This window comes from Cyrtonyx montezumae, unplaced genomic scaffold, assembly GCF_038088225.1.
Source record: "Cyrtonyx montezumae isolate F1298 unplaced genomic scaffold, pur_monq_1.0 scaffold_12, whole genome shotgun sequence".
Taxonomy (NCBI): Eukaryota; Metazoa; Chordata; class Aves; order Galliformes; family Odontophoridae; genus Cyrtonyx; species Cyrtonyx montezumae.
Window position 1 is genome coordinate 21,724,877 of NW_027071848.1, and position 72,089 is coordinate 21,796,965.

Consider the following 72,089-nt stretch of genomic DNA (forward strand, 5'->3'; position numbering starts at 1 on the left):
CTTAACTTTCCAGTAGAAGAGGAGATACTGGAGAGATGAAACTAACTGGAAGTCAATGGAAGACCGCCCTGTTGGATACACCAAATGGAATAGTATTTATTGTGGCATTCTCTGATAGCAGAAAATTTGTAATTGGAAAAAAATCATCAAATGAATGAGAAAAAAATGGTCAGGAACAGCTTTTATCTAAGAATTAAATAGCATTAAGGAAAAAATAAAGAAAGAAAAATACAAAACCTTTTGCTTATTATATCCAGTGATATACATATGAGAATTGTTCAACAGATATATAAAACTGCTTTACTATCTCCATTTCTGAGATTTAATTGCACAAATTTAACTGCAGGTATATTCCACTCCTCAACATCTTTATTACTGAGGTTACATAAAAATGAAAAAGAAACAAGAAAGGTTGTGAACAAAGTGCAGGATACAGGCTGAGCTTACACAGCATTTCTTTAATGCTTAATCCTACTGGGAAGGTGAGTTTTAATGTAAATTAGGGAATGAAAATGAAATAACTGAGATACAGTGGTTGTAACACAAATTACTGCTTCATTGCATTGCAGAGACACTGTGTTTATGTACATTCTCCATAATGCAACAAAATAATAATCTGTGTTATAATCAAATATTTGGTACATGTCTGTGTACCTGACCTGCCTTAAAATATTCTTAACAAGTCCAATATTCTACATTCATAAATAGCTACCAAAAGTAGGGACTCCGTATTGTACAGCACAATTAGATCCAAAGTACAGCATCTTACACGTAGCTACAGGTGTGGTATCACCAAAATTAATAAGGTTATTTTAATATCATTTTAATAATTTATTACCTTTTATTCTCAGCTCCTAACCCTGTTGATTGCAGGTCAGATAACGAATAAACAACATTTCTAGTTTGAAAGGCCTCTGAATTACCTTCACTTACATTTCAACAAATTTTTCAATAGGAATGCAGGAAGTAATTGTAGTCAACAAATTTAATATGTATTTACATACTGTCACACCAACACATTTATACAAAAAATCTGTTGTTGTGAGTTTGAAAAAAATCATAATTGCTTTATGCAAAGAACTTGGAAAAAATAAACTACAAAAATATGAGGCTTTTCATTTATCCTAACAAATTCAGCATTACCAGTGGGAATTAAGAAATCAAAACTGAGAAAGCAGCCTCTGCAATTTGCAACAGTAGAGACTTTTATTTAGTTATTTTTGAAGACTGTGCAGAGAATGATTTACCACACAACCCAGAGTTTCCCTTAAAACTAGCCATGCTTAAACATCTGGGTTAATAAGGAGATAGCAGAGAAGCTGGGACATTCTGTCTCTTCTTGCTTTTAATACATGAGAAGACCACCTGGAGGCCCTCATCAGAACTAATTAGCTTCACAACACCAAGTTTTAAGAAGTTCAGCAAGAGACGTACTTAATTATCTGAACACACTCTGCACTGCCACTGAGCCCTCAAGGAATGCAGAACATTACACAGCACTGCATTGGGTACAATATATCATCACGTCACAAAATCCCACTCAGGAGAAAGACAGATGCATGAAAAACACTTGCTTTCTACGTCAGACAGGACTAAGAAGTTGAATGTAAAGGCCACTTACAATAAGTAAATAAATAAAAAGGCAAAACAAAATCACCACACTCAGGATTGCCAATCTCACACACAGGTCTCTTGACTGAGAGTAATTATCTGATGCTCTCAGATTCTGATTCTGAGTAGGTATGATGTTGGTTGTATTCTTTAGATGTATTTCCTCAGAACAACTGCAGTTATAAAATTATACATGAATTTTAATAAAATTTAATCCTTCCTGTGGATTTGTTATACTACAGTTTCCCTTCTCTACTTTCATTCCATGTTAACATTCCCCAGCTCAGGGAAATATCACTAAAAAGAATTATTGATTTTTTTTATACAGAAATGCCATAGCTTGCTCTCTGTCTTGACATTTACTTGATCAATGAGTTGCCAGTGAAAATAAGAACACTGCTATTTAACCTTCTGTGTGCAAATAAAGATTATGAGCTGCTTCCAAATTTCTCTCAAAGGCCAAGCAGTTGGACATGAAGGAAGCAGCCCACAGCTATGAGGAGCCTTAGTGAAAGCACGTCAGACTCACAAGGCAGAGAAGCCACTCACCTGTAAAAGAAGCAAGAAAATGAGATTGAGGAAAAGGTTCTTGTCCTCCAAGGGCTTCTATGAATACTCAAAATGTTTTAGAAGTGAAAATACTACCGGTGAAAAATAAATTAATCTTGGAATAATACAATCAGAATTATTTGAATTGGAAGAGACCCTCGAAGCCAAGTAGTCCAACACCTCTGCAGTGAACAGGGACACCTACAGCTGATAAGTTTGCTCAGGGCCCCGTCCAGCCTGACTTGGAATGTCTCCATTGATGGGGCATCCATCACCTCTCTGTTTCAGGGTAACAGTAACCTGTTTCAGGGCCTCACCACCTTTATTGTAAAAAGTTCTTCTATCCAATCTAAATCTCTCCTCTTTTAGTTCAGAACTATTACCCCTTGACTAAATGACTCAATAGCAGACCCTGCTAAAAAGTATAACCCCTTTTGATGTTGAAAGGTGGTTCTCTGATCTCCCCAGATCCCTCTCCAGGCTGAACACCCCCAACTCTCTCAGCTTGTCCTCACAGGGAAGATGTTCCACCCTTTGAATCATTTTTGGTGTCTCTTCTCTGGACACACTTCAAGTCTCTCCTGTACTGAAGACTCCACATTTGAATGAAGTACTCCAGGTGAGGTCTCACCAGTGCAGAGGAGAGGAGTAGGATCACCTCTCTTGACCTGCTAACTACACTTCTTTTGATGCAGCCCAGGAAAAAGTTGGCTTTCTGGGTTGCAAGGGCACAATGCTGGCTCATGTCCAGTACTTTCCACCACTACTCCCGGGTCTTTTTTGGCATAGTTGTGTTCCATCCTTACAACCCTAGCTTGTATTCATAGTGGGGATTGCCACAACCAAGAAGTATGACCTTGCACTTCGCTTTGTTGAAACTCATGAAGTTCTCCTGGGCCTACTGATTGAGCCAGTCTAGGTCTCTCTGAATGATATCCTGTCCCTCAGGCACATTGAACATACCACACAGATTGGTATCATCATTAATAAGACTATTTGTGTTACTAAATTTGATGCTTTCTTGTTTCTTACCTGAGTTGTCCATACCCAGATTTGCAATACCCTGGGACCCAGGCAGAAAGCACTGTCTATTGTCTGTGATTTGTACAAGACAGAAATATTTAATAATTCAAAAAATACACACAAGGCTTTTACAGTTGTTCATGGTCCAAATGTCCTCTTGGATTTCCTTACTTCTAGCATCAACTTGAAAGATTCACAGTCAGAAATAAGTGTTAGGTTCCTAGACAATTTAGATGTCAACAATAAATTAAACTGTGTGTGTGGTTCCAACAATCCAATGGTTCCACTCTTTTGCAGTTAAAGAAAAATCTCATCACATTCTTGCCAAGGTCAGTGAGTCCTTGGGAAAGAAGCCCAGCTAACAGGACACAATTTTTCAACTACATCTAAAGAACAAAAAGGTGGAAGCAGAGCAGTTCAAAATTGTATCTTACAAGGAAAAGCTTGATCACACTTCTAAAATACTCAGCACTTTGGGCTTTTGCTTGTTTTCTCAATGAATAGTTGCAATGCGTCATCTTCCACTCTGGAAGGAAGTTCTGAATGTGCCATTCGAATTTCCATAGCAGATATAGGACATTATACACAATAACTGTGTTTTTTTCTGATTTTAAGGATTAAAAAAAGGAAAACCCATAGCACTGAAGTAGAATTCCGCCACAAAGATTTTTATGGCACAGTTGCCTGATGTGACTGGTCTGAGTGTTCAAACATGTACTAGCTTAAACAGTCTTTAACACTGGTAATGTTCGGAATGATCTATGGAAACGGATTAGGCCCAAACACAATTCGGTCTTCATTCTCATTTGTTTTCCATTCCTTATAGAGTAGGATGTGCATCTTCATGTAACATTTTTATCTTCAGCTGTTAGGCTTTACACCAATGTTCTGCTCCTCTGACTACTGGAGAAGTTGCAAAATCAAAATTGATGAACAAATTTTAGATCACAAGGTACTTACCTATTTTAATTACTTTTCCACATACTAAAAATATCTGAAAAATGATTAATATAATTTGGCTCCATATAAAATCAAGTTAATAAAACATAATAACCTTAATAGAGTTTCCAGATGGAGAATGTAATATCTTACTATGAAAAAGAAATAAAAAGTTTCCATTTCAGAGTAATAGTAAACTGCATAAAAACTATAGATGTTAAATTTATACCAGCATCTACCTGCACATGAACAGGTTTACAAATCCTAATAGAAATTTAAGTCTTAATTACATATGGGTTTTTAATATTGCCACATAAGGATTAGAAAAATTGTGAACTCAACTCCTTTCATTTTCTTCTACATTACTAAAGTAATTCTTCAATAATTAATTATTGAAGATTAAAATGATAAAAGATAAAAATTAACTGCAGCCAACTAACACTCAGTTAAATGGATTCAGAAAAAAGAACTTAATGCCTGATGCTTGAGAAAGGGCATTTCAATTTTCAATTTCCATTCTTTTTATTTCTTATTCAGCGCTCTTTATCTACAAGGAAGGGCTGTTTTATTGAAACACATTCACTGTTTACTATATTGTGCTGTACCATATCAATAATAGCCAGAGAAGAATAATACATACAACATATGATTGGAGAGATAGGAATTGGAAAGACAACATAAGAAGACATAATTAAGGTGTAGTAAATAACAGAAAGCCTTTAAATATAAATATTTGGAATGTTTTTTAATCTGTAAAACATGCAGGTAGTTTATGGCATATTTTGCTGATTATATTAGAAGTCCATTATTATGATGTACGGAGTTGCACTGCTGAACAACTGAAGACAAGCGGTGTGGAGTAAACAGATAATGTGTTCCTGTAGGATACCTCTGTGGTGAGCAATAAGAAACAGATAATATGAGGATTAAACTTATTTTAAGGTAGAGATTTCAGAAAGTGCAGAGAAGAGTTGTCTTTCATCTGCTGACCACAACAGAAGTCCAGGCAGTAAGAGTGGGATTCAGTCATAGGGTGTGACCACCTAAATTTTGGAGGCCAAGCTATTGTACTCTGCAGAGATCCAGGAACTGTGCCAGAGTCTAGACAGGATCAGACACTAGATGCATTATCTGGATGCATAATGTTGGCAGTTAGAGCCATTTAAGCTGCAGCTGGATATCTTGGGTATCCTACTGAGAAGCAAGAAGGATGCAGATCTCTCTAAACTGTGTCATGTGGCCTAGACCTGTGTAGTTGGCTTAGATCAGCAAACAGTGTTTTGATGGCACTAGGCAAAATAATTTTAGGAAATTGAATCCTGTTCTACTTGAATATCAATGTCTTGCAACAATCCAATTACCTGAACAAAGAACAGCAAAAGAAAATCAGAAAATCAGATACTTCAGTGGTTTTCATGCCTTTTTACGGTGAGGTGAAGATGGCACATGAAATACTGCTCCATGCTAAAAGGACACTTCAGTACTTCACCTCACTTTCCTTGCCTAATTCCTCTACAATAGGTAACAAAGCAGGAGATACTACTTTCTGAAGGAAAAGTGCCGAAAAATCCACACATCATTGTGGATTTTATTTCTTGGGATCAGTCCAGCATTAACATGGTGTAAAGTAAGAATTGTTCATCCAGTGGAGCAAATGCTAACAGTTGGTTCTAAGTATGTGTTGCAGAACTGAATTTATAAAAAAAGCAAATCCTAATTGAACTGTGAACAGGAAGATTAACTCTCCCCAGCTAAGCAATTTGCAACTGTTTAAAGTAGGATGTATTCATTTTTAGTTTCTGTTAATCTAACTGATGGAAGAGTCTACTTACTCAAGCACAACATTTTCTATGCCTTTTTAGCTGAATTTATTATTTAATGTGATTCAAAACTAATCTTTTCCTAAAAAGCTTGTAGAAGTCATATTGTTCAATGTCTTATAGCTTAGTCTAATTCTGAAAATGATTTTTTTTTGTTTGTTTTTGGTGAATGCTTTGTTGCATTAAGCCTGAATATTAACTAAACCAACTTTTTCCTCCTGCAATTTTCTTTGGCTCTGACAACTCTCATTACACATCAGGAAGAAAATTGTATCTTCCTTAATGAATTTTTCCACCAATTTGCTTGATCTTACACTGTCTGTCCCACTGGTCTTCATTATACTGAGAGAGTGAAAACATTCACGTCTCATTTGACTCACTATTCTAATGGGCCAGAGGCTATCCCATCTGCTGGACTGTACTTACTTCAATTGCTTCATATTCAGTGAGACAGCTGTAGACTCACATTTAAAATCAGCCCTAAAATGGTGTATTTTCTCTCTTACTGTTTCTCAAAATATTTTTTTTTATTTAGATGTGTTTATATTCTTTAACACGTTCCAGTCATGTTATCATCTGAGTGGTGATGCCTTTGTAGACTTCTGATTGTGTAAGTCTGGCAAAAACATCTGCAACTACTAAGGCACCTCCAGGAGAAAATTCACTTTTATGGATGTAATCTCTTTTGGTCAGCTTCTTGCTCACTACATGCAATATACACATTCTTGGCCAAACCAGGGTGCTATATATAGAATTTGTATGTGTGGAGTCACATGAACAGAATAGCATTGATCCAGTTAAAAAAATTAATAAAGATCTGCTGACAATCAAAAACATGAAAATAGTTTTCATGGAAGTCAAATTGCATTTTAATACAATCTAATGAGGTTTATGAAAGAAATTGTGATTAACTTTTCAGTTTCTTTTTTTTTCTCCCTCTTCTAATTCATTAGTTTTTCTCTCTCAAACACTAGTACAAGTTTCAAAGAAAACTCTACATTTGATTCATATGCAGATTATGTTCAGATTTTGTAGTCATAAATACTGAGTGTAATTTTGGATCCCAAGAAAAAAGTAGCAAAAATCCCTTTGGCTTCAGAAAGTTTAGGAATCTAATCTCTGTTATCTTCTAGTATTTTACTAAAAGTATACTATCTGTAGTGCTATCTTTAAAGGATTGTGAACAATGGTTCTCCTTGAGGTCATCACTATGAAAGATATCTTTCTCAACTGCATAATGAGACAGAATGCACTCTAAGGAAACCTTTGGATAATAGCAAATTCAGCAGCTTGAAGGCAGGGCTGCTATGCAGAGAGGTACCAAGAGGCTGGAAAATGGGCTGACTGCAAACTGAAAATATTCAACAAAGATACATACAAAGTCCTGCCCATGGAATGTAATTACACATGCCAGCAACTGGCTGGAGAGTGACAGCCTGGTGGATGAGCTGAGCAACAAAAGCCAAATACATTACTGGGGTGCATTGGAAAGAGGCCAAGAGAAAAAGGGAAGTAATTCCTTCCTGTTTAGCACCTGAGACTGAGTCCAGAGTATTCTGTGCAGTTTTGGGATCCCTAATAAAAGGAAGATTCATAGAAACTGGGCAAGTCCGCTTTAGGGCCACCAGGGGAATCTACTTAATTATCCTCAGATGTTTTGCTCTACTAGACATAACAACTACAATGCAATTAACAGTTTAATCAATTTTCTTCACAGAATCACAGAATATAAAGTACTGTCAGAAAATTCTGTTAATCTACAGGCTTGTAGTGGATGGCTGGAAAAGTGTTTTGTGGAAAAGGACCTGAGAATCTGGTGGACAGCACGTTGATAATGAATCATCGTCATCCCCCTGTGGAAAAGAAGGCCAACAATGTCCTCAGCTATATTAGGCAAAGTATTGCTCTTAAGATAAGGTGGGGAGGGATTCTTCCTCTCTACTTTGCACTGGTGAGACTCAGACTGGAGTGCTGAATCCAGTTCTGGGTTCCCTATACAAGAGGGACCTGGACATACTTGAGCAAGTACTGTGAAGGGCTGCAATGATGATCTAGAGATTGAAGCTTTCACTCATGATAGACAAGGTCTTCTCATTGCGGTAACGGAACTCATGGCAATGGGCACAAATTTAAATATGAGGTATTCGATTTAAATGCAAGAAAAAAAGATTATATTTTTACTATGAGGATGGTTAAACATTTGCATAAGTTTCTCAGAAAAGTTGTGAATTCTGAAGCCTTTCAGCCTGAACTATTCAGCAATTCCAGAAAGAGTGATGCAGTTAACAACACAAAAATCTTCAGTATGACAGAAAATTGGAAGATTACCTTTTTTCTAAAATATTGATATTCCAAAAATCATACAAGTTACTTCAATAGAAAAAGTGAATCAAGAGTGTCTCAGAAAATGCACTACCTCAGTGTTTAGTAGAACACTATAAAACAGACTTTCATGGGCCTTGAAATGAAGTTAATGGAGTTAAATGGAGTCTCTCTGAAGGGAAAAAGATCAGTTTAGTCTGTCAACATATCAACAGCAGGCAGGACAGTTTTGTACTCAGTGACAAGCCACTGGAAAAAAAAAAACAAACAAAACATAGATATAGGAAATTCTACATCAAAAGAACATCTATTTCTACAGTCTTCTTTCCATGGGAAGTCAATAGAAGCCTTACCCAACAGTGTATATTCTACCTTCTGTTTTAATGCAGTGCAGATTTTAATATAATGTAAGACAAAAACAGACAAACCAGAGCAAATATACTCTTATCAGATCTTAGGATTTTTTTTTGCTAATTTTAATCTGTAGAATACAGTGTGGACTTCACTTACTACCTAAACATTCTGCTCAAAACATTAAGCTAATACCTCTAAATATTTTCCCCTTCAAGATGAGTGCCTGTAACTAAAACTAAAACTAAAAATTAAAAAACAAACAAATAAACACCACAAAACCTTTCCTGAATCCCTGAAAAAATAATCTGCTCCGCTGGAAAAATATTTTTCCTCAGATGGCTCTCTCATTTTGTCTGTCCCATAACCTAAGAATTACAGGACATTTGAGTAGAAAGTATTTCCTTGCACAGAAAAAAATTGTTTCCTTGAAGTTGCTTTCCCACAACAGGTTTATGAAGATGACAGGCTTTCAAGCTATGTTACAGATCTGGTAGAATCCTTAAGTCTAGCAAATCAGTGTAATCCCTTCATTATTATTATTTCATGAAAGTAATTTTTTCAGCTGAGGGGAAGTCTTTTACCTGTAGTCCTTGTACACTACAGCTTGTGTATTATACTTGGTCATTCTGTCCTAGTGAATGCTGTGTTATCATCTCGGTTGCTCAAAAAAGAAACATGCTCAATTTTGACTCACATAAAAATAAGAAAACGGGCTAATACATATTTTATTACATAATGTATTTTCCACCTGGTGTTCTTTCATTTTAGAGGAGGTCTTCTCTGTTGGCAAATCTTTTGTTTTTACAATATATTGAATATTGTATATTACAAATAACAGACACTAATCTTTTTATGCAGCAGTTACATTTGTTCTTTTATACAAGTGATTCATTTGGGATACATTGACTGAAATTGCATCACTGATTCCTGTGCATGGGAACACGTACCAGACCCAAAAGCTTACATTTTATAACAGAGAGCACATTTGAAATATTTTAATTTAATAGATTATGAACGTAAGGCTACAAAAGCATCTTGCAGCAGTTAGCTTTTGTCTTATATACATCAAGGAAAAATGGAAGGTGAGAGTTGGGAAAAACTGGTAATTTGTGAAATGAAAACAACACAATGGAGCACGGAAGAAGGCAGAAATACTAGAGGAAAAAATACACAAAGTGACAGCATAAACAAATAGGGATCAAAAACTAGTAAATGAAACCAGAAAGCAATAGGAAAATGTACATAGCAGTGAAACCATGTCAGATCAAAACCTTCAATTTGAAATTGAACTGGAAGGGGAAAAGCAAACCAACCAACCAAATGAGTGGTACAAGAAGTTTTTTTTTCAGACTATAAGAAGAAAAGAGAAGAATGTCTAAGTGGAAACAGTACATGTAATCAAAGATGAAGCTGTAAAACATATAACACTTCAATTTTTTTTCTTCTTTATCTAGTCAGTCTTGGGTAGATTTTGCAAGCTACCAGTGTCCTTAGTGTAACCATACACTTCCCATTTCATCCTCCAACTGTACATAATTTCAATGACCTGGTCACCTCATTAACTATCTTTGCAGTTTATCATTCTTGTTCCTTTGCTTCAGCAGCACACATATGACACCTACAACTTTTCTCTATTCTTTTTCTACCTACTTTTATTTCCTTTCTCTGCCATGACTTGTTTTTACAGCTCATTTCTTTTGAATCAGTGCAGTGAAATCTTCTCTCCAATGCATGTCTTCATTTTTCCTTTTGTCTTTTTATCATCTGATTTATTTTATTCAGTCTTATGCTAGCATTTACTGTATTGTTTTGCATAATCTGAATCCTGATTTCTCTCTGGGAGTGTTCTCAAAGCAACTGCTGAAGGGAAAAGCTTCTGTGGAGACTTCAGAAAAAGAGAATTGTATGCTGAAATTAGAGTTATCATAGCCCAACCTGACTCCACGGGGTGAGACAAATGATCTCAGTGCATGTGATAGGGACTGCTGGATAGCAAACCTGAAGCAGACACAACTGAATCAATGTTTTAATCCAACAACAGTTTCAGTTTATTTCTCTTTTCATAGCAGCAGCAAAAATTAAGATTTCAATTATGCATTCTTTTGATAGATGGAAGATGCATTCTTCTGTGAAGGCACCACAGTAGCCTCAAATGATCTTCCTTCTGAAATGCAAAGTATAATTCTTGATTTTGTTCTTGCACAGGAATGGTAACTATTATTACATTTAACTCTGAAAACTTACTTCCATTTTAGTCTTCTTACATATCTTCATTTGATTTCACATTCTTGAATAGCATGGTTGTTAGTTGAGGAAAAAATAACAGGATTAAATCAGGTATCAACTGTTACCCTTTGTATTATTTTGAGTGCAAAAATACTGTATAAAGAGAAGGTCCCCCTATTCACTTTTGACTTAGCAAAATCACAGTGACTTGAAAGAGTAATTTGCACATCAGGTGGGTTATAATGCAAAGTCACCTGTGTCTCCTTTTTTCTAATGCAAGAACCATAGAAAATCAACTTGAGTTCAACATTAGCTTGCTTAAAATTATATCAGAGGAACAGTGGATCAGGGACTCTCAAATATGCGTCTTAAGAATAGCATAGGAGCATGACTACAGGGTGTGATTCACCTCCCAGACTGTGGTTTTATAGAAAAAGATGTCAATAAACTTGTCGCCCTTGGCTCTCCCTGTTATCAACTTGGAAGAAACAGGCACTTTCAGGGAACAGCTCATCTTTTCAGATATCTATTCCAGGCTGATAGGAGTCATACACTAGAAGTACCTTCTTTGTTTTGAATATGAAGAGAGCCTAAAGAAAATAGTTTAAGAATAGGTACAAAGTTGGCACCAACTTTTGATCAGCTGAGCCCTGTCCCTTCTGCTCATAGTTCTGGATCTGTAATTAAAATTGTATTCACAAGTTTCCTGAAGACTTGATATCAATAGTAGTGTTTTAAAAAAGCCATAACAAAACCTCAACAAGATCATGTGCTATGTAAAATACTGCAATGAAAAGTGAACATAAAGTTACTGTAAGGAATCATACATTACAGAGAAACTTGTTTGGCACAATAAAGGTCAAGACTTCATCTGCTATTAAAGGGTCATTTTCTGTTCTCTGCTTGTTTTTGAATTATTTCTAACAGCGTTACACTTTAAAGCTTAAAAATTCCTTGTGCCAATATAATTTTGTACTTACTAGAATTAATTTTGCTCCGTGGGTAATGGTCCAGAAACAAGAAGGTTCTCACTACATCCAACACAAAAGCATCTTAAATATTCAGGCAAATCTTCAGCGTTGTGCTACAGTAAGCACTGAATGAGGAGGCATATTTCCCAGGTCAGAACACTCTTGCTAAATCTTTGATCCATTAAGAAGGCCACAGGGAAGCTATGCTACATGCAGAGAAATTCTTGGCATGCTACCCAAAGACATTAGAAGGCAAAGCCTGATAAACAGTGACTATTTGAAGTCTGGTGTCCTGAACCAGAGCAGGTTAGAAAGGCCTGTTCTAGAGAAATTAAAAGACCATATTTATCTTTTTGCTAAAGAAAGCTTTAGCAATTTAAAAGCCCAGACTTCACAAACACAATATGGGTTTTCACTTCTCCTTAATTCCCACACAGATGCAGCACCTTCTTGCCATTATAGCCAACTTCTCTCCTAATCCCTTCAAACACTGAACTAGTGATCTACGTAACCCCTCCTCCGTGCCAGTGAATGCTGTTCTCTTGCAGTAACACTTGCAGGCCATATAAACTCTTTTCTGGGCTTGCCATCAAAGAGAACAAAAAGAAGAGAAGGAAAAATATGCAAGCAATCAACATAATAAATGACTGAATAAAGAAAATATACACAAGATGACCTTGTTTAGAGAACTATGAGGGATATCATAGTTGACATCTAGTACTAAGCCTCTAAGAATCACAATTTCCCAGGCCTGAAATTAATTTCCTCTAAAACAGCATCCTTCTATTTGTCAGTCCTTACATTCAAAAATGGAAATGTAGCTTGGTTTTATTCTTTGCTTTATCTTTTTCTTCCTTAAGCAAGAATCTGTTCTCTTTTTTAGTTAAGTGCTGTGAAATCGATAGAATAATCTGATCTATTTAACATAAAAACATGTATTCCTAGTTTAAAAACAAAATAAAATAAATCAAATAGGCGAGGTGCTTTACGACCAATTACACTGCAGTAGGAGCTGAATCAGGATTCTTGATGTTTGACTTTTTTATGATGGCTGCACACAAAGTATGAATTTTTATGGACTTGGTTACAATTTCATTTTGCATATGCAGCACAATCTTCTTAAGATGTGAGACAGAACACACAAAAACTATCCTCACTGGTATCAGAAAAGGACCTCTGTCAGAATCATATTGACCTTCTATAGAAGAAAATGATACAACAATTGTTCAAATTTATGCCTCTGTATTTTTCATTACAGGAGCCTGCAATATATCGGCATATACTGTCTGATTTTCTGAATCATTGTGTAAACTAGGTGACTTTATCTCCAGTAGCAAGCTAACCCGCTGCAGTATATAATGATAGTTTAAATAGACTATAAAAATGCAGACCCTAATGGTGGAAGCAAAGAAATCAGCATACTGGAAAGATTACTGGATATAAGAATCTGCATAATTAGATGGAAATAAATAATGGGTCATCTCAGAGCAGCACGCTCAGAGCCAGAATTCACTGCTTGCAGCAAGTAGGTTCTCCTTAACTGGTGACAGGCTGATAAAAAAAAAAATCTCTTTCACAGTTCAACAGTGCATAGTTATTAAAATATTCTACAAAAATCTAAGCTAACTGTGTTTGCTGCTTAAACAAGCAAAAATGTATCACAATTTACAAATGTGTAAAAAGTTTACAACTAGGGAACTGGACACTCTGTCTTTAAATTTCTCGCAGAATGTGTCCCACACTGGATAGCTGGGAGCCCTCAGGATTTGATCAATTAGATTGTTAGACCTCCTCAAATTAAAAGAATGAATTTTGTTTTTTAGTTGACATTTAAAAACACTACAATGTATGCAAATCATATGGAAAATACTTTAAAAATTGATGTTTTTTGACTATAATAAAACAAAGTATACAAGAATCATGTAAGCATTGATATCACTAAAAAATGTGCCATTCTCATCATAACAAAAGATACATGAATTAAATTGTTTTTAAGACAAATGAGATGCCTAGAAAATCACATGGTTGGAAATTTTTGCAAAGTTGGAGTGATTTCAAATGAATTATGGAAATCATTTACACAGGGGCTTCTCCAAAAATGATGCCTCTATTTTATTATGTTGGTATAGGTCATCAGAGATGGTGGTACAGTGTTAGAGGTTGAACCTTTCTGCCAATATTCTGTTACATTTTATTGCATTGTCAAATATTACATTGACAAAAGGTAGCAGTGGAGCAGTCTGACAGAATTGCATCCTACATGGAAGTGCTGATGAAGAAAAGGTGAGGAATTGAACTCCTCCATGCAAAATAAATGAATAAATAAATAACATAGCACTCACTGACATTAACTGACACTTGCTGAATACCAAACAGCACACATGAGCACAGTGGGCAGTGGGTGGTGCATTTCAGAAGCGGCAGCAGCATCAGAAGGTCACCTCTGCTGGTTCAGATTTTTACAAGCACGCCAACTCGTATTCTAACCAGAGGCAGAATCTAGATGAGAAAGAAAGCTGGTTTCCCTGGCACTGTAGGAACATGTAGCTGAGGATGTGCCTCAACACACTGGTAAGGGCCCCAGCTGAGCAGGATCCCAGCCCAGCACTCTAGTTATAGGAAATGGTTATCAAGAGGAATTGTTATCCCAAGCTTCCCTATGACAAAAGTGGAAGATAGATCTCTCTTCCTCCTTTGCTGTCAGCTCAGCTCTCTACCTGAGATGATTCAGCGTTCTGAGCCCACAGGGACACATCTGTGACTTCTGCTGTTTTGCACTGGTTCACAGGAGGCTCCAGCAAGCAAGAAGCAAAGTACAAACAAAGAGCCCCAAGCAGACAGGAGGCCAAGAACAGAGACTGAAGCAGAAGTAGGGAAAACGATTATTCTGGGCATGGAAGAAATTTTTGCTAAGTGCCAAGATTTAATTTTCTGTGTACCTGCTTTAAAGGCTTAATCTGCTTTTAAGCACTTTAAGCAAAAGTTCTTGGAAACATAATGTGCCTTCACAGTCAGGAACAGACAAAACAAAAAGCATACTTTGCATGTGAGAGGTTTTATTACACATTTTATAATTTCAGATTTGATACTTCCATAGGGTTCTTACAATAGATGTTTTTGTGGTAATCTTCCTCTTCACAGACACTTGTTGCACATAAACTGGTGTTCTTCATGTGGCAGGTGCACTCATAAATCTTAAAAATACACACAAAAGATAAAAGATTTTAAGACACAGCAGAAACAATGGAAATGTTTTTCCATAAACACAAACAAGGCAGCTTAATTTATATGGCCAAACTCTGAACTGTGGCCACATTTATTTGTTAACAAGATGAGCAGGAAATTTGACCCCCAAGTCTGTACCACAAGGCTGCTCTAAATGAATATTTATTGATGTATTGTAGCCAATAGGGATGGGAATAGGGGAAAATAAGAATGAAAGCAGGAGGAAAAAGGAAGGTAAAAAGCACTGCTTTAAAACACGGTTTTTTGGCATATTTATCCTACAGAGTCCTCAACTCCAATGAAAGTAGATAGAAAATACAATCAAAGAGTATTTTTCCAGCACTTTATAAATAAGTAAAATAATTAGTAAAATAATTATGGCAATTAACTATGGCAACTCAAAAATGTTCATTACGAAGTTGGATTTGGACTACAAGTATATAGTAAACAACCATAGTATAGGACGTAACTACTTGAGAAACAAACACCACCCTCCACCTCCACGTAATTTTACATGTTCCATCTCATTTCAGTAGCTGTTTTTTTCTGTGATAATTTTACCCTCTGATATGACAAAAAACACTAACTCACACAGGCAGTGAAACATTGGTCAACAGATCTTGGGTAAGGTAAATTTCTGCTCATTTAAATTCCACATCCTTTCCTATTGTTCTCTTCAATGTCACTTTCAACACCTCAAAAATAGGTCCAGCCAGGTGACTATGTGCCACCTGTAGGCATGTGAGATGAACACGTCCTCTGCATGCAGTACTTCTCTCTATTGAAACACTGTAATCAAGTAGAAGGATTTCTCCCAAGTGCTGTCAAACAGTACTTCAATTCACTTCAGTCCATCTCAGTATTCAGGGGGTATATATATATATTGTTATTTTCTGGGGGCTCATTTTTCACATTTTCCTGTCTTTAATGCTCTCTGTTGTACTAATGTGTTAGCAAATTGCCAAAACCCCAATGGTTTTCATTGCTCGAATCTTCATTCTGTTTGCAATCTACACAGCTACAAAAACCAAAGCTGTATCTCATTGCTATCACAAATTACATTATTATAGGCACATACTTAAGTGTAGATAAATCAGAGCTGCAGGGAATGCAAATTGAACAAAGAATTCCAGCTTCTTGTCTGGTTTCAGTCATGAGAGGAAGTGAGGGAAGACTTCATAGGGAATGGATTGCTTTTTCTTGAGTTGAGTAAAATGTTGTTGAGTTTAAGCCTGTTAGTGAAATAGTCACCTGTAATCCATCCTTGGCTAGTTTGCAGGTAGGACATAAAGCTTCATTAATTCTCCCAGATGAAAGAGAAAAATCATGCAAATTGTTCTTTGTTTATTCATTGTAAATTCTCATGGGAAAACAAAAACAAAAACAAAACAACCCTGATATCTTCCTAATAATGTTTAGATAGCACAGTACAAATTTCCACAGTACAATTACAAATTTCTAGCACTGAAGAGGTCGTGCCTTTATAAAAGCATTTTGTTTTCTAGTACTACTTTTAAAGACGTTGACTCCAAAATGGGCTACAAGCATTCCTGCACAGGATATACATCCATAGCATCTAAATCTGGTCTAAGGTGGAACACAATAACACTGTGAACCAGGTGTGCTTCCTCCCATCCTTCTTTGTGTTGGTTCAGAAAGAAAATCAGACAAAAAACACCTAAGTAGATTTTATTTATTTTTTTATTTTGCCATATTGCTTTCCTGAACTGAGTCTTTATCTGGTCATAAATATGGTATATGCTGTATGTGTACTTAAGCCAGCACTAATGAAGTAAACCTGTGTACTAAAAGCAGTCAATAGCATGAAGATTTGGGTGCATTTATTTCTTCAGAAGGAAAGTCCTTACAGCGAAAGGAAAGAAATGAAGTTCTGCACAGATGGTTCTCTCATTTCACATTGGTATTAATGACCTTGGATGGGAATCAGTGATGCTTTAATGAAAGTCAGATGACAGAGACTTGCATAAAACAACACCGTACAATAACTACCTGAATTTGAAGAGGGCTATAATAAATACTGGATGACACCTTGCTACAGAACAGGTTACATACTCAAAGAAGACTTGATTATCTCCAACTTAAGGTGTGATTTCTTAAAAGTGGGGCAATGAAAAGCAATGTGATCATTAACAGATGAGAAAATAAGCAAGAGCCACAATGTGACATTGTTATGAAAGACAGATATCGCAACATAAAGTTAAATGCACAAGACACAGGGAAATATTAATGTGATTTTGTAAGTTTTTTATGTATTTATTTATGTATTTGTTTTTCAGTTGTGTACAACAGAAGCAATACAAATGTGAAAAGATGAATTTTCTTAGCTGAACACTGACCCAGTCCACAGGTAAGAAACTAGTGATGGCAACATGACTGTTTCTTGCACAACTTTTCTCTCACCTTGATCCTAATGAGCCCTCAGTAAAACTAAACACAGCAAAGTGTTTTGCCTTGACCAGTCTGGAATAGAAGTGTGTGGTAACAACGATCTCGGTCTCCACTTTATTGATGATCTGGATGAGAAAATCGGGTGCACTCTCAGTAAGTTTGCAGCTAACACCAAGTTGGGAGGAAGTGTCAATCTACCTGAGGGTACAAAGGCGGTACAAAGAGGGATCTTGACAGGCTGAATCAATGGGCTGAGGCCAGCTGTACGAGATTTAACAAAATCCTGATCACAGGGCACAGCCCTGCCAAAAATGACCTAGGGTACTGGTGGATGGAAAGAGGGACATGAGCCAGTATTGTGCCCACGCAGCCCAGACTGTATCCTGGGCCAACTGTATCCCGGGCTATATCAAAAGTAGTGTTGTCAGCAGGGCGAGGGAGATGACCCTGCCCTTTACTTTGCACTAGTGAGACCTCACCTGGAGTACTGCGTATAGATGTGGAGTCCTCAGTACAGCAGAGATGTAGAGCAGTAGGAATGCACCCAGAGGAAGGCCATAAAAATGATCCAAGGGACGGAACACCTCTCCTATGAGGACAGGCTCAGGGAGCTGGGACTCTTACCATCGACAGGGCAAGAGCTCAAGTCACCCCACCTCGGCGACACAGCCCGCCCTGCCCTCCCCTCAGGGCCCTCACCCCACCGCGGGACGTCCACCAGCGCCGCCTGACTAGAAACCCCCACCCACCACCTCCAGTTCACCTCATCCACCCTTATCCCCTCCCCTCTCAGCGGTAGCGAGGCACAGAGGTGGAGTACTGCTACTCGCTGCCCGTCTGAGGTCCGCAGGGCATTTTTAACTTGTAACTTTCTGTCAGGCGTGCTACGGGCAGCTCATTGAGCGGGAGGAGCGGGGAGGACCCCGGCGGGGCTGACGTGTCGGCGGGCAGCGGCGGCGGTAGTGGCAGCATGTGAGTGAGGCGGGGGCGATCCCGGCCGTGTTGCCCGACATCGGGTCCTTACACCTCCTCTAACCCCACGCTTCCTTCTCGCTCTTCTCAGGTCGAAGGTCACCTTTAAAGTGACGCTCACCTCCGACCCGCGGCTGCCCTACAAAGTGTGAGTGTGGGCCGGGGTGCGGTGTCCCTGCGGGGTTCCGTTGGCGTTCCTTTGCTTTGACTTCATCTGTGGCGGGGGCTCTGCTGCTCGTGAACTGACGTTTTTATCATCGGTCGCTTGGTAATGGTTTGCGTTAGCAGTCACACGACCCAGTGTTTAAACTCTCGTTTCAGGTTAAGCGTGCCTGAAAGTACACCTTTCACAGCTGTCTTGAAGTTTGCTGCTGAGGAAGTAAGTAGAAAGATGTGACTCCTCTTAATTTTGTGAGTGTTCTTGGAACAGAAGCTTGTTGGTTGTTAAATGTGACACTGAATCCAGCATGCCAAGAAAGTTTCTTTTGGCTGTATACTCCTGGACACAGGCTTTGCTGATGCCAGTGGGTCTCTCAAAACTTGGAATCTGTAATTCAGCAGATCTTACAGAACTCGTGTAAGGACAGGCTGAGAGAGCTGGGTCTGTTCAGTGTGGAGAAGAGAAGGCTGCAAGGTGACCTGATAGCAGCCTTTCAGTATCTAAAGGGGAGCTACAGGATAGAAGAGGTCAGGCTCTTTAGTGGGGTCTGTGTTGACAGAGCAAAAGGAAAGGCTTCAAGCTCAGGGGAGGTAGATTTAGGTTAGATATAAGGAAAAAATATTTTGCAGTGAGGGTGGTGAGACTCTGGAACTAGTATTGTGGTGGATGCTCCATCCCTGGAGACTTTCATGGTGAGGCTGAATCAGGCCCTGGGCAACCTGATCTACCTGTGGTGTACCTGTTCATTGCAGGGCAGTTGGACTAGATGGCCTATGTAATACATGGTAGTAAACATGATTACAGATTATTGCTATTGCATACTTAATATTTTCAATTACTTACGTAGAATATTCAGAATACTCTTAAAAAAGAAGTTATTATTATGTTACACATGGACCAGATTGAAAAACAGATGCAAGTGACACTTGCATTCTTAGATTTTGTGTATTTAGTCTTCTACATAGAATCCAAAATTTAGATATAGGTGCCTAAATTAAGTATGTGAGTATGTAAGTATTAGAGGAGATGTATCCTATTTGTTTCAGTTTTAACAAAAGGTTAAGAGACGTTCATTTGAAACAGAGTGTTCCAAAGCAGGATGGCTTTTTTCATCTAGTCAGCAGATTTCTCTGGCAGTCTGTTCCTGTGGTCTACCTCCTGACTTTTTCTAAAATGTTGGGGCATCTTAGAGTATTTTAACTTCTGTTTGTTAAAGCATTGGAATTCTAATAAATCTGTCACAGTGTGACAGAAGTTCTTAGCAGAACCACAGCTTATGTGAGAGCAAAATGGATTATTTGGTGTGACATTACCTAAACAGAATAATATACATAATAATAAATAATTTTAAATGCACTTGTTAATATAATGTGGGCTTTTTTCTTTTCTTCACTGTTTTTCTTCCTTTTTTTTTTTTTTTAATCTGAATGAATGCATTTGTGCCCACAAAACCCACACTCAGAGGCCTAGACTGAGAAGTCCAGCAGAACTGTGATGTATTGTCTCCACTGCTAACTTCCAGAAGGGATAGTCCTGTTCCCTCTCTGTTCTTTGTCATAGATTCCTTTCAGCTCACGCATGCAGGATTGAGGGTCTAATGCAAACTGAATTGTTCAGGATGGATGATTAACTGAAGGGTTTCTTCATCAGTTAGTGAGTTTCGTTGGTTGGCTGTGTGGGACTCATGTTCACCACTAATATCTGCAGGAAGTTTGAGTTGGTATAAGATGATGCATCTTCTAAAGGTGATTGGGTCTGTTGCTTCCTTCTAATGCCCTCCTTTGTCTCTGACTGACAGAGTCATTTTAGAGGCATAGTGTGGATTCAGACTAAGTCATATTTCCATTGATGACTTAGTCTTCACAATCTGGACTCCTGCCACAAATGCCTGATATTAATGTTGGTATAAGGGAACAAGAAAGCTGGGAAGGGAACTGTTTTGCAGCAAGTTATCAATTTGTAAAGTTATTAATGTAAAGAAGTTGATTTATTAAGTATGTGTATTTGGTGCAGGGTGTTCTTGAGTTTCAAGGAAAGCTGGGGTTTATTTGATGAATAGAGATTTTCTTTGCTACTTGAGTATCCATCAAACAAAATATTAAAGTTCAGTACTGAATTATAGTGTACCAAATTAAGTGTAATGATTTCCCTTCTTGTGGTGATTTTAATGTGCTGAGTATCTAATTGGTAACGATTGCTATTTGGCCCAGTATTTCTTATCGTGTGATGTCACACTCAGCGATAAAACATGAGGGAAGAAAGAAGGAAAGACTTTCACTATGAAAGCAAGCAACCACTGGGCATGTAGTAGGGCCCTGCTTCCCAAGAGGTGACTGAGCATTGCTTGCTGATGGGAAGTGGAGAGTAATTTTTTCTCCTTTTGCTTCTCAGAAGCCTTTTCATTAAGCTGCTCCTATGTCAAACCTGCAGGTGTTTTTTTCCCTCTCTTTTTTTCCTGCTGAGGAGGGGGAAGGAGAGAGCAGCTCTGTGTGGTACTTTCCTGATGGAATTGGGAATTGTGAGATGACGTGCTACTTTTTACATTCTTAGTGTTAAATATGTAACTTCCCATTTTATAAAATCATTATTCAAACCTTGCTTTGAAGACATATTACTTCCCTCATGGCCTTAACATAGTGACACTGGTATATAATTTGTCCTTTGCAGAAATTACTCTTTTCATGCTACATTGCAAGATGAGTAGGTGACATGATTTACCTGCAATGGATACAAAGCTAAGAGATTATAAGTAAAAAAAAGAAAAAAGAAAAAAAAAAAGAAAAGCCCTGCCAGTGTTGTGTGTCTGGAGGTAAAAGGCATTTTTTCAGTATAGCAATAATTAAGTGCTGCATTTAAGCACAGTTTCTGTTGCTGTTAGTGTGTGGAGTTTTTGCAAGTTAGACTTCAAAATTTTGACTTGAGCAATTAGAAAATGAGGAAAGCACAGTTAATGAATGCTACTGAAAGGGTTGGCTGAAATAAGTGACTTGTTCAGCAAGTGAGAAGCTCTCTAATTCCACCGGGAAAGTATTCAGTGATATGGAGGTGGATATCACAGGGGCACTTGATGCTGACTGAGGGTACAAAGCCTGCTTGGGCTGGTGTCAGAATTCTGACAGAACTTGATCTGATGCTGTGCACTTAGTGCATCCTTTTGTAAGCAGATCCTAGAGTGAGCTCTTTGAAGCAGTGTAGTTGGGGAGATCTAAGTGGAGCCATGAAGACAGCTCAGAAGTAGGTCTAAGTTAACCAAGACTAAGCTAGTTTTAGTTTCCCCACCATCTTCAGACAGGGCAATGGGAAGTTCAAATTGTGACATTCTTTCTACCTGATAGTAATACTTACTACTTACAGAATTGATTTGTGTGGTTAAAATATTCTCTCAATGTAAATTCTGTACGTTTCAGATGCAACATTTTCTTTTTTCTAGTATATAATGTTTTCATATTGGCTCTTGTTCTGATCCTATAAGTGCCTGCATATGTTCATCACACCAGTATGATGTTAGTACACACAGGCATACATACATGTGTTTTGAGTTTAAGATTGTCAACTGTTTTTACTCTGGAAATTTTGAACATATGTATTCTGGGTGACTTTTATTATTTTTTTAAGAAAAGTATTGTTTGTTCACAGTATTTGGCCTGACATAAAACGTTCTTAGAAGTTCATGTGTATTTAAGGTGTTTTTATTTAGTATAATTAGAACTAATATTTCTTAACTTTTATATTCTTATTCTATATTGAGGTGTCTAATCAACTTTAAGCGTACATTTTTATTTTGCTGTAGCTCTGAATCTGAGGGGAATCTTTTCTCATTATTCTCTCATACTTGAATTAGCTAAAATGATCATTGCTTTTGATTATTCTCCGTGTGTTTTCTACTTAAACTATGTCTCTTATATTGTTTTGTCATTCACTTATTTCCTTTAGTTCAAAGTTCCTGCAGCAACAAGTGCCATTATAACAAATGGTGAGCGTGTACTTTTTGTTTTCTAATTTCAGTGAAAGAGTATTGACAAAAGCAGAAACATCTTTTCCTTCACAGACTGTACAGTCTGCAAACTGACCTTAGTAATTTTTAAGAATACAGCAGCATTTTTCTTATTAGGCATGGGATGAAGATATTAACCCACTATTATTCGTTGGACTGGTTTTTACCTAACACAGTTTGGATTTCATATGCTATAGATTTCTTATTAGTTTCTTTGATAGGACTGATTTTGATTATTGAAAATAGCTATTTGAAGGACTAACATGATAGATTGCTTGGAGTATTATATTTTTGAGTGATATGTTAAGTGTAATAATCTGTGAAGTCCATTTCACCTGTCTCTCTGTCTCTTTTCCTGTTTTAATTTTTTCTTAGACGGAATAGGAATAAACCCTGCACAGACAGCAGGTAAGTTATTATTTATGGAGCCCAGAGGTTTTAAAAAATAAATAAATAAACCTCAGTTATTTTTCTTAGAAGTTAATGCATGGCACTCTGGGTTAATTGTTGTATCTCAAATTTTGATTTCTTAAATGAGAGAAGAATTGCCCAGTAGTTGAAACTGCGGTCAGTATTCTGAGTAAAAGAATAAATATACAGAATTGTTGTTCAGTTGGTTATTTAGGACTGTGGAAGATTGAGCTACTGGTGATCTTCAGGACTAGTGCAGTCTAGAAGAGCAATTACCCGTTACTAAAATACGGGATGATAGGTTTATCTTCTTCACCACTATGCCTAGTCCAGTAGCATTTGCTATTTCAGAAGCCACTCTGATAGAATGTGTTTTGAAAGTAATACTCAGAGTATTGGAGCTGTAAAGCATGTCCTCAAGAGGAGAGGGTGGTCTTTAGCCCTCTTGTTCTCAAGGAATTCCAGGTGATTCCACCAGGTGGAAACTGAATCTAATTTTACTCCTGCTTGTGAACTGAAAGAAAGGGTGGGGAAAAGAGAGCCACTGAATCAAGCACTTGCAACAAAATCCTATCCGAGTTTAGAAGTAAACACAAGTAACTCAGTTATAACCATGAATTCAGGCTTATTGATACTTTAGAAGTAACTTGATGAGGTAAAACTTTTTTTTTTCCTTTTTATGTATTATTTAAGTTCCATTAGGTTGAACTAGTAGGATGAACAGGTGCTTTAGTGTTTAAAAACTTTGCCAATTAAGACAATCCAGGAGTACAATGTTAGTATTCCTTGTGATTTTAGAGGTTTTGTCCTGTTCCATTTTTTCTCTGACTTCTTAACAAAAACATTCCTCAACTATGGCTTTAATTCTTCATATGTTGTTTCACATAGCAGAGGAAATGAAAGCTGAAAAAGCTAGGCTTAGCACTTAATGCCCATACTAATTTCAGTTTGAAATCCTCAGTAGTTTAGGTAATAGTATGCCATAACTTTAATAAAACCCACTGTGATACTCATGATAGAAGCAGATGAAGAAATGGGCTGAACTACTGCCTGCATGAGGTGTTGCTTTGGGCTGTTCTAAAATTTTAGAGTTTTGTCATTAAAATTGCAACATAAAAATCAGGGACTTCCCAGGGAAGTCACAGCCCTGAGCTGCTGGACTTGAAGGAATGTTTGGCCAACACTCTCAGATGTAGGGTTTCAAATTTGGATGGTCCTTTGTGGGGCCAGGAGTTAAACACGATCCTTGTGGTTCCATTCCAACTGTGGATATTGTATGATTCTGTAATGATTATGTATTTCTTCAGTAGAATCTTTGATGATACATTCTTTTGAATGAATTTTCTATTGCTATATTGAACAGATAGATCAGGATTTAAACTGTTCTATGTGGTAGATTCTCTAAGTTTAAAAAAGGATAGTTTTCCAATATGTTGTTAAAGAACAAATGTTAAATATCTTAATCTTTAAGGAGTGCACTCGCTCTACATCCATGAAATTGAGTGCTTTAGAAAGAAATGGAATTACTCCCTCCTTACATGCCAACATAGGTTCATAAGGTTGGAAAGGACCTACAAGATCATCTAGTCCAACCATCCTCCTATCACTATCCCTACCCAACTACTAAATCAAATCCCTTAACATAAAATGAATAGGAATATGTACATATTATTAAAACTTGATATGGTAGAACTGCTTACAGTCCTCTTCATGAAGTGCCAATAGGAAATTTAAAAAATAAAAAAGTAACTCCAAATAGTAATAATGCATTATGTTTAGTTAATAGAAGAAAGCAGTAGTGACAATCCTGAGTATGTGCAGAAATTATTCTAGACAAAGTATTAGAAATGTTTATTTGCATCCTCTGGATTGCATCCTCTGGAGAAGACTATTGTGATTAGGAGTACACAGTAATAGATAAGAAGTTGAAGCATTTTTTGATGCTAAATTGAAACTTACTTATATATGTAGAGGGCTTTTCTGTAAGAATAGTACAGCTGAGATCTGGCTTAAAGCAGGTGAATGCTGAACTAGGGAGAGAATTCAGAATCAGTATATGCATGAATGACCTCTAAATAAAATAATATTAGTCAATTAAAATTTGATTTCTTGGCTTTGAAATTATTATGGCATGTAGGTGAAATTAAACATCCCAGCATAGAATTGTGAACTTTGAAAGGCCGTAACTTGCAAGTCTTATATGACTTTGAGTCTGGTATTATTACTTAAAAAGCAAGAGTTCTTTGGAGAGATATTCTGTAGGAGGAATGAAGTTCAATTATGTAGAGATATTGAAAATGTTTTAGTAGCATATTAGAGAATTTATTACAAAGATGTTAAACACTTGACTTAAAGACATTGTTGTTCTTTAAATGTGTACATTTGCTTAGGAACCTTTTTTGTTTGGTAATGTTCTTTATTTGTTTATTTCTTTAGGAAATGTATTTCTAAAGCACGGTTCAGACCTACGGATTATTCCCAGAGATAGAGTTGGAAGCTCTTAATGTCTACTGAAGTCTTCTGGAATAAGTGACATTGCCATGCAGCTAAGGTCTATTTAGTGTGGAACTCCATCGCGTGGCTAAGGAATTGGCCTTTTTAAAGCTACAAAACATGACCTGCCAAGACCCAGTCTTTTTTGACACAGAGATAAGGTCTCATTTTCTTGTTAAAACATATTAAATCATACACTGGTTATTTCTTTTCTGATAGTTTTCAGTGGGCTGATCCCATTGAAAAAAAGATGTATGTCTCTAAAGATGTTTATTGCTGAAACTGCTAGGGTAAGCACTCAACCACAATAAGTAATTATTTAAAATACTATGTATTTTCAAACTTTCTTTATGGAAAGGGGAGCTTTATGATGTTGGTACAGAAAAATTGTGCTACCAAGTGCTGGAAGGTTTAGCTTTTTTCATTTAGTCTTTCTTTTGGAAAAGACCCATGTTGAGAGGAAAAGTTTTACCACGATTCGAGTATTTAGTCCACATAGAATGGAGAAATGAGTTTTTTAATTGAAATAAGTAACTGCCAAATGTTCCAAAACAATTGTAAGATTTAGTTGCTGAAAACATTTAAGATAAAAGGGAATACAAAGATATCTATGCGTTAACTTCACAAAACATCAAATAAAGTTTTAGACCAGCTGCAGTTTCAGAGAATTTGTGAGATGCAATCTCAAAACACCAGTAGCTGGGAAGGCCTGCCACAAAATTTGGGAATGTATACATGTATGCATACTGGGAATGAATACTGGTCTAAAATGTCATTCCTTTTTCTATAAATACTGGTTCTTTGTAGAAGTTTTGTTACTGCGTGTTACAAGGGAATCAGAAATTCACTGAAATGTTTGTGTTCAGATATCATGCTTTCTGTTTATTAATTGCCTGAGGTAAATTATCAGTCATGTATTTTATGTGGAGAAATTGCTGCTTTAAACTACTAATACTGCTTCGTGATTTAATCTGCTTGGCCAAGTCTTACCCTGTTGCATTTCATGTGTCTTACTGAATTTACAGAAAGTAGAACGATGGGCAGTGCAAGTGCTTGGTTTAATGAGAGTCATCCCAAATACAAGTTCACTCTACAATAATTCTCCAGAAGGATGTTCAGATTTTGTTTCAAATAGTGTACAAGTACAGAATGCCCTAGTGAGTGGATATGAATTCAGTATATAGAAGAAAACTCTCCAAAAGTGATATTTGACGTAAAATTTTCCACCTCTAAGATGAACTGTAAAATTCTGGATTTTTCTTTGCTTTAATAAACAGTATGAAAAAAAATACAAATGTTCCTTTCTCATTTTTCTCAGTTAGATATTGACAGTAATAAAAAATGCTACCCTTTGACCTTTAAGATATTCAGATTAATTTAATGCAAAAAGATTCTTACTATGCAAAATCCTATATAGCACTGATTTCAAGGTATCGTGTACTGTAGGGTGAATAACCTGAATAAATAGTGCCTGAACAATATAATGAGGATGGACAGTGTTTTTGGAGAGATTATCCAGATGTTATAGACACCCAATAAATTAGGAAGAGCTCACTCGGAAACCCACACAGGAGGAATCTCCAACAGAATATCCTTCCCCAGTGGTGGTCAGCCCTTAAGTGGGGTTTGGGAGACGTGGAGTCAGACTCCACCCCTTCTGGTCATACAGGTGCATTGCCTTCACCTGTGCTCCTGCAACTGACTCAGTGCTCACCTCAGGTGATCAATCAGTGGTTCAGGCCTTGATTCAACAGTTCCTATACAGTGTATAGTTTCTATTAGTCTAATGCTATAAGATAATTAGAATGAGCTCCATTAATGGCTCTGTTTTTTGTCTGCAATTCTGTAGATGAAATACCTGAAAAAAACACCCGATAGAAGAATGCAACAAAAAGGAAGCATTTCTTCATGTCTTGAGTTGCAAAACAGTTTTCAAAAGGCTGCCAGGGCCTTTTCAAAGGCATTTTGAAACTAAGGTGCCTTGTTTTTGAAAGCAAGGCTAGATAAAAGGAATTTCAGAAGGTTACTTACTGTTTATAATAACACTGTTTCTTTGCTAATAGCACAGTGTAAACTGCAGTGCTGTGTTACAATGTAGTTTGTGTAATATGCAAATTAGCTGTCCATGTGGAAAAATAAATTATCTTTGTAATACTTCATGTGTTCATGACACTGTTGTATAAATATGGTCTCATTTTGTTATGTCAGTTGTGTTTGATACATCATACAGGAAAAATGGAAGTTCAGAAGCAGATTTCCTAAGCCTGGAGAATATAAGATTTTGAAAAGAATCCCTAACTTGCATTGTATTGCAAACCATACTTTTAAGGCATACTTTGGAAATCAGCTTTGCCTGGAGTGTTGTCTTTGGCTCTGATTGCCACTTGTTTGATGTGAAATGAAAGACTTACGCTCCTTGTCTGTGATTAACTTTGTTTTTCCTTTGCTGGAGGTGTAAAGGCGACTTAAAAGGTGTTTTCTTCTGTATTGTAAAAATGCTGTTTTACATTAAAAAGATACTCCCAAAAGGTTTTGGCTAAATCCTAAGGCATTGACGTGGAAAGTCTTGGTGACACCTTAATCATTGTTTTGGTTTATAAAATACTGTAGAAGTCTTGTTTTCTCAAATGTGACAATTTTAAGAAATCGTGGATATTTTCCAGGAAGGGAAGACCTAATGTAGTGTGGAAGAAGTAGTGGAGTTATGAAATGGTCTTTGCATCAGTTCTGTCATTTATGTTCCTTCCCTGTGTTCTCAAGTCTTGGTTTTGGCTGGGATAGAGTTAATTTTCTTCACAGAGGCTCATATTGTGCTTTGTTTTGGATTTAGGATGAGAGTAATGTTGGTAACATGCTGATGTTTTAGCTGTTGCTGGGCAGTGCTTGAACAGAGCCAAGGGTGTTTTGGCTTCTCACACTGCCCTGCCAGCAAGGGACTAAAGGTGCACAAGAAGCTGGGATGGGCTAGGACCAGGACAGCTGACCTAAACTGGACAAAAGAGTATCACATACCGTATGGTATGCTTAAACATAAAGCTGGGGGAGTTGTCCAGGGTGGCTCGGAGGGTGGCTGATCATTGGTCAGCTGGTGGTGAGCAGTTTCATTGTGCATTACTTGATTTGTTTGTTCTCTTGGTTAAGGTAGATTTTCTTCCTTTTTTCTTTCTCCCTTTTTTTATTAAACTGCCCTTATCTCAACCTGTAAAGGGGAGAGTAAGCTAATGGCTCTGTATTTTTTAGCTGTCTGACCGATTAAAACCACAACACCGAGCCACAAAATGCAACTTTTTTTCCACATTGAAAAGACTATTTTCCACTCTTGTTGCTTCTAAATATTAACCATTAAAATCATAGGCAGCAGGTCTCTACACTTCAGCTTTTTTGTCTTTTGGTTAATGGTGAAAACCTGCTTCCCATTGCTGCTCAAGTGGTGCAGTGAGCAGTTAGAGCAAGAGAAAGAACTGTGCTGCAGAATGTGGATTCCAGAGATGGTGAGGGTACAGTAGGCCTTTGTTAGCTAGCGTGTAGGTAGTCATCAAATGGAGCACTTGAATAAGGCAGCAGAAAAAGCTGAATACTGTGGTTACTCAAGTAGCACGGTGGAGACAGCATTTCAGCACTGCTAGCAGTGCTCTAGCTGAGTAAAATTCATTTAATGTGATACATAATGTTCAGATTTATATCCAGGGTAGTGAACTATACATCACAGCCCCTGTTCCTGCTGATAGAAGGTAGATATGGGAGTGTACACAAAGGCTAGTGTGGTCTTTTTGAGGCTGATCTCCACAGGCTGTTTTTGAAGTTAATGGGAAAGTGAGATTCCTCTGGAGAGAGATTCAGAGTAGCTAAATGAATCTTCAGTTCTGAGTTGCCCTCTGGAGGAGCCTTTTTCTCTTTACTAACTATAGATGTTAGTCTGTATGGGCTAATGTTAACCTTCATGAATGCATCCCCAGCAGGCTCTTCCCCCTCATTTCAAAACTGTGTTGTAGTGTGCTACCCGCTTGCTGTTGTTTGATTGGGAAGTTTAGCACATGACACAGAGCTCCCAGGGATTTGTTCAAAACTGAAATTATAAGAACCTGTTTGCATGAAAGCAAACATGCTCTTTTTGTGATATAATTAGTTGAATGCATCTTTTCTGTTTTTATAGCAGGCTCAGCAGCCGTGATGGGAGTATGAGAGAAGGCTTGTTCTTTATGGAAAGCTTTGTCAGATTAAAATCAGTTATGTCTACAAACAAAGAAGAAACCCTGTACTGAAGAAGAATACAAAAGATTCTGCTCATTTTTCAGAGTATATAATTAGTTTCCTTTATCTCCCTGAGGTGTTTAAATGTTCCTGGAAAGCAGATTTTAAAGAATTTGGTATGCATAAAAGAAGCCACGAGTACAAAGATCAGGTGCAGGTGTTCCTACTTATTACTGTGAAGAAAGTCCTGAGTCTGTGACTGGAAACTGTCAGTGTCCTTTCACTGATTAGGAAATATCAGATGGTGTCTGTAAGAAGTGCACCAACCTTAGAGGTTTCCTTTCCATGGAGAGAAAAATCACTCTTAAATTCTGAACAATAGATCACATTTGTCCTGCAATCAATTACCGCTGCAGACTTGAAACTAATCTTCTTGTGGTGGGAATCGGAAGGTCTGTGTACAGTTGCTTTCACTGAGATTTTATAAGAAATAAGTCTGGGTTGGTCTGGACATTAAAAAATGTTCAGGATTTGTCTCTGCATCAAAGATGAATTGCCCGCTGCAAAGCACTGCATCTTCAGAAGACTTGGATGCAGTATGGATTCATTGCCCTCTGAAGAAAAGTTTAACAAAAAAAGTTGATGACAGATGTACTTTCTCTTACTTACTGTGGTACAAGGTTGTTTTGCAATTCCAGGCTCACATGGCATGTCTTTTACCAGCAAAAGCCAAAAGGTTCACGTGGGCTATTCAGTGATGAGAACTATCACAAACTTCTTGCAACTTCAATGAAATAGCTGTTTGGATATTTATAGGACGATAACCTTAAAGTAAATATATGTATGTTAAATACACCTTCTATACTGATTACTGCTCCTTATGACTGCTAAGCATCAGACATTATCTTGAATTGCTTTTCATATCTATTTTTCTCTGAAGTTCTTCATAATGCTTTGGATAACATGCTAGTTTTGTTGTACAGAGCTCTGTGAGTCTTGTTGAGCACAAAAATATTAATTCTTCTGAACCATGCTGGGCTTATACAGCATGTATTTGTGCTTAGATATGTATGTATGTACACGTAACTGATATGTGATATGTGGTATGTGCAGCTCTCCAATTCCTTCCTGCAGTAGCAGGACCTTGCTACCTTCAATAGTTGGCCAAAACAGGTGAGCTACAGCAGGGCATGGAGTAGTAAATTGTGGCTAATAAATAGTGTTAAATGATTCCCTTCTTTAAATAAGGAGAAGTTGCAAGACAGAGGAATAATTTCGTATGCAGATGAATGTTAGCTACATTGAATTAATTGCATACAGAGTTGGTGATATTCTTTCCCCAGTGATTTGCCATGGTTTGTCTTCAAAAGGAATGTTTGCAGCTTATCCTGCTCACCAAAATGATATCAAAGTTGTATTTGTTAAGAGATGGTCATACTGCTAATATCACAGACTTTATTTTATGTCGTGGACCAAAACAATTTCCAAATCATTGGCAAGCTAGTAAAAAAACAAAACAGTGAAATTTGTCACTGTGTCTTGGGGAGTGCATAGTGAGAATTCTGCAAGCTTGGAGTGCTAACTACTGCAAACTTAAGAAAACAGCAGGTTGTCATTCAAAAGTAATTAGTGATAGGACAAGAGGGAATGACCTCAAGATGTACCAGAGGAAGTTCAGGTTGGATATTAGGAAAAATTTCTTCTCTAAAAGAGTGGTCAGTGGTGCATATCCAAAGAGAGAGCTCCAAATACAAATACAGAGACGTATTTTCTCATTTTCTCTTTGATAGTACTCATGTTTCTTACAGTTAACTCTGCATATGTGCGCAAAGTCGCCGTAATGTCTAGATAGAGCATAACTTACTGTTTCCAGCATTTTCCTGAAAAGTGAAAGAGAATTCCATCTTCAAGATAAGGAGAAAATTGAGAGTTCATTTTAGTGATATAGATGAGCTCAGGTTGCTTCATTTTTGGAGCTGGAAAGAATGCGCTGATACCAAATCGTCAACATCAGAGTGAGATCTGCATGCTTAGCAGTTTGATGCATTACAATACAAAGGGCATGAACTGCAGTAAGTCCACTGGAATACTACCAGGATGGTTTTGGATTTGGAGCCTGTAATGTAGGACAGAACAGCAGAGCTGCTTTTGTTCAGTTTGAGGCATAGAGAAGTAATAGGGAATTTCAGTGCCATTTTCAAGACTCTGAAGGGAAGGTGTTAGGGAAGGTGAAAACAATGTAGTTGGAGGTAGATAGTGAAAATAGTGGATGTATTGCAACATGGGAATTTCTGATTAATTATAAGAAAAATATTCACAGTGAGAGTGCTCGAACGTGATCTGGTTGCCAAAAGAGGTTGTGGAGTCTCCATCTTTGCTGATAGTCAAAACACGATCAGTGAGGGTGCAGAGCAACTGATGGAACTTTGAGGCTAGCCTATCTCTAAGCAGAGCTTAGAACCAGATAAACCACAGTTGGTCTTTCCAGCCTAAACAACTCCCTGGCCGGTTCTTTCCTTACTCTTTTTCTACAAAAAAATGCTGTGAGAAAAGGATCTACATCTTGCTTTACCTTAAATACTTGCCCAGGTAACGGGGGCACGATACAGCCACATCTCTTCACACATGAACCCTTTTTAGCCTCCTCACGTCTGTCCTTCTCAGAGTACCTGTAACGGATTACAGTCCTCGACCTCCTGCTGGAGCAAAGCAAATGTTTGATCAGAGGGATTAGCTAAAATCACAGTCTTCAACTGTTGTGTAGAAGCTGTGGCAGTTTAATGAGTAATCTGGAATCTGATAGGTGAAATATAAATGCATTTGTATTCATTATGATGTTAATATTAGACATCTTGTAAACTACATTTTTAATGTTCGTGTCCGAAAACAGAAAATTTTTGATGTAGTTGATCTGATAACATTTACTGTAGGAACTTTCTAAATCACATTTTTCTTACTCAGGCAGGAGAGGGAATGTAAATACCATTACTGTAATAAAATGCTGTCAGAGGATCCATGTTGCTTGAAAAATTAGCATCTTTCAATTCAGTTTTACATTGACATTTCGAGTCAACAGTAATGACTTAGCAGTAGAAACCCATTAACTTGTAACAGGGTTCTCTTCCATTCCTCTGGGCTCTTGAGTAGGGTACAAACAATACCTGCTAACAATAACAGCAGTTAAGTGTCCTTACCCCCAACATGAAAAGTGAAAGATCGTACAAGCACTCAATGTCAGTAAGCGCCACCCATGCAGAGCAGATCATTAGCACATGAACAAGTGCACAGCATGTGTTGCCAACTGTACAGTAGTCCATGCTATAGTAGTCCACCATTATGGATGACAATGCAATCAAAATGGTCCAATTATTTATGTCAGATTCGTTTAATTCTCACTTCTTGACTAAATAATGTTCTCAGTATATCTGCAGCACAAAATAAGAGTGGGACAGAGTAAGCTCAGGTACTGATTATTCTTCCTTGGTTCTTCTGTTTTGGACAGCTACATCTGTATCCAAAACAGACCTGTTCAAGTGAGGTTTTGCAGGACAGTCAATGCCAGATGGCCTCAGGCCTAGGAACGATGGACCTGAATGGTCTGAAGTTTGCACATCTCATTTTTATTTGTAACCTCATGGCCAGGGAAAATTAGAATAGAGGTCATCCATTTGTTTTCATCATTAAGGGTCAGGGATTCTTCAAGGTTTATTGGCCAATGTCTGCAAATGGCAGAGGGAAACAATTTTAGCCACCTGTTTTTTTGTGAATTGCCCAGTGACTTTCAAATTTCTTCTGTACTACTGGAACACCAGAGGAACTTAATGACAGAAAATAAATTCAGCCACAAAAGATGTTTGTGGGGTTTAAAATAAAAACAACAGCAACAGCAAAACTTTAGAGGATCTTAAAAATGAGAGCACTTTGGTTTTGCAGGAACTAATATGGCTTGATGTCCCATTTCTTTGCTGCAGATCTCTCCAAAATTTGATTTGATGACAACTGCTCTGTGCCAATTTGATTGCTCTGCTTCCAAGCACCAACCAAAGAGGCAATTGGTCTCCAGGCCTATCTAAAAAAAAAAAAAAACTCTTTAATTCTTTCAGTTCTGACCACTTAGCACAGTCCATCTGGTGATATTTCCATAGAAGGCATTGTATCTTTTGTCACTAAAGTAATGTAAATTATTTTGTATCTAACCTATCAAAATAATACAACTTACACTGAGAAACTTTCAAGAAAACATAGCAAATATTTTAAATGCTTTGGACCCTACTCTAAAAAGTTAAAAGTTATTGGTTATTTTTAGGTTTCTGAAGTAAAATGAGAAGAGAATACATATCTCTACTACTTTGTACAGAATGTGCAGCTATCAAAGCAAAGTATGCCTTCATTCTTGCAGCCTTCATCTGAATATGAGTTGGTACTGCATGTTGGTAAATGGAAAATATATGCTTGCTTACTAGTTCCTAACAATTTGTTTTAGTAAACTTTCCCTGATTTGGGTGAGAAAAATTGTGCATTTAAAAGTTCCACAATGTATTTCAATCTAAAAGATGTATGAAGACAAATAATTACTTCTATTATCCAATAGTAGCAATTGCAAAATTGATTCTGTCCTAAAAAAAAATAAAAATAAAAAAAACAACTGTGAGTTCTAAAATAAGTCGTTATGGTTTCTATTACATATACATTTTTATAACCTAGGTTGGGAAGGCCTACAACTGAGGTGCACTAATTCTTCTTTATTTTGGTTTAAAACATGGTCAGTAATATCTTATTCAGTTTAACACAGAAAACTGCAAGTACAATTAATTGTGACTTCTTCATACAATAATTCTTATAGTATTTTTGTTATCAGCTGGCTTAGATGAATTACATGCAATCAACATAGGTATCTGAATGTTCTGGAAAACTGTGAGGGGTCTAAGTATTGAAAAAGGTGGAATACAGAATCATAGAATCCTTGGAGTTGGAAGGGACCTAGGCCATCTGGTCCCACTCCCCTGCAATGAACAGGGACACCACAGCTAGATCAGGTTGAGGTGATGCATATTCATCTAAATTCTCATGGGTACTGGAGTTTATTTTATTTTTCTGAAAAAAAATAGATTTACTCAGGTTAGTCATGAGCTAGGTAAGCTTTGGATGAGGCATTCTTACGGTATAGACCAAGAGTGCTGCAGGTAGTTGAAAGAAAGGAATATTAGTCTATTTTGGCCAGTGTTCAGGTGAACCACTTTTTAATTCTTGAATCTGCTTTTGACTACTGAATGACTTTGAGCATGCCCTAAAATGCTTTCTGTGCCTTACTTTTCCTCCATGGTTTTCTTTTGGTTCTTTGTTCTCAACATTTTTGTCTCTGTTGTTGCTTATTGGTTTGGTTTGGTTTCTTTTTTTTGGGTGGGGGGGAGAAGTTCTTAAGAAATACTTTAACACTATGTGCACTGTATACCCTATTATTTGCCTGCTAACTACAGCAGCTCTCATGCATTGTGATGAGAAAAACAATAAATAGAGGCTAAGAAACATTTTCAGGCATTTTAAAGTTATCCAAACTGCTTCAAGAGACTACAAATATTATGGGAAATAAATTTGGCTAGATGATAGTCTATATTCTGTCAAATAACATGCTTAGCTTGTTTTTGTTTGTTTGTTTGTTTTATTTTGTTTTGTTTTTTTGTAAATGAAAGCTGCATGAAAAATCTTCTCATGCTCTGAGCTGCTTCACTTGGGAGGTGGACAAAACTGATTTCTTCAAAGGAGAGAGGCTCACATCAATGTTTTCAACTGATTGTAAGTGATTATAAGATTGCTTTGATCTTGTTACTCCCATTGTGGTTAAACAAAACATTTTGTGAAGCTGTGTAGTCTGTTGAATAGTAGAACTCCTGTTATTAGCAATAGTGGAGGGCAACTGTGATGGTGTTCAGTTCTTGTTTTGTGGCTATCTCAAATTAGGAATGTCTGATCCATTGCAAGAAACTCGTTAGCAATTAATCTCTATGACACAAAGCAATACTAACTTAACATTTTGAGCCAATTTACAGGAAAGTGAATTAATACACAAGTTTATTTAGTTGTAGTTGCTTTCCATATAGCACATTCACAATACCTACCCCTTGTCTCATGCATAAATCTTCTTCAGTAGGATGAGGTTAGAGAGAGATGTTCAAATGGGTTCTTTTCCACCTCTCTCCATCTCCAACAATTCTTTCTGTACATCACAGAGGAAAGCACTGCAAATTCTATAAAACTCTCCCTACCCCTAGAGAAAACGTACTATCCCAGAAATGGGGGAAACGTGATACAAGAGTTCTCTGTGATAAACCTGAAAGATTTCCTCTATTCTTTTATGGCATTGTTTCCCTTCAAGGACTGAACACAGCCACAGCCAGACACTTTTGTTTCAGAAATGGACAATAGAATATTTTGTTGAAATGTCTATTGCCAGTGGAGGAAGCCCTAGGAACACGTTGCAGCAAGAGATTTATTCACACAAGGCATGTAATGGTAGCTTGAAAAGGACATGAGTGTGCAGTAATGAAAGCATGGATGTAATTTACAGGAAGGTGAGAAACTGAATAGTATGGTAGGTATACAAAGCCAATATCAATTGACTTTCTAGTGCAATAAGTGTACCAATTAAAAAGGCTATGGTAATTCTCAAAGTCCTCAGTGATTAGCTCCTGTTGGCCCATACATTTTTAAGGCAACGTTTGATAGCAGTCTTGTTCTTGATTATATTCTTGTTAGAAAGAAAACCCCAAAAGGGTGAAAATGAAAGACCTTTTTCTTAAAATCTCACCAACTCACTGAATGAAAGCTTTGAAACTGCTGTGACTGTGCTCGTCTATGAAAGGTATGGTGTGTTATTGTAAGTTAGAAAGTAGTTGAGAAACGTTAGGATTTATTTATACAGATCTGTGACTCCAGAAGAGGATAAAAGAGACTCACTACAATCCTAAGTAAAGAAAAAAGACAAAAGTATTTAATTAAACTGTATTGATTTATTAAGCCTGCTTTCTGAGTACAGTTTTTCATGTAGCAGAGGGCAGGTGAGAGTTTAAACGAATGCTTCATACTGCAGCTTTCTGTGAAGGCAAATGCCTTAAATGGCTACAAAATCAGTATACCTCTACTACTTCATTTGTCTCCTAAAAACATAAATTTTACATTTTGGCACAATATAAAATAACAGTACTAAGCAGGACAGACATAGCAAAAATTACAAAATGTGTATATGTAAGGATCAGGCAAAACTTTCTGATACAGAATGTTATTATTAGTTACAGCTGGCTGAGAAATTTGATTTCTATCTGAGTTCCTGTTTACAGAAGTTAATTCCTGAAGCTGTTAAAAGCACGGGGCTCACAATGGACCCTTCCTGGTAGAAGCACTAAATATGGAAAAGGGGTCTCTTAAAACTGTGGACAGAGCTTGCTGCCAGAACCATGGGCAGAAGAGCATCATCATTACTTGGCCAAGACCTCATCCTTTATGCTTCTTATGTGGTAGTGCAGAAGATGAGTGATATCAAACTTTATCTGTTAAATTTGTCAGGTTATATTCACACAGGCTATGATCCCGCCCTGCAGTCCTTCCCTCCTCTTTCCTGTGCATGACATGCAGAAAAAAGCATGGCTTTAGCATTCCGTAATGAAACAACGCCATCATGGACCATTATATGAGAGAAGAAACCTCATAACCTCAATCATAGAATCATAGAATCACCAAGGTTGGAAAAAATTACAAGATCATCCAGCCCAACCATCCACTTATCACCCATACTTCTCACTAAATGATGTTCCTCAACGTAACATCTAAATATTCCTTGAATACCTTCAGAGTCAGTGACTCTTCCACCTACCTGGGCAGTCCGTTCCAGTGCCTGACTTATTCTTTCAGATAAGAAGTATTTCCTAACATCCAGTCTGAATCTCCCCTGGCACAACTTGGGGCCATTCCCTCTCATCCTATCACTAGTTACAAGAGAGAAGATGCCAACCCCCAGCTCACTACAACCTCCCTTTGGGCAGAGAGTAATAGGGTCTCTCCTGAGCCTCCTCCAGAGTGAACAATCCCAGCTCGCTCAGCCATTCCTCATAAGGCCTGTGCTCCAGACCCCTCACCAGCTTCATTGCCCTTCTCAACACACTCCAAGGCCTCGATGTCTTTCTTGTAATGATAAGGGAAATTGATAGCTTATTTTATGAAAGGAAATGTTAATAGCTAGGCTTGTTCTTCCTTGCAAAATGAAAGCTAAGAGTGGATATAATTTCTCTTCATAAATATGTCGAAGAGACAAACGCTAAGGAGGAAAGGAGCTGTTTAAACTAACAGTGTTGCTACAAAAACGAATAGATACAAAATTTCCATGAATAAATGTCAGTTAGAATTTAGAGGGTAGCCATGTGTGACAGGAACCCAAATAGCTGGAGCTCTGAGATAGATTTTCCTAGATCTTCTTATACTGGGAACTCTCCAGGTAAGTCTGAGAAGTTTTTCAACTCACAAGGCATAAGCTAGAATAGTTTACTTTTGAAATATTGAAAACAAAGATGCTAAGTGGGACAAGTTGCAAAAAACGATGGGAAGTTTTTTACTCCTTTCTGGAGCTGGCTGGCAGCTTCCTGTTCCTCTCTGCAGCCTCTCCCATGCCAGAGCAACTCCTTCTCCCCAAGGTGTATGTCTTCTGGGAAGTTGCAGGCTTTCCCTACTCCCAGGTTACATTTTCCCAGTCATCATTTAAAGGAACATATTATTTAACTAGAAAGACATGGCTGCAATGGATTCCATCCACCATATCTCTGAATGAAGTAACACTGAGGCAGAAGATGGTATGGAGTTGTCAGTACAAAGAGAACTAAGCACACTGACTCTGGAGGTCTCTGCCCACTGCATTTGGGAGTAGGGCAGTAAGAAGGGAAACTGATACTTGCTAAGTTTCTGAATAAATACTCAAACCAATATAACTGCTAAAGTTTCAGAAGCAACCTATTCACATTTGTACTCAGTCCTGCCCATTATATTCAACAGCTGTAATGTCATATTAGTGAAATGCTTTCATGTAACAGGGATAGAGTGAGAGAAAATATTTCTAACTTAATTTCCATCTCAGTTTGAAGATGGCTTCCAGTAATCTGAATTCCTCAGCACTGCAGTGAACAAAAGAGACATTTGTAAGGAAAATAGTTTAATTTCCTGTAAAGACTATCTTATAACATGAGCAAGCAGAAGCAAAGAAATTGCATACACGGTCTCTTCTGGCATTTCCTACTAGGATTTACTATATTAACTTCAAACATTACATTTTGATGGTAACAATGCAGACAAAATATCTAGTGTGTATACAGGCTTCTTAAAAGCTTCCAGATTAAATGCTTTTTTTTTTTTTTTTTTTTAATAAACTTTTAGGAATGAAACTTTAAAACCTCCTTCTGGTTCTTAAAGTGTTATAAAGGGCTCGATGCTCACAGGTCTTGCCATCTCATATGTATGCTGCAAGTCTGCTGCTGCCCATCATCAAAGCAGGTGCAGAAGTACCTGCTTTGCATCTTAAAGGCTGAAGAATCTCTGAGGAACTAATTCATGTATTACTGCTTTCCAAGTCCAGTTTCTCTCCTTTAAAACCTTACAACTCAGTAGGTAGAGGGAGGAGATCATCCCTCTGTACTCAACACTGGTGAGGCCTCACCTTCAGTTCTGTGTTCAGTTATGAGCTCCTCACTACAAGTAAGAGATTGAGGCCCTGCTGCACTTCCAGAGAAGGGCAACAAAGCTGTGAAGAACACAAGTCTTACAAGGAGCAGCTGAGGGAACTGAGATTGTTCAGTCTGCAGAAGAGGAGGCTTCGGGGAGACCACATCACTCCCTACAACTGCTTGAAAGGAGTCTGCAGAGAGGTGGTGGAGTCACTGTCCCTGGAGGTGTTCAAGAAAAGGGCAGAGGTAGCCCTGAGAGCCATGGTTAGTGGGCATGATGGGGATGTGGTTATGGTTGGAGTAGATCAACTTAGAGGTGAAGCGATTAATGGTTCTGTGGTTCTGTGAACTCATCCCCATGAGCAACAATTAAATGGAATTTTATTTTTGATGAAGGAGTGCTTGTATCAGAAGATCTGCTATGGCCTTGAGCCACTGCCAGGCCTTACTGTCCCAGCATTTTTTGGGGGTACCACCCACTCTAAGCTCCCATGTTTGTCCTTGGTCCCACCAGGCCTAGCACCAGGGACCCTGATAGCTGAGCTGGTCTCTGCTGCCCACAGCCTGGCCTTGGGTCCTGCCAAGATGTATCCACATCCTGGTCTGGCCTCAGTCCTTCCCCATCCCAAGGGAAATGGCACTGGCTGCTCCCTGACAAAGTCAGCACAGACTCTACTGAATAGAGTGACACTTCTGTCAAATATTACAAAGTTACTGAAAACGTTTGCAGACATGAATTAGTTTATACTGCTGTAGAATTGTATTGACTTGGCATTACTCTTAGGTCAGACTGTAGATTTGTAATTTAAACTATTAGATTGATACCCTTTTAGCATTTTCACTATAGCACTACAGTAATTTCAAAATTGATCTGCTATATTCTTTCATTGTAAATATTAATCAATTTTCTGGTGGAAATCTATTTAGTGCAGAAGTATTGTAATTAATTATGAACCCACAAACAAAAATATTTATTATGCTGGTCACATATTTTATTAACTCAGTGCTTTAAGTATTTAAAAATCTTTCCTTTTTAAAAGTCATCCATTTGATTTGTCTTCTTCAATTATGTATAATTTTTTTTTACATTTTTGATTGCTCTAAGGATTGCAAAATGTGCCACAACAGTAACAATGGGCAAAGGGTCTGATAACACTTCACAATGAAATAACTAGCTTGGTACATAAGGGGAGAGCTGTGGTTATTGCCTACCCTCATTTCAGTAAGCCTTTAGGCACTGTTTGCCATAAGATCCTGATTGAGAATCTAGTAAAGTGTGGGTTGGGTGAGCAGACAGAGGTGGACTGGAAACTGTCTGAGTAGAAAGACCCAAAGAGTGCTGTTCAGTGATACAAAGTCTAGCTTGAGGCCAAGTAACTAGCAGTGCACTCTAGGGGTCAATACTGGGTCCAATCCTGCTTACTATCTTCATTAATGATCTGGATGATAAGGCAGAGTAACCTGCACAAAAAGTTTGTAGATGACACAGAGCTAGAGGAGTGGCTGATATGCTGGAGTATTGTACTGGGCCGGAGAACTGGGCTAGTGGGAATTGCATGGAATTCAACGAGGAGAAATGCAAGGTCCTGCAGCTGGTGAGGAACAGCCCCAGGCACCAGAACATGCTGGGGACACGCAGCTGGAAAGCAGCTCTGCAGAAAAGTGTCTGGGTCTCTTAAGTTGAGCCAGTAATATGTCCATGCTAAAAGAAGTCTAATGGTATCCTGGCCTGCATTAGGCAAAGTTGCCAGCAAGTGGATGGAGACGGTCCTTCCTCTCTAGACAGCACTGTTGACACTCTGGATTACTGTGTCCAGTTCTAGATCTCCCAATACAAGAGACATAATGATACCCCTTGCTCCTGAGGGGTAAAGGGGTCCAGGAAGCCTGGATGCTCCTCAAGATGGAAATCTTAAAGGCACAGGAGCAGGCAGTCCCGGAGTCCCGTAAGTCAAGCCGGAGGAGAAAAAGACCAGTGTGGATGAACCGGGATCTTTTGTTGAGACTCCGAGAGAAAAAGAGAGTCTATGTCCTCTGGAAGATGGGTCAGGCTACTTGGGGTGACTACAGAGAACTGGCCAAGATCTGCAGGCAGAAAATTAGAAATGCTAAAGCCCAGCTTGAAATTAGGCTGGCTACTGCTGTAAAGGAGAACAGGAAACCCTTTTACAAATATATTAACAGCAGGAGAAAAACTAAGGAAAATTTCCTTCCTTTACTCAACAAGGCAGGCAATATAACCACAGATGATAAGGAAAAGGCTGAGGTTCTCAATGCCTTCTTCACATCTGTCTTTAATAGACAGAACAGTTGTCCACACGGTACTTGCCCTGACCTGGAAGTCCGGGACGGGGTGCATAATGCACCCCCTGTGATCCAAGCAGAGATGGTCAGAGATCTACTCCTCCATCTGAACTGCCACAAGTCCATGGGGCCAGATGGGATCCACCCAAGGGTGCTGAGGGAGCTAGCAGAGGTGATTGCCGAGCCACTTTCTGCCATCTATCAGCATTCCTGGTTATCTGGAGAGGTCCCACAAGATTGGAGGCTTGCCGATGTGACTCCCACCTACAAGAAAGGCCGTAAGGAAGACCCGGGGAACTACAGGCCTGTCAGCCTGACCTCGGTATCAGGGAAAGTTATGGAACAGATGATCTTGAGGGAAATCACACGACACGTGCATGGCAATAAAGGGATCAGACCCAGCCAGCACGGGCTCACCAGGGGCAGGTCATGCTTGTCCAACCTCATCTCCTTCTATGACTGGGTGACCAGACAGGTAGATGAGGGAAAGGCTGTTGATGTAGTCTACCTGGACTTCAGCAAGGCCTTTGACACGGTCTCCCACAGTATTCTCCTAAGGAAACTGGCAGCCCGTGGTGTGGACAGGTTCACTCTTCTCTGGGTGGAGAACTGGCTTGAGGGCCGTGCCCAGAGGGTAGTGGTTAATGGAGTTAAGTCCAGCTGGTGTCCTGTTACGAGTGGTGTCCCCCAAGGGTCAGTTTTGGGGCCCATCTTGTTTAATATCTTTATTGATGACCTAGACGAGGGAATTGAGTGTACCCTCAGTAAGTTTGCAGATGACACCAAGTTGGGAGGATGTGTCGATCTGCCGGAGTGTAGGGAAGCCCTTCAGAGGGATCTGGATAGGCTGAACAGCTGGGCTGAGCTCAATGGGATGAGGTTCAATAAGACCAAGTGCCGGGTCCTGCACTTTGGCCACAATAACCCCATGCAATGCTATAGGCTTGGGGCAGAATGGCTTGAAGATTGTAGAGAGGAAAAGGACCTGGGGGTGTTGGTTGATGCTCGGCTCAACATGAGCCGGCAGTGTGCCCAGGTGGCCAAGAAGGCCAACAGCATCCTGGACTGTATTAGAAATAGTGTAGCCAGCAGGAGCAGGGAGGTGATCATCCCCCTGGACTCAGCATTGATGAGGCCACACCTCGAGTACTGTGTTCAGTTTTGGGCCCCTCACTACAAGAAGGACATTGAGGCCCTGGAGCATGTTCAGAGAAGGGCAACAAAACTGGTGAGGGGTCTGGAGCACAAGTCTTATGAGGAGCGGCTGAGGGAGCTGGGATTGTTTAGTCTGGAGAAGAGGAGGCTCAGAGGAGACCTTATTGCACTCTACCACTTCCTGAAGGGGGGTTGTGGTGAGGAGGGGGTGGGCCTCTTCTCCCTGATAAATAACGACAGGACGAGAGGGAATGGCCACAAGTTGTGCCGGGGAAGATTTAGATTAGACCTGAGGAAGCATTTCTTTTCTGAAAGAGTGGTCAGGCACTGGAATGGCCTGCCTAGGGAGGTGGTTGAGGCACCATCCCTAGCGCTGTTCAAGAAGCGTTTAGATGAGGTGCTAAAGGATTTAATTTAGTAGTTGGGTAGAGATAGTGATAGGAGGATGGTTGGAGTAGATGATCTTATAGGTCCTTTCCAACCTTATGAACTTATGAACTTATGAACTTATGAACTTATAAAGACATACATGAGTGAGTCAAACAATAGGTCACAAAGGTGTTGGAGGGACTGCACCATCTCTCCTATGAAGAAAGGTTGAAGCAGCTGGGTTGTTCAGCCTGGGGAATAGAAGGATCTGGGTGGACCTCATTGCATCCTTCTTGTATTTAAAGGGAGATTATAAACACAGGGAGACTGACTTTTTCCTCGGATAATGATAAAATAAGAGTGAGTGGTTTTAAACTAAAAAGAGGAGATTTAGATTAGATATTAGTAAAATTTTGCTCAGAGAGTGGTGAAGAACTGGACCATTTTGTCCAGGAAAGCTATGGTTGCACCATCCCTGGAGGCATTCAAGGCCTGGTTACATGGGGGGTTCTGAGCAGTCAGAGCTGGTGGGTGGCACTGCACATTGCAGGGGTTTGGGATTAGATGGGCTTTAAAGTCCCTTCCAATCTAAGCCATTCTGTAATTCTGTGATTCCATGGTACTCACCCTAGAGAAGAGGTGACTTAGAAGGGATCTCATCAGTGTCTCTTAATACCTATCAAGACAATGGATCCAGGTATTTTTTCAGTTTTGCTCAGTGACAGGAAAAGAGGCAGTGGGCACAAAGATGTTCAGAGAAGGGACTAGGTCATTCAATCTGTACAATGCAGCTCATAAGAGGGAACAAGATTGTCAGTAGCGGAGTATTTTATTAAAACTAACTGATGTAGCTGGAAAAGCAAAGTAGCTTTCAGATATACATTTGCTTTGTCAGATTCATCACAGAATTGCAATTATATTTTTGATTGAATTGAATGAAGCTATCACAGAAAGGAGAAAGAGCTGGAATATTAAATGATGACTGCAGACAGACCTCAAGAATTTGCCCTAATTAGGGAAAGTGGCCTTTCTCATACAGTCAGTACATACTGTCAGTACCCCAATTTGAAGCTCCAGCTGGTAGACTCTGAAGGATGTTATGTCTGCTAGCAAGTTTTAGGCACTTAATATACTCAGATTCTTTCTGAAGCCTTTGTAGTTCTAATGCCAGAATATTTCCTCAGTCCTTTGAGCTTTCTGTGATGACTTTGTACAACATAAACACAGAGCATTCTCATGATTACTAGCAGCAGTTTTCTACGCAGACCTGAAATCTTTCTTCTCTTTTTATTCTAACTTATAACTCTTCTATCAGTGCTGCAATTTGTCTATTTTGGGCAGCTTTTTACCATCTCATTCTTTTTGCACAGAAAAAGATTGTATTTTAAATGACATTATTTATTTTTAGAGGGCATTCTTTCCACCAGAAAAAAAACCATGTTTTTACCAATCAGTTTGATATAAGCTGCCTAACAAAAGTTGCTAAGTTGGTTGGTTAAAAAGCAAAATTTTGGAATGATAAGCTGCAGAACACACACAATATAGATACTAACACATAGTGGAGATTATGGCATGTAATCAGATATTTGTAGGAAAGTATTTTTCTTATCTTGGACTGTATATGTTTTAAATCTTGTTTACATGTGTTACCATTAAATCTTTTTTTTTTTTTTTACTGTGGAAATGAAAAGAATAGACAGTCTCAAGAACACTGATATTTTGATCCAGAACATCAGTAGGCTGGTCCCAAAACAGCTACTCTACTTTCATACATACCAATATTATTGCTGTAATTTCCAGACCATAGAGTTGATCATGCACAAAACTATGTATTTCCTGTCATGACCTAATTTTGTGATTTAAGAGAAAATCAAGAATAATTATTAATTATTGTGTTTTGTTTTTGCTTTTCTTTGCATTATGACCTCCATCCAGGAAGTCATTACCAGTAAGTGCTTACATAATAGTCTCACAACAGAGGGTAGAGTCTCCTCTTAACTGCCATCTGTTTTGGTGTATTGCAGTACCTTCTAAGATAAAGGATATTTCTTGATCATTGCAATTAAATATGATTCTTCAAATGATTGGTTTTTATTTTGCACCCAGACTTACTGGTAATAAACTGAAGAAATAACATACTACTTTGAATATCTTGCTTTAATTTTCTTTGGAAATAAAGTATATTTAATCAAAAAGGAAATTCAGCTGCATACTGATATTTCTTCTTGTATTGCGGTATTTGCAGGAGCAGCACTATGACTACCTAATGTACTGCCACAAACAGAAATGAAGAAGGAAGTCAAATCTGTTCAGAGGGAAATGCAAGTTAGAAGTTAGAACAGATTTAGAAAAAAATTCTTTTGATAACTCTAATGCTTCAGAACAATCACTTCAATTCCCAACCTTAATTCTCCCTCATCATTTCTTGCCCTCTGCAACTTTCCAAGAGAGTGAGAAATGTCTTGGCATTTTTAATATGTCATTCATAATTGGTTTTTACTCTTTCAGTAAATGTATGTACCTCCAGAAACAGTTTGTATTTATTGTTGCAATCTGTCAGTGATTCCCATTCTCTCAATTCTTCTTGTTTGTTATGAGATTTGTTCTAGAAAGGGATACCCTCACATCTTCCCACTCCTGGTTACTATTTCTTCCCTCTATGCAAACGACCATAAAACAGTGAGGTTGAATCAATGGTTTTGTTCTCCATAACATACCAAACATGCTTATACTATGGACAGCTTCACTGTCCTTCCCTGTTCCCCACCAGTTATGGCAAAAGCTGCTGGACAATCTTCTCCCCTCTCTTTCCAATCCCAGCTCCCTGCAGGTCTAGGGACTGCTTGAAGTGTCTGTGACTGGTTCAGAGCTGTTCAAAGCCATCACGTACATGGAGCCCCCTCAGCCTTCTGCTGCCAGAACCTTTCCAACTGTGTCCATACATCTCTCTTCAAGATATTATTTCTTTTAGCTGAAAATCTGCACCATTACGTCTGTTATCTAAGAAGGAATTCCCATGGACCCCATTGTCACAAAACACTGGTGATTTCGTATTTTAAAAGGGACCACAAGAAAGGAAGAGGTCTGCAGATTGGGAAAGCAGAAATTGCACTGTAAACCTTCACTGGTCTCCACTGTACACCACCACGAGGTACATGCTTTTACCCCCAGTGTCTGAGAACCCAAAACCTACATTACATTTTAAAGATACTTATAAATGTTGTAATTTATTACCATGGGTTTCTTCACTTCATGGTGAAGTATTCCCTCTGCTTGTTCCTTGACATATCAAGTGAATACAGGTTGGCAAGGGCTGAAGACATTTCAAAGTACTCTGCAGAAACATTAAATATGGCAAGTTGTTCTAACCTCTTCTCTTGTAACAGCCCACATTTTTATTATAGCACTAAAGCTAATAATGTAAAAATAAAGCTAAATGTATCCATGCCCTCAAAAAAGGTGTTCCTTGTCTGTGAATCTAGAGGAGACCTAGAAGTCAGAACTGGAAAAACATTTTGCTTAAAGAAGGAAAATTTATTTGGAGCAAGTAGAATAAAGAGTGTACTTTGAAGTATAGTATGGAAATTCTGCTTTCTTTCAAAATGCTTTGTGATCAGTAGGCAATAAGTGTTACATAACTGCTGTCTTGTATTCAACTACAAAATACACCTTTTCGAACAAGCTATCAGAGCTACTGTCATGTTACCAATGACTGCATTATTTACATGAGAGGAGAGAAAAAAAAAGGCAAAATGACATTCCCCTTAAAATTAATTTTTAAACCTTAAAATGAAAAGGCAGGGTCTGATTCTGAAGTCGTTTGCTGTTCAGAATGAAGACTCAACATCAAGCAGTTGGAAATGGAATGATGGATGTGACAAGTTTCGGGCAGCAGGTGGCTACAGGATGGCCTCCGTGAGCAGAGCCTCATGTCAGATCAGAGCAGCTCCAAAAGGGACCACAGCTGCCAGAATTGAGCTGTGAGGACACCGGTTGTGCCTCTAACAGAACATTTTTAATGAAGGGAAGAACATCCCTGCAGACACCAAGGTCAGTACAGAATGAGGGCAAGAGGTCCTCTAGCACAGAGAGGAAGATCCATGCAGCCCAAGTCCAAACTGAATTGTTCTGTGATTCTATGCTCTGTTCACATTAATCTACAGTAAGTAGGACTGTGAAGGTAAATTTGATAGCATAGATGACTATATTGTACAGTCCTTGAACCACAGGGAAGCAAGAAGGACAGTACATTTTTCTATGTCTCATCACATCTCCATTCAACACAATTCAGAAGACACTCGTCAGGCAGAGCTGTCTGAGGAACTGGAAGAGGTAAAAGAGCATCAGTCTGAGAAACCCAGTGCCCAGTGACACATGAGGAGAGGAGGTAAAAGAGAGTGGAAAGGGATAAAGGTGTTTTTAGTTTGCTTTTTGTTTTCACTGCTCTAGAATATCAGAAATAAGGAATAAATTACATGAGTCTTTCTATGCTGTCTGCTTTGTCCTTGACAGTAACTGGTGAGTGATCTTCCTCAACTTATAATTTCTTTTGTCCTGTTTTCTCTCCCCATTGAGGATGGGGAGTAAGAGTGGCATAGTGAAGTTTAGCTAGCTCCTAGTATGAAACCACCTCAAGAAGACTGAATATATTAGAGGCAAAGAGTGAATGATGATCAACAAAGTCTTGCTTAAAAAAAATCAAGTTGTATCTAGCCAGAACATTACAGAATGAAATAGAACAGAATAGAACAGTTCAGACAGAAGGGACCTTGAGAGATCAAGTCTAACTGCTTGACCAAAAGATGTATTCTGTATGTGAATAGAATAGAAAGAAATTTCAGTAATAAAAGAAGCACTCAGAATGGAAGAGTCAGACCTAGGAAGAGTGTTTAAATGTATAGAGGAGGAGATTTGTATGGACTTACCAAATTATCATTTTTATTCCTCTGCAAATGTAGAATTGATTTTACAGGATTGAGGTTTCACCTAATGTAATAGTAAATTACCTACAAGAAAGGACCTTATTTATTTATTTCGGAAGGCTGTTCTGTAGGCTGATAGATCTAATTTCAAGGAAATGCCATTTAGATTTCGTTCTGCAGTTACTTCTAGTTATTCAGAATTATTTGGTTTCTGCATTAATTTATGTAATTTGAAACTCCCTATTTTATCCTTATGATTCAATAGAGACAGCATGAATTAGATAATGCCACCAGAAGTTGGATTCCAAGTGCCCATCCACTGGTATTTCTGAAGTGTGATGGAAGTAGCATATAAGCACAGCAATCAGCTATAGATATTGTGCTGCTCAGTTGGGCTCAGAGATGACTGTTATTTTTTTTCAAATCTTGGCTTATATCCTGAATATGAGAAGCCTTTTCATATTAGAGCTAAGACAAAATGAATGAACAATGTGTCCCTACTTTTGTGCCAAGTCCATTCCTGTTTTCTCCGACCACTTTGAAGCTTGGAGATACTGAAGTAAATACATACTTAAGAGGTTTCTTTGTAAGGAAAGGATAACAAGATTTCAGAATTTAGAAGGAAAGACCCAGTTTATGTAGTTCCATGATTTTGCTATGCGAGGTACATACTACTATCAAACTAATTTTGCTTTTTTCTGTTATTTTTTTTCTCATTCTCCAAAGTTTTTCCACGGTTCTCCAAAGGTTTTCTTTTTACAAGAAGAATGGAGTATATAAGCTATTTTTCTTCATTTAAATTATTCAATAAAACAGCATTTCTTAAAAAATAATCATGAAATCTTAAAAATTTTTACTCTAGAAATCTACAGAATTCAGGCAGGCCTTTCTTTTCATAAAAGTATTTTTATATATTCAGCATAGTTATGTTACAAGATATGATTTCTTCATAGTTAGTAGAATATTTCTAGCAGTACTTTATACTGCTTCATCTTATATATTTTTTAATCTTTTTATTCATAAAAATAAGATTATTGATTTTTCAGGGGACTTTTGAAAGCTTTTAAACTGTCCTCTGTTGTAACTTCCTAACTTTAATTACATAATCACCATTTTATCCATGGTATGGATAGCTAATATCTGCCTGCCAGAACAGCAGGTGTTTTGGCTCATTCATTTGTCTACTGACTCAACTCATGAGCTATAAAATTACACATCTTCACACTGGTCGTTTGACCTATCCCTAAGTGCATCGTGTATCTAACTCATTAAATACCAATGAAAACTTAGTGATGTGAAGGTCTGGAATTTGGCTTTACAATTAGTAGCTACAATGGTTGGCCATGCAGAAGGGTGTACCTAAAAATCCTCTTATCCATTTCACAGATATGCCTTAGCTCCCTATTGAATATCTGTAGCTGAAATAGCCTGGGAATCTTGACGGCTATCTAAATATAGGTCACTCTAAGATGAGATGAGTATCTTTGTGAACTCTGTTGTCTGTGAGTCAGATATTTAGGAATATGGGATACCTTTTGTTCTAAGAAAGGTTGTACGTGAAAAGCTTCATAACCAGTGTACTTGTACAGAGCTCAAGGATGTACCAACAGAACTCTTAGTTTTAGAATATTATGGGAATACTCCATACTTTCAAGGCCAAATGACCAGCGACAGAACTACTAATATATGATTTCCTCATGTTTTCTTTTTTATTTATTTTCTTTTCTTTTATGATGAAAGATCTCTCCTGTCAAGACTAAAATTATTTTCTTTTGACTAAACTAAGATAAGCATTAGACGCCCTTGACTTACTGTAAGTCAGATGAAATTAGCACACAGGCAGTTCTACATCACTGGCTGATCAAGGAGCTGGCGGAATGTGTCAGGAAATAGTCTAAGCTTTACTGTGTGTATTGACACAGTGCTTAAATTGGTCTTCTTTTGCCTCGACTACAGTTTTTGTATAATGATAGCTACCCTGAATTAGCTGTTTCAGAAGCAGTGGGTTTTTGTCTACTAATGGCACAGATTAAATATAAGGTGACAGCTATTATGTACTCGGGCAAGTAGAATACATTAATAATACATTTGCTATTACCACATAGCACATGCACTCTCTCATGTCTGCATGAGTGATCTGACTACACTAATAAATGTTGTGTTTTGACAAAACAAGCCTTGAGTTTTAAATTATTGAATTATCTCTTAGTGAACCGACTTTTACATTTAATATGTTCCCAACATTCACGTCAATTATTTTTCTGGTGGCATGGAATGAAACCATGGAAGAGAAGCCCAGTTCTCTAATTTTCATGTATGTCAACATGCATAGCTCCATGTCTGAGTCAAGATAGTGTAAAATAGGAACAAGAAAAAGAGACCAGGTGTGTCCAACAGTGTGCATTGACCCTCTCTGATGAGTACTTTGTTACAAAGGACTTTACTTTTCTATCTTGAGGTGAGATTATTAAGTGCAACACAATCATTTGTTAATCTAAAATAATCAGACAAACAAAAATCCCAAAAATTTACTGCTAGTATTTAGAGATGTAATGGAAAAAAAATTCCCTCCATAATAAAAATTAAATTTGTACTCAGTGCTTTCTTTTCAATGCAGCATCCTCTGTGTATGGTGAGCAATGTGTGCATAAAATGAAAGTGCTACCAGAAAACTTTGATATAGAACATTTGTTAAGAATGTTTTTCTTCCAGACTGAGTCTTTGACTCAAGCTGCCTATGAATTTCAAACAAAATATTTCCATAATGTTGACGATTAAAACTGGGAGAAATTTTGGACATTATAAAATGCTGAAACCATTTTGTAGAGAAATCCTTCAGCATACAACATTTTCAGCAATGGTATATTTCGTGTTCTAGCTGATTTTTGTAGCTAAGACATACTTTTGTCATCTTGTGAAAATAAACAATAGACACTGTTTTTTTAGTAATTAAATTTCCAAAGCCTTATTCCTAGCACTAAAAAGATCTTCCTGTTGCTACCCATGATGTGTTACCATACTTCGCTTTCATAAAATGTGCATGAGAGTTTCTGAGCAAGTCATTCCATCTAAACTTTTTGTGTAAAACTACAAATTACACCTTTCCCATTTTCTGTATCTCTAATGTGATACACTAAGGTCTGATTTTCAGATAAAGGCAGTGGCAACTGCAGATGAAGTCCTTTTGCATAGGAAATATGTTGTACAAGCCTATATGCTCTGAAAAATGAGCTTCTAATTATTTCCAAATTGCCAGTTGAAAACAATGGAAAAAAATTTCTTCTAACTTTCTTCATACCTTGATTCCAGGGTTATAAAACTGAGATTTTCATCACCTCTTAATGCTCTGAAATTTTCCAAAAGTATTGTATTAGGGCATGAATCTACCTGTACAATAAGAAGAAAAGAAGCATAAGTACTCGCTAATTTGAGTACAGTAACTGTACACTCTTGTGCAGAGTGGTGACCTTTTGATAACAGTCACATACTCACAGATAAAATTGTTAAAAAGAAAATTCTGGCAGTCTTCATTTTTTCACTTCTCTGCTTCTGAATACTAGGCTTTGTGATTCTAATCTTGTTCTTTTGATGTGGGGGTTGGGTTTTTTGTTCTGCAGTTTCAGCTGCTAAGACAATAGACTCTAGTTAGTATGAAGGCTCTGTTTTCATATGATGACATGCAGTAATTTTATGTCATTTTAGGACATGGGTTTAGTCAGAAGCAGAGAAAAAACGACTGCCTTCCTTTTTTATTCATGTAGACTGAATCACTTCCTCTGTGTTGCCCTGATAAGTGGACAGTTCTTTAGTGGGAAGTATTTCTGTCCTCACAGAACAAGCTCCATTCTTTGCCCAGTTTGTATTGGTCCTTGGGACTGATTCAGCCCAGTTGCAGGACCTTGCATGTGGCCTCATTTAATTCCATGAGGTTCACACAGGCTCACTTATTTATCCTGTCAAGGTCCACGTGGATGGCATTTCTTCCCTACAGTGTGTCAGCTGTACAACCAAGCTGGGTGTCATCTGCAAGCTAAGTGTACATTCAATCCCACCATCCATGTCACCAACAAAAATGTTAAACAGCATTGGACCCTGCACTGACTCCTGAGAGACACCACTTTCCACTGGTCTCCACCTAAACATCAAGCTGCTGACTACAGCTCTTAGAGGGCAACCATCCAGGCAATTCCTTCTCCACTGAGTGGTCCACACATCAAATCCACATATCTTTGATTTGGATACAAGGGTGTTGTGTGGGAGGGTCAAATGTTTTGCACAAGTCCAAGTAGGTGATGTCAGTTGTTTTTCTCTTAACCACCAATGTTTGTTTATTTTTCTTGTCTTTTTGGGGGGGGGGGGTGGGGAGTGTTGTTTTAGTTGGTTTGTTGATTTCTGTTTGTTTTGTATGTTAGCTTATGTGCTTGAGCTTATTATTCATCTTAGTTCAGGCACATGGACAAACTTGGTGTGGAACCTACCGTTCATACTCTTATTTTTTAATAATGTCTTTGTGCTATAATTTACACTGTATAATGTGATCAGAAAAACAAACCTCAGCTTTCCTCTCCCAGGTGAGTGCTCAAAGTATTGTGATTGAATTCAAGCTGCTTTTCATTTATTTTTGTCCTGGTTTCAACTGAGACAGTGTTGATAGCACACTGATGTTTTGATTGTTTCTAAGTGATGGACAGGGGATGAGACATGGCATTGCCAGCAAGGCATCAGTCAGTGAGCAGCTGTAATATTAGATGGGCACTGGACAACAAGTGGTGGAGATATACACACATATATATACAGATGCCATTGCTTTTTCCTTCCTGTTTCGTTTTCTGTCTCAGTAAATAGTTTTTATCTCAACCCACAAGTTCAATTTGTTTCCAGTTCCTTCTCTCATCCTCGTGGGGTGTGGGGGTACAAATGAATGGCTGTGAAATGCTGAGCTATTTGCTGAGTTAAACTAACGATTTTGAAGTTCAAAGTGATATGAATTCTGAATTTATGGACTAATATAAAATTGCAGTTCAGATCTCCCACTGATTGGGTCAGAGCTATGAGAGAAATGACGAGTTCTTTGTCCCCCAGTTTTAAATGAAAAACGACTCTGCTGCTATTTTCACTGGAGATCTTGATCCTACTACTACATGTGAAGACTTTGAAAATCATCTGGTAGGTTAAAGAATTGCAAAAAGAAGGAGGATTTAGTTTGAAATTGAGCTAGTACTTAGGGGTGGAGATGGAGATGTTTTGAATAGACATATAGCCTCATAGGACATGGAAGAAGAGCACAGGCTCTTCTAGCATTCTGCTAATGTATGAATTTAAAATATTTTCTGGACACTGATGTTTAAATTCTCCCTCAATTTTTCTCTCTCTGTCTGTTTCAGGTTTGTTGTCCTCTATTCTATGCCATGAAATTGCAGTGTTACGAGTGCCACTTTCCCAGACTTACCAGCTGTAGGTCAGGTTAACTGGAGACAAAATGACAGGTCTTCAACAAACTCTGCTGACTTCATTGACTCTGGTAACCTAGGCAAGCTGGAGATTGGGCTGTGAATCTAGGAGCCAGGATCAGTTACAGCCTGTAAGCAAAAAAATTTTCTTTGTATTAACTTAATTCTTGTTGGTTAGTCCACATAGTCATAGTCCCTGTAGTATAGAGGGAAGTACAACTGCATTTTGTTTGACTGGCAGTATAACCCTTGAGCCTACCTATTTAATAAAGAATTTCTCTTTGTTACTTTACATTGGTCTTTATTAAACAGCACACACTTTAACGCTAACTGTGATATGTTTTCAAGACATCCCAAGTTTATAAGGATTGCTTGCAGCTCTGCAGCACCTTATTATTTTGCATGTAGAAGTCATATTTTTTTGTTCCCTTTTTTCAGCATGTTATGTGGAATGCTACAGTCACAACCTGAAGACTGGATTTAGGAGAGTCCAGTGTCACTAACTGGAATCATAATGTACGCACGCATAAATCACTAACTGAATTTTATTCAAGATAGTAAGCACTTTCAATCTCAAATATTCAGGATTTACTGGTATCCTAGATACAAATGCAGCTTAATGATGTTAATCACAGTTCGTGTTGAATCTTTCCATGTAAAACCCACACAAACAGGAAATAAAAATGTTATATTCACCAGACCCATTTCAGAAAGAAAACAATAATATAATGGCAGTGTGATAAATGTGTTCCAGAAAATGCAGCCAGAGGCATAATTTCTTCAAATTAATACATTCTACTTTGTTCCTTGTTGGGGGTGGAGGAGCAAGGGGTAGATTTTACCCTCAAACTCATTGTACTAAAATTTCAGGTCATTGAAAAACATTCTTTTTAAGCCTGTTGGTTTCAATCCCACACATGAACCCTATCAGTCTAATTTGTTTGGTATGTGTAATCAGTTCTGAATGTGCACTATGCTGAATAAATTATATGACGTATTACACTTTGTAGGTATTTGTATCAATCATTCACTCCTTTTTTTTCTTTCCTTTTCTGTAGAGCAGTATGTTAAGCCATCCTAAGGAGAGGAGAATAGACAAAGAGAAACACCAATGACTGCAACGTAAAATTTATTTATTAAAATAACTCTGAGCTACAAATCTCTGGCAGTTTTTGGAGATATTTGACAGTGGAGCCTGAGAGGGATAGATCCAGGCATTTGGGAACAGGACAGAGAAGAGAGTATTTAAAAAAAGAAGTGCTGAAGCAAGCTATTACTGTATGTCTGGGTTTCTGTTTGCCCAAATTCTCATTACTTACTTATTAGGAGGTGAGAAGCTTGTGGGGAGCTGAGAGAGGTTGTCCCTAAGAAGATAGGAACCTGAAGTGATTTTTTAAAGAGTGAGGGGGAGAGTGAGAGAAAGCTGAACAGCCTACTTTTAAATTTAAAGGGCAAAATTTAAGGTGTAATTAAGCTTCTCTTTGCCATACAAACCTTTGACAAATTTGTCTAATGGTAATGTCCCAAAGAACACCAAATCCAGAAGCTTGCAAAAGTTGCAAGTTACCTGGAGCTAACATTCTAGCTCAGGTTTAGATTGAATTTGTCTTCAACACAAAACCCCTAAATACCCAAAAAATAATTCATCCTGCTTCCTATGAGTATATCGGTAATAAGATTCTGATCAGGGCTTTATAGACTACCACCTGAACACCCTAAGAAGCTTGTACTGGTCTTCCAAAAAGTGTTTAAAAAAATTTGTGACTCATAGAAAATATCTACTTTACAGCCTTTTACAGAACTGAAATTTAAACACAAGTAAATCCTGTAGACTTATATATATCTTTATCCCACTGCACATTCCACTAAAATTAACGAGATTAAATGCTGTGTGTGTAGTTAAGCACATATATAAAGTCTTTGTTATGTCAAAGTCATGTTTGTTTATTTTAGACTGTCACTTTATGGAAAGGGGAAGGTTTAAACAGGGTGTTGGATTTTCTTTGTTGTTTATTTTTTTTCCTTTGTACACAAGTTTAAGAGGGACAAAATCACAAGATGCTTTAGGTTGGAAGTACCTTGGTTGGAAGTACACACTGCAGAACGTGTGATCCAGCCCCTGCCCCAGTAGTAATACCCAGATCAGGATGCCTAGGGCCATGTCCAAGTGGCTCTGGGAGATCCCCAGTGAGGGGACCCACAGCCTATGGGCAGACTGTGCCAGTGCTCCATCACCTGCACAGTACAGAAGTGCTCCTAGTGTTCAAAGGGAATGTTCCATTCTGTAGTTTGTGCCAGTTACCTCTGGTCCTGGCACTGGGCACCACTATCAAGAGCCTGGCTCCATCCTCTTTACACTCTCCCCTTAATGTACATTGCTAAGATCCACCCCTGGAAAAACCAGGTTGAATAGTTCCAGCACCCTCAGCCTCTCCTCATAGAAGATATGCTCCAGTTTCTCGATCATTTTGGTGGCCAAAATGAATCTGTTGGATCTGCTCCAGTATATCCATGTGTCCCTTTTACTGGGGGGCCCAGAAGTGTACATATTACTCAGATTGCTCCAGTGCTGAGCAAAGGTTAGGATCACGTACCTCCACCTGCTGGCAGTGCTTTGACTAATTCAGCCCAAGTTACTGTTGGCTTTCTTTACCACAGGGGCACACTGCTGACTTACTCAGCTTGGTGCCTACTGAGATCCCCAGGTCTTTTACTCCAAAGATGTTTTCCAACAGATGGTACCCCAGCATAGCTGTGATTTCACATGGATTTCTTCTTCCCCAGGTACAAGACTTTGCATTTCTCTTTGTTGACCATCTTGAGGTTTCTGTCATCCCATCTCTCCAGACTGCTGAGGTCTGTCTGGACGGCAATATGGCCCTCTGGTGAGTCAGCCAGTCTTCCCAGTTTTGGGTCATCTGCGCATGTGCTGAGGGTGCACTCTCCCCTGTTGTCTAGATTGCTGATGGAGATGAATGGTAATGATCCAGTATTATACAGGATCATTGATTTCTGGGGAACTGCACTCATTACTGGCCTACAGATTAACTTTGATCCACTGACCACCATTCTCTGGGCCTGGTAGTTCACTCAGCTTTTGATCCACCTTGCTTTTTGCTTATCAGGTTCTTTCATCAACAACTTCTCTATGAAGATCTTAAGGGAAACAGTCTCAAAAGCCTAAGTCTGGAAAGAATCTGGTAAAGACTGAGTCAAAGAAGGCATTCAGTACTTGATCTTTTCATTGCTCTAAATATCCAGATCTCCCATTTCCTCCAGCAGAAGCCCAATCTCTGGAAATAAAGGGCAGTAGCCAAAGCTACATTGTGGATTTGTTGTTGCCTTTGCTGATCACACCCAGGGCAATCAAGAAAAAAGATGCTTTTTCTACTTCTTTTCTCCCACCTTCGTTAGAGCACAACTTGGGACATGGCCAAGCAGTGAGTGCCTGCTGATCACACTTTCTTTCCATGAGCTTCCAGCCATGCTGGTCTTCGTCTTGCTTGTAGTGAGTGATGATTCCTGCAAATAGCACAGTTTCCCACTGGTGAATCAGTGCTGTGCTGGAACATCACAGGCTCTTTACTTTTTTCCCTCCTGTGCGTTGGTTTTCCTATATTGCGTGATACGCATCTGTTCATATTTAAGTCCTCTGCTTCTGCGTGGGAGATCTGCAGGCAGATAGAGAGGGTAAAGAACTGTTAATGACAGAATCTTTTATATTCTGCCATATATTTTTTGTTTGGTTGGTTAGTTCATTGGAGGGTTGATTGGGTTTGGGTTTTGTTGCTATTGTTTTAGTTTGTTTTTCACCAAATCACAGAGTCATAGGGGCTAAAAAGGGCCAATCCCACTGCTAACCCAGGTTCCCTACAGGAACTGCACAGGAAAGCTCCCAGGGTGTATTGAATATCTCCAGAGAAGGAGACTCCACAGACTTTCTAGGCAGCCTGCTCCAGTGCTCTGTCACCATCACAGTAAAGAAGTTTTTTCTCACAATTTGTTCCCTTTTTTTTTCCAGTTGTTCTCATAAAGCTCAGAGTCATTTGCTTTCACAGATACAGGATGAGGTGACTTGCTAAAAAAAATCATACAGGAACATTGAAATGAAATTACTTTCCTTTATGATAATATTTAAATTGATCCTAATAGAACTACTGCAGAAAAGGGAGAATTTTCCTCACATAAATGCCAGAGTCACTTGAAACATTTTCAGTCTGATGATGTACTTAACTTTTTTTGTGGCTCTATTGAATGTGAGAATGTCTGCAAAGCAAGAGATCAAGAACTGACCTTAATGTGTCTACAATGCACTATAAAATAAAATGATTTAAGTTACTGCTATCAGAGTTATAGTTATTAGTTTGGTCAGTGCACTGGGAGTTGATTCTATTCTCAGGACAAGTAATTTAAAATATCTGAGGGAAGGTTAATGATCCCAGGAAAGGATTCAACAATGAAGACAAAGAACAGGCAGCTCCTGCAAAAGACATTCTGGAGGCAGGAATAGGTAACAAAGAGAAAAATAACTGTTCTGGTTGATTTTCTGTTGTCAGTAAAATGCTGCATAGATAAAATTTAAAAAATTGTTCAGATGTACTGAAATGGTACCTTTAGAAATTCCTTCTTTCAAACAGATTTCATCCATTTTCCTTAATCAATTAATTAATCTGATTTTCTTTCTTGTACTTAGAGGGAAATGCACAGTCCTTTCAGCTACTACTGCTGGTATGAGTCAGTCACAATGTCTCTAGAGATTCCACTGCCGCATAATCCCACTGCAGCCCTCCTCTGTAACCAAGATCTTTGCATAAGAGCTGCAGCAGAGCTAATCTTTAATATTTTTGTAAGGAAATTTTTAAGAAAACATGTACTGACATCTGGGTAAGTTTTACCTTCTCAGTCACCTGTATCAAGGAACTGGTAAGTCATTTCCACTATGAACACCTCATTTTACTCTTTTATATACAGTTAACTAAATCAAGCATAGGTCTTCAGTCTAAAATCGATTGGTGTATAATTATGTACCAAAGGAAGCACACAAAAAGTGAGACTGGTTTTGAAAGTTGCAAACATGAATTTGCTAATATTTGTGTTTTTCAATAGCCTTAGTTACAAAAGCAACAAATTCTAAAACATTTAAGCATATGCACATCTTTAGAAGGAAAGCAAATATAAAAAACAGCTAGTCCTGTGGACAGAGGGAGTTCCAAAACATGATTTTCTGAGGTCTTGTGACCTGCTTTTGTATTATCTAGTACCTAACAAAGTGAAAATTTCAAACAAATATTTCCTGGTATTGTGTGAATTCAAGCAACTCTTTCCTAATACCTTTGATGTCTAATAGTGTAGTTGATCTGACAGTGCAGACTTTCATCAGCAGGCTGAAGTCTTTCACCTCTACTGCCATGTTTATCTCACGAAATGTGAGCTCTGTGCTCCATAGTACTCTTCACAGTTGTCAAATCTAGCTGAAATTAGTCAACAATTCCAGGAATTATTAGCTGGAGACCAACAGACATTCACACAGCATGAACCAGAGCCATAGATGGTATGTCTATTAAGTGAAAACCAAAACATTTCATAACATAGCATTAATTCACATATTCCTTGAGGGAGTTGGTGAAGGTATGTGCAGGTCTTTGACAGTTGATCTTTCTTCTCATTATGTGCCTAATTTTCCCAGCTATTCTCTCTCTTGGTGCCAGCATTGTCTTCATAGTCAGTGAAGATATCAAGAAAATCTACTCATATAATTCATATAACCTTCAATATTACCTGCTCTCTATCTTAGTTGTTATTTCTAATACGATATACCAGTTGTGACTCTAATGATGCTTGTGCTTCAAATTTTCTTTCTTTTTTTTTTTTTTTTCCCTGAAAAGAAGGGGAGATATGGAGAAAGACAGAGACCTTTAAAAACAAGACCTTTAAAAGGTCAGGAGTGTTCTTGAGGAAAGAAAAAATAATTACTGTACATTAAAAAATAACAATCTACATTTTTGCTGGAAAAACAAATCTTTTCAATATTTGATTTGTCAAAAATCTCTGACTTTTAGAATATACAATTCATTAACTCACTCTGTACCAGTAAGTAACAAGTGCATCATCTAAAGATTCAGAAGACCGTGCATCTTCTTAGTCTTTGTCAGAGCTTTTATTTCTTTCAAACAACACACATTCAATTGTTCTGTGTAATATTCCACAAGATTTCTATTTCACTTTACCTTTAATTCTAACCTATCTGCTTTTTATTTACCATCCAGAGAGAATCCTTAGTTCCCTACAACAGCCAGCAATCCTATTGCTATATTTAATGAGAAATTGTTAACAGCAAATAGCATAGAAAGCAATGATGGATTTGGAAATTCAGGACTTACTGAGAATTAGCAATGGAAGAGCTGTAATTGTAGCCCCTTGTGTAAAGGAAAGCAGCTGGATAACTGATGGCTGAGAAAGAAGTGAGAGAGGTGAAGAATTAATCAGAATAGCTAGAAAGTGGTTGAGTTGGTATTAAACTAGTATTTGGAGGATGAAGTTAAGTGTCCTTGGATTCAGCTTTAAATTAATACATGAAAGATTGAGATCAAAGACAAATATTGATCCAAAGCCAAATGGCTGTATCTACTCTTTGTGAATGCATAAAGTCTTTAAACAGTACTGCAACAAGCTTCCAAGAAATGCTTAATAGAGAGTGATAGATAGACTGGCTCAAGCCTGTTCCCACTTCGGCATGAGAGTGGAGAGAAAATGTAATCTCCAGTTTGGTATGTTCTCATCTCTTGAAATGCATGACATTAATTTAAGCATTGGAAAAATTGATTCTATAATAAAAAATATTACGGATGCATAAAAAAAAGAAGGCTGGATTTCATTTTAGTTTAATTAAAAATTACCCCGATGTTACTAGTATATATTTGAAGTTATCAAAAATGAAGTTTCCCAACCAGTGATGTATGTACTACTTGATTTTTTCAGTTTATATCTTCCATCCCAGTAGTTCCCAAAATCATTTTAAAAGTTAGACATTTATCTTGAAATGTCAAATGCCAATATTAATGACTTATTTATGTCTATAATATAATATGAAATATATTGGGGAATTCAGTTCGAATGCTCTCACAGTGCCATCTGCTGAAAGGAAACTATAACTAAAAAGATACTAAAAAGCATTTAGCAATTCATTCTTGCTAGAAGATCTGTAAATTCTTCATCTCTCCTGGGTAATTTTCAGTCTTTGTGCCCTTCAATGTCACCAAAAAATATCTGCAGCAAAGGAGGAGCTATAAACACTATATTTACCTATATCATTAAGTGTCAGTGTTTTCACTGATTTATCTCTATGTCCCAAGTAAGAGGAAGCTAGAAATGCTTAAGGTTTAAGCTAGGTTAAGAGTATGCACTGCTCAAGGTTTAGGTATGAAGAACATGATTTTTACCTTCTGTCAGGTTGCCTTTGATAAGACAATGTCAGCCTGAATTTATTAAATTCTACTATTTTTAAGAAAAGGTAAGCTGAAATATGTTGCCTAAAACACTTGTAAATTTAAGTCACAAATATAGAAATACTTCTCAAGGATATTAATAATTATTTTAAAATGAACAAGTTAGATTGCATGGATTAAAGTAAGCTTTTGAAGCAGCCTGAATTTGTAGCATGAATTAGCAGTGACAACAGTCCACAGCTCCAAAATCAAAGTGAAAAATCAAGATTCCTCCCCATCCACATGTCATAACTGGAAATACAATGTATTTGGCATCATTCTTCTTCTAGAAGTGTCTGCAATGGGCATTTTGAGATGCAAAGCAACAAAAGATATTCTAGCAATTAATCACAAATTGTGCACTGCCACAGTGGACATTTCATAGATAACCAAGAGGCTGAAATTCATTTTTGTTAAGTTCTTCCATGAATAATTTAGATTTGTAAAAGCAAAGTCATTCAGTAGCTCTCTGAAAGAGAAGGAATGAATTTCTGTTAACTCTGTCAGCCAGCATGACTAATTCCTCCTGCAATTCAGCTTAAGTAGGACATGCACAATTTTTTCATCAATGCTGAGTAATGTCTCAGGATCTGGAAGGTGACAGAATTCAAATGTGCTTGTGTGATTCTTTTGCTCAAAAGTGATATTGGGTCTGAATTGCCCAACCCAAGCAAAACTTGTGAAGGTGCAGAAAGTAATGTTCCCCCTTCTTTGCTCTATTTGGGATTTAAATTCATGCATAACTTGGGATTCAGAGACCTGAGTTAATCTCCCTAAATTCCTCCAGGGAGAGTCACATGAAAATACAGTTTTCCAAGTGGTAAGTCAAAACATCTGAATTTCAACTCTAACCTGTATTCTGAAATCCTGTTTCCTTATCCTCTCTTCTTTTTTCTTCCCTCTAGAAGAAATACAGGTAGATTAGTTCCCAGAGGTTAATATTAATTTGTATGAATGCTCCTCCAAAATCCTTTCCCCATGTCCTTCTCTGTTTAAAGCTTTGATCAAGAGCATAAAGATAAAATAAACACTTATTAAGGTAGAAAGAAGCACTGGGATAAATGTTTCTTGTTTGTCTTGTTACAGACTCTTTCAGCAACTACAGTCTTACCTGATGAAAAGAATATTGAGAAAAACTCAGGGGCAAAATCAGATGTGTGTAAGTATCTAAATGGTTTCGAATAATCTTTTACAAATAAAACCTTTTACAAATATATTAACAGCAGGAGAAAAACTAAGGAAAATTTCTCTCCTTTACTTGATGCAGCAGGGAATGTAACCACGGAGGAAAGGAAAAGGCTGAGGATCTCACTGCCTTCTTCACATCTGTAATTAAAGACAGAGCAGTTATCCTCAGGGTACTTTTCACTCTAACCTGGAAGTCCGGGACGGGGCGCATAATGCACCCCCTGTGATCCAAGCAGAGACGGTCAGAGATCTTCTCCTCCATCTGAACTGCCACAAGTCCGTGGGGACAGATGGGATCCACCCAAGGGTGCTGAGGGAGCTGGCAGAGGTGGTTGCCAAGCTGCTTTCTGCCATCTATCAGCATTCCTGGTTATCTGGAGAGGTCCCACAAGATTGGAGGCTTGCTGATGTGACTCCCATCTACAAGAAAGGCCGTAAGGAAGACCCGGGGAACTACAGGCCTGTCAGCCTGACCTCGGTATCAGGGAAGTTATGGAGCAGATGATCTTGAGGGAGATCACGTGGCATGTCCATGGCAAGCAGGGGATCAGACCCAGCCAGCAAGGATTCACCAGGGGCAGGTCGTGCTTGTCCAACCTCATCTCCTTCTATGACTGGGTGACCAGACTGGTAGATGAGGGAAAGGCTGTTGATGTAGTCTACCTGGACTTCAGCAAGGCCTTCGACACGGTCTCCCACAGTATTCTCCTAAGGAAACTGGCGGCCTGTGGTGTGGACAGGTTCACTCTTCTCTGGGTGGAGAACTGGCTGGAGGGCCGTGCCCAGAGGGTAGTGGTTAATGGAGTTAAGTCCAGCTGGCGTCCTGTTATGAGTGGTGTCCCCCAAGGGTCGGTATTGGAACCCATCTTGTTTAATATCTTTATTGATGGCCTAGACGAGGGGATTGAGTGTACCCTCAGTAAGTTTGCATATGACATCAAGTTGGGCGGATGTGTCGATCTGCCGGAGTGTAGGGAAGCCCTTCAGAGGGATCTGCATAGGCTGAATAGCTGGGCTGAGCTCAATGGGTTGAGGTTCAATAAGGCCAAGTGCTGGGTCCTGCACTTTGGCCACAATAACCCCATGAAATGCTATATGCTTGGGGCAGAATGGCTTGAAGAATGTAGAGAGGAAAAGGACCTGGGGGTGTTGGTTGATGCTCGGCTTAACATGAGCCGGCAGTGTGCCCAGGTGGCCAAGGCCAACAGCATCCTGGCCTGTATTAGAAATAGTGTAGCCAGCAGGAGCAGGGAGGTGATCATCCCCCTGTACTCAGCACTGATGAGGCCACACCTCGAGTACTGTGTTCAGTTTTGGGCCCCTCACTACAAGAAGGACATTGAGGCCCTGGAGCGTGTTCAGAGAAGGGCAACAAAACTGGTGAGGGGTCTGGAGCACAAGTCTTATGAGGAGCGGCTGAGGGAGCTGGGATTGTTTAGTCTGGAGAAGAGGAGGCTCAGAGGAGACCTTATTGCACTCTACCACTTCCTGAAGGGGGGTTGTGGTGAGGATGGGGTGGGCCTCTTCTCCCTGATAAATAACGACAGGACGAGAGGGAATGGCCAGAAGTTGTGCCGGGGAAGATTTAGATTAGATTTGAGGAAAAAAATTTTCTCTGAAAGAGTGGTCAGGCACTGGAATGGCCTGCCTAGGGAGGTGGTTGAGGCACCATCCCTAGCACTGTTCAAGAAGCGTTTAGATGAGGTGCTAAGGGATTTATTTAGTAGCTTAGTGGGTAGGGTAGTGATAGGAGGATGGTTGGACTAGATGATCTTGTAGGTCCTTTCCAACCTAATGTATCTATGAATCTATGCATATTTGAATCTATGGATCTGACAGGTGCCAGTGTCCTCCTAGGTTGGAATTTTTCACAATATTTCATTCCAATTCAGTAGGAAAATTGTGTTTTGAGGAACACAGCACTGTCTTTAGTACAAGGAAAGACATCAACAAAGGGACTTCAAGTGACATTAATCTGTTTGCTGGAGATGATAGCAGGGGTTCTGACTGTTGTTTTAGAGGTCTTTAATCAGTTCACTCTGCTTATTAGCCATATCCTAAAAGAAGATGGCTGGGCTTCTAAGCAAGTAGATAGTGGAGAGATGCTGTGTATTCTGTAGGAACTTTCTAAGGACTAAGAATTGCCTGCATGGTGGAAGCCAACCCTACCCTGTTCCTATATTTTCCTGCTTGCAAAAAGAGATGATTTTGAATGGGCTTAATTTTGAAGAATTCTTTGACTTCTGTGTTATTGTTACAATAAAAGCAATGAGAGTAAGCTTGGCTGCCTATTTTGGCTCAGAGAAACAACAGAATTGTAATTGCAACTATTGTAGGAGAAGAATCAAATTCTGAAGCCTCCCAGAACACTGTGGTATCTAAAGAGATGGAAGATCAAAGAACACAAATACTTTCAAATGCAACCACCACTGCTTAATGTAGTGTCAGAGTTCTACCACTTAGTCTCATTTAGATTTATTTATTTTTGTACAATTTTAGGGGAAGATTTGAAGTCCACCAAAATTCATTGGATCAGGTCCTGTTCTATTCAATTACTACTCTACAGTGATCAAAAAGATCTATATTTTGCTGTGTTCCAAAGCAATTGGAAATCTTCATTTAGGGTGCTTGTCATAAAGTGCTGCAGGAGCTTTTAATTTTCACTCAACTATCCTGTTTGAAGAACAGATGGTCATGTAGTTAAATTATTGGTTTTAGATGCTGGGGACACAAGTTCAGTGCTGTTTTCTTAGTGAGGTTCCTGCTCTATTTGTTTACCTCCTAAATGTATTACTAAATGTGTTAGAGTTGGACTTGATGAACCTTGTGATTCCCTTCCAACCGAAGATAATTCTATGATTCTATAATTAATTATTAAAAAGTCTTCTGACTCTAGAGTGTGGAGGCTGATGAGAAATTCAGTGTTACTTATAAGTAACTGTTCCTATAAGCAAAGAAAGGATCTTGAAACAGTGGGTATTCTTCTATGCACAGTGAAGAAGGGTATGGATTTTGTGGATCATGTGGATAATTCCTCCATTCCCTTTTCACATGGATTAATTGTCTTCACTATCTCTTAAATAAATAAATACATACATACATAGATACATAAAAGCAGTGCTTGAAAAATATATTGATATCTGTGAGTTACTGTCTACAGTAGACTGCCTCAAATGTTCTTTAACAGGCAGTCAGTCTACATCTATGTTCCAAGAGACTAATGCAGCACATTCTATAGGTAGGTAGGAAAAAGTGTTTTATCTTAAGTCTCACCAGAATTTATTGTTCTGTAAAGAGAACATTATAGATATAATCTTCTAAGAAGTATTTTGGAGATAGTCTCCTTGAAGTTTACAAGTGTTTTCAGCTGCAGGCTATAGGTTTCTTAAACAAACAGATGACTTCATTATTTTTGGAAGTGTATTCAGTGTTGGTATACACCATATAAGCTCAGGCATTATTTATGTGGGCTATGTCAGCCGCCTTCAAGACGTTCAGTGCTCTTACAATTCTCAGTCAACTCCTGCCCTGAACTACACACACACAATCCTGCTGGGTTCAGGATGATGGAGGGCTCCCCTACTCTTTTCAAAGAGGCTGATTTAATCCTCAACCCAGAATTTCAGATACTTGCATTTAATCCAGCAGTATGAGTTTTGGAAAAGACAGTCATCTCAGTTTCTCAAAACATTACTCTTCTATTTTTGTTTTGTTTTGTTTTGTTTTGTTTTGTTTTGTTTTGGGACTCTGGGTTACTAGAAGTCAGAGAAATAGAGTGCTTGAAAAAATCACTTGAAAGTTCCCTAAATTGCACACCTGATTGTATTTAAGAAATTAGAACTCCATTACTTTCTAAATATCAAAACCAGAGATTTTTTAGTGCTGTACAAGAAAATAAATAAATCATGAGTTTGAAGAAAATGGGAGTTATTTTTGAGTATCTCCAGGACACTGAATTCTGTGACACATATTAAGGCTATGCAACAGACCAGAGAGAGTGAAGAAAAGCACAGATTAAATATAGCTTCTACTTCAAAGTTTTGGTGTGTCCCATTTTGACTGAGAGAATAATGTTCAGTATAAAATGTGCAAAAGCAAGGGCATTTGGTACATGTGTAAGAAGTGAATGTCTGTAATAAGCCATCCTTGTAAATCACTGTCACTCTGTTCTTTCCCTTCCATTCTCTCACATTTACCTTTCTTTCCAGTGAAGCACTACTGATATTTGCCTAAGGCAAATTCAGCAGGAGCTGCAATATCTTTTTAAAGACTTAACAGAACAGCAAGAAAAGATAAGCTATCAGGTATTCCTTACCTTCCTTGACTATCTGCCCCAAAGCCTATGTATCCTTGTACAAACTGGAAGGTTTTGTTAAAAGACAGTTTTCCTCTCCTTGATTCAGAAAAAAAATGTGGATCATTAGCAGAGATTTTTACAACCTGCTTTAGAGTTAATTTAGGTATGTCTTCGTTGTTCATACAAATTTACAGATTTACTAAAACTTAGACAACTTATAATCAGCGGGGATTTATACCGAGCCAGTGATTAACAGATAACTGACACCCCATGACATTTACTCTGGAGATGTATTTTGAGATGCTACTGGAGAGGAAATCATCTGGGCTTTGGGAACTGTCCATGGTTCCTCAGCATTGAGGAGAGTGAATGAATCAAAGGTCCATGATTGGGTAAGAGGCTAAGAGGATCACAAAATCTATGGCTGGGATGTGTGTGAACTTATATAAACCTAAACCCCCACTTCTGCTTATTTTTAAAGTGAAGTTACTTACATTATGATTTCCCAGAAAAGCCTTTCCATTAGCAACTGCCTGCTGTGTACCCCCACGTGGTGTCCTGAGGTTACAGTCGCATACTGTATCTTTTCCTGCTCTTTCTCATTTGTCTTATGCAGTGTAAAACTAGAGCATGCCTAAATAGAATAGCTGCTTTCTGCTGCAGGGCAAAAACAGTAGAATTTAACTGAAATTGTGAGAACTAATTTTTAAAATTAGTCCTCAGCTCTTGAGCTGAGCTCTCTGCTGAGGTGCTGAATAAAACACTACTTCTCTATATCATCATAGATTTAACAAAAAAAAATCAAAGGTCAGGTTGGCTATCAGGAAAAGGTTCTGCACTAGAGAGTGGTGGGCATGGAACAGGCTCCCAAGGGCAGCAGGCACAGCCCTAAGCTGCCCGTGTTCAAGGAACATTTGGACAGAGCTCTCAGCCATAATTTTTGAATGTTGGGTGGTGTGTGGAGCTGGAAGTTGGACTCCATGACCCATGTGGTCAGGATATGTTATCACACTAGTGAATATTCACATCAGATCCAGTTACTGCTTCTCCCAAGTCCTCCTATCCTGACTTGAGTGCAGTTTAATGATATTTCAGTGCAAATGAGTTGCTTGAATATTCTACAGAAATAAAATCTCAGCTTCAATTGCAGATCCTATATTTAGTGACAAAAATGAAAAAGGGAAGGGAAGGGAAGGGAAGGGAAGGGAAGGGAAGGGAAGGGAAGGGAAGGGAAGGGAAGGGAAGGGAAGGGAAGGGAAGGGAAGGGAAGGGAAGGGAAGGGAAGGGAAGGGAAGGGAAGGGAAGGGAAGGGAAGGGAAGGGAAGGGAAGGGAAGGGAAGGGAAGGGAAGGGAAGGGAAGGGAAGGGAAGGGAAGGGAAGGGAAGGGAAGGGAAGGGAAGGGAAGGGAAGAAAAAAGAAAAAAGAAAAAAGAAAAAAGAAAAAAGAAAAAAGAAAAAAGAAAAAAGAAAAAAGAAAAAAGAAAAAAGAAAAAAGAAAAAAGAAAAAAGAAAAAAGAAAAAAGAAAAAAGAAAAAAGAAAAAAAGGAAAGAAAAAGTAAAAACCAGATTCCTTCCTAAATCATAAAATATTTAGTCTCATGGATATACTCTTAGCAGTGATATCTATCTATCTATCTATCTGTCTGTCTGTCTGTCTGTCTGTCTATCTATCTATAAGATGATGGTGTACTTTGGGGTGTTAAATTGGATAAATATGGTCTAGTTAATCCCAGTGCCTAAAGGAGGAGTTTATCTTTTCCAAGCCTTCAGGAGCATATTAAGGAGTTTTACATAATACTTTGCTCTCTGTATTAACCTAAAGAGATGTGTATCAAAGCAAAGTAAAAGGCAAGATCTGATCATTTCTTGCCCATTACACTGAATTTGAGTGATGGTTCTGTGTAATTAACTTTAGGACCTTGCTGCCAAATGGGTAGATTAATAAAATCAATAGAAAAGAAAATCTTAGTGTATATGCATTTAATGAATTTGTAAATAGTGCACTTTGCACTCTGTTTCTCAAAATTCTATTTCTACGTGTTTTCCAGCTCCTCATACATTTTCACAACAGCAATAAGCACCGCTGTAACAGCTTATGTTTATCTGGTGGCATGCAAACAATTACTGATGTGCATCCATACTGACACAAATTAGACCCACATATAGCTTTGTCACGCACATACAATTTCTATGTCATTTAATCTCAGTTATAAATAACAACTTTGGTATTCACCACCTCCCTAAATCTGCATTTCTCATTGAATTCAAATGTATCTCAAATCTATAAATAACTGCATCAATCCTGAATATTGCATTCAATTACTGAGAGTTTGCTGCTGTTCACATGGCATTCATGCTGGGTTTTCATGCTGTTTGCATTAGCAAACCTCTTCTTTCTATAACAGCCTCCTGTATTCATGATTAACAACTCAATCTGAGGCTAATTTTTAAGCTTTTCTCTGAAATCTCTATTACAGTAACTTTTCAAAATGGTAAGACCAGTGGCCTGTAGCTATAACTCAATGATTGTTCTTTTAAACAAGACTTTATGTAGATTCCCAGTGGTTAGAGCTGAGTTTGAACAACAGCTCATAATTATGAGGATAATTGGGTCTCATTACAAGTAGACAATGTGTGCAGGTGCCCACTAAGAGAGGGCCAGGTTGTGAGATGCTTATTCCAGGCACCTGCTTCTTCCCTGTGGGAACAAAACTGGATTCACTGGTTGCACCTATGATTCTGTTATGGAGCGACCATGATCTAGGACTGTGAATGAATTTGCTGTTTTATCTCTGGTGGTAGAAGCAACTACCACAGTACTCTGAGGAAACTTCCAATAACTAATGCTTAACATGATTTAATAGATAATGGATGAAGATTAAAAGCCAAAAATCTCAGAGGTTAATATTGGTTTACATGAGCGCAGACAATTTTATGGAGGAGCATGGACATGCTGGAAGGCATTTTGAAGACCTGCCACTTGCACTTCATGATAAAGGTCTGCAACATTCATTTAGATCTCATTCTTACTCACCAGTGTATCATTAGTGCAGATTCCCATTTTGTTAAATGTTCATGGTAGTCGATGATAGCAGAGGGAAACAAAGCCATTTCATCTTCAAGGGCAGAGTTAGAGAAAATAATAAATTAAAACCTTGTAGTGACTGAATGAAAAGACCAGAGAGGCCTTTCAGCCACATTCACTTTTCAGTTGTTTCTTTGGATCCGTTTTTCAGAAATGTTTCTAAGAAGCATACTTGGGGCATTTGGTAGAGAGAGACATGCACAGCCTCACACACCATCCACATTTCGCTTTAGACCTTTTCCAAAAGTAAAATACCCTAAAATGAGAATAAAGCAAGTAAAAGTGCTATGAGGAGCATGCTCATAATGATTTGTTAAAAATTGTCTGATTTAAGACAAATGTGCTATGTGTCTCCTAAAAATAATTAAAAGATATAATTGCTGTTAACGATCATTAAAAACACATGAGATGGAAAATAACATACAAATAATACTTCTAGTGTTGCCCCAGATGACTACTAAATACAGTAATGGAAGAGTTGCAAGTAGAACAAAATAAAGTACTAACAGTGGGACAAGAACATAAAATCCTCAGAAAATGATGTGCTGTGCTAAAGAGTAACAAAAACTTAAGACTGTAGGGTAGAAAATAATGGTGAATGATACTGAGTGAGAAAATAAAATATTGATAAGAGAGCGACTTCAAATGCTCAAGGCAGCATGAGGAGTGTGATTATCCACAATGATTACTGAACTTTCTTCTAAATCTTCACAATGCCAGCAGCATTTAATTTCCTCCTTAGGCCAGCAGAGCATTGCAAAGGAAGAGTGATCAGCTGGTAGGATAACTGAGTAAGGAGTAGGGTTAGGAGTAGGAGTAAGGAGTAACCTGTACTGCCTTCAGACACCTCCGTGCAGGAATTTCATGATGCATGTAATTAAGCTGTGCAGGAATTTGTCTCCAGAAAAGCCTTTAAAGGATAATGGGAGGGACTCTTAACAAACTCTCTAGAATCCCATCTTTTTCATGATATCCCTTATTTTTAACATTCTCTTTTTTTCTTTATGGACTCTTATATGAAATGTTATTTCTTTCTTGCTAAGTGAGAATTTCTGACTTGAAAATAAAAAGCTTTATGTTTCCAATGTAAATGTTTTCTTCCACTTAGCATTTTGTGTCATAAAATTGGGTGGTTTTGTTTTGTTTTGTTCTGAACATAGTACGTCACCGATGTGTTAGCAGGCTGAACTTAAGATACCTGGGATATCAAATACTGAGCAAAAAGCAAACTTGGTGGGGAGATAGATATTTTAGTAGATAGTTGTAAATATTATTATGTATTATTCTTATACTACTGGAAGAGTTCTGACTTACACAATTAAAATCTTTAAAATGACAAGGGCAAGAGGCATTTATACCTTGTGATGATTTCCATTGGTTCTGTTTATTTATTTATTTTTTTATGCAGGCACATATGTGTAATATCTCTTAATTCAGAGAATTACTAGTTAGAGTCAGAGGAGAGACAAGCACGTGATACTCATACTGTTTACCCTTCCCTCCTCAAGCCTTGTGTATGTTGCTTCTGCCAGATCATTTAATTTTTGGTGTTTTTTTTTCTGTCCCAGAGAAAGATATACAGATACCAAATGTAAATCCTTGTAACATTCTGGATATCACCAAATAATGACCATTTCCATCATGTGAAAAATTTTCATAAGTTCATAAGGTTGGAAAGGACCTATAAGATCATCTAGTCCAACCATCCTCCTATCACTATCTCTACCCAACTACTAAATTAAATCCTTTAGCACCTCATCTAAACGCTTCTTGAACAGCACTAGGGATGGTGCCTCAACCACCTCCCTAGGCAGGCCATTCCAGTGCCTGACCACTCTTTCATAAAAGAAATGTTTCCTCAGGTCTAATCTAAATCTTCCCCGGCGCAACTTGTGGCCATTCCCTCTCGTCCTGTCGTTATTTATCAAGGAGAAGAGGCCCACCCCCTCCTCACCACAACCCCCCTTCAGGAAGTGGTAGAGTGCAATAAGAATATTTCCCCATATTTAAATATCCCAGTTTCTTTAATTTCATAAATCCTTCTTGGAAGAGAGAAATTAGAATCAGGATCCATCCTGTTTGCAATCTGGGAACAGGAAAAAAAAAAAACAACTAAATTTTCTTGACTTGCAGACTCTTAGTAACTTCATAGGTTTCCCTTTTGTATGTGTAAGGGCAGCATTCTGCTTTAGCTTTGCAAAAGTGGAGACTTACCCACAGGCTTTAGATATTACAGAGCAAAAAGTTTATGGGAAAAGCTGCTGAGAATGTGAAGGGTTTGATTCTGCAGAGATTCATACCACTGATTGCTGGCTTTTAGATGTGCCAGTTCAGCATTTCACTGTCAAATCAAAACAAACCCAAAATTCCTGGTGACTTTATTCCTCTCATCTTCCCCTGTTATCATCTCACACAGCTTTGGCATTTGTTTTCATTTTAGAAGGAGAGAGAAACTTTCATGTGCT

At 38.2% G+C, this 72,089-nt stretch overlaps 1 protein-coding gene across 3 annotated transcripts; it reads left to right on the top strand.

Moving 5' to 3' along the window:
- Positions 1 to 18,342: 18,342 nt before the first annotated feature.
- Positions 18,343 to 29,677, top strand: UFM1 (ubiquitin fold modifier 1). Of its 3 annotated transcripts, none has more exons than XM_065730271.1 (6): positions 18,343 to 18,421; positions 18,513 to 18,569; positions 18,743 to 18,800; positions 22,515 to 22,554; positions 22,951 to 22,983; positions 29,633 to 29,677. In XM_065730271.1, coding segments are annotated over exons 1-6 (219 nt in total). In that variant the 5' UTR covers positions 18,343 to 18,419; the 3' UTR covers positions 29,662 to 29,677. The 3 variants fall into 3 exon arrangements, with proteins under 3 accessions (XP_065586343.1, XP_065586341.1, XP_065586342.1); XM_065730269.1 differs by lacking the exon at positions 29,633 to 29,677 and adding an exon at positions 25,423 to 26,131; XM_065730270.1 differs by lacking the exon at positions 29,633 to 29,677 and adding an exon at positions 23,443 to 23,979.
- The last annotated feature ends 42,412 nt before the right edge of the window (positions 29,678 to 72,089 follow it).

What these genes read in the sequence shown, in the direction of transcription:
- UFM1 (XM_065730269.1), top strand. An exon ending in TGAAGTTTGCTGCTGAGGAA is followed by an intron (nt 18,801 to 22,514) that starts GTAAGTAGAAAG and finishes TATTTCCTTTAG; the next exon opens with TTCAAAGTTCCTGCAGCAAC. An exon ending in AAGTGCCATTATAACAAATG is followed by an intron (nt 22,555 to 22,950) that starts GTGAGCGTGTAC and finishes ATTTTTTCTTAG; the next exon opens with ACGGAATAGGAATAAACCCT.